This window comes from Nicotiana tabacum, chromosome 2 (genome assembly GCF_000715075.1).
Source record: "Nicotiana tabacum cultivar K326 chromosome 2, ASM71507v2, whole genome shotgun sequence".
Classification (NCBI taxonomy): domain Eukaryota; kingdom Viridiplantae; phylum Streptophyta; class Magnoliopsida; order Solanales; family Solanaceae; genus Nicotiana; species Nicotiana tabacum.
Genome location: NC_134081.1, coordinates 66,639,636 through 66,711,724, shown reverse-complemented (window position 1 = coordinate 66,711,724; position 72,089 = coordinate 66,639,636). Strand labels below are relative to the sequence as shown.

At 36.9% G+C, this 72,089-nt stretch overlaps 2 protein-coding genes across 6 annotated transcripts; both read right to left on the bottom strand.

Moving 5' to 3' along the window:
- Positions 1 to 21,138: 21,138 nt before the first annotated feature.
- Positions 21,139 to 22,218, bottom strand: LOC107764081 (uncharacterized). Its single transcript, XM_016582606.2, has one exon. It carries the CDS (start codon positions 22,074 to 22,076, stop codon positions 21,495 to 21,497), a length of 582 nt encoding a protein of 193 aa, XP_016438092.1. The 5' UTR covers positions 22,077 to 22,218; the 3' UTR covers positions 21,139 to 21,494.
- A 22,222-nt stretch (positions 22,219 to 44,440) lies between these two features.
- Positions 44,441 to 70,693, bottom strand: LOC107765580 (uncharacterized). Of its 5 annotated transcripts, XM_016584244.2 has the most exons (14): positions 70,539 to 70,693; positions 70,294 to 70,398; positions 69,315 to 69,388; positions 69,154 to 69,225; positions 68,990 to 69,018; positions 58,340 to 58,390; positions 48,706 to 48,756; positions 48,431 to 48,490; positions 48,251 to 48,333; positions 47,447 to 47,594; positions 46,813 to 46,863; positions 46,375 to 46,479; positions 45,483 to 45,623; positions 44,441 to 44,905 (listed from the first exon to the last, which is right to left on the bottom strand). In XM_016584244.2, the coding sequence occupies exons 1-13, from the start codon at positions 70,583 to 70,585 to the stop codon at positions 45,483 to 45,485; spliced, it is 1,017 nt and encodes a 338-aa protein (XP_016439730.2). In that variant the 5' UTR covers positions 70,586 to 70,693; the 3' UTR covers positions 44,441 to 44,905. The 5 variants fall into 5 exon arrangements, with proteins under 5 accessions (XP_016439730.2, XP_075089793.1, XP_016439731.2 ...); XM_075233692.1 differs by lacking the exon at positions 44,441 to 44,905 and having other exon boundaries at positions 45,285 to 45,623; XM_016584245.2 differs by lacking the exon at positions 44,441 to 44,905 and having other exon boundaries at positions 45,285 to 45,623; positions 70,294 to 70,374; positions 70,539 to 70,688.
- Positions 70,694 to 72,089: the final 1,396 nt, after the last annotated feature.

Below are 72,089 nucleotides of genomic sequence, written 5' to 3'. Positions count from 1 at the left end.
AATAGAATACCTCGAACTGTGAGCCTCCTCAAGAATCAACTCCCTCAAACCATCAATGTTAGGAACACAAACTCGACCCTGAAGTTGCAATGCACCATCATCTCCCATAATCATCTTCTTGGAACCACCTTGTTGCACTGTTTCTTTCAACACCAACAAATACGGGTCATCATACTGGCAAGCCTTAATACGCTCATACAAGGATGAACGTGCAACAACACAAGCAAGAACCCTACTAGGCTCAAAAAATCCAATCTTACAAATCTATTGGCCAAAGCCTGAACATCCATAGCCAAAGGCCTCTCCTTAGCTTGAATATTTGCCAAACTCCTCCATGTTTTCCGTCTTTCTGCATAAGGCATCTGCTACCACAATCGCCTTACCCGGGCAATACAAGATAGTGATATCATAATACTTCAATAAATCCAACCACCTTCGTTGCCTCAAATTAAAATTATTTTTCTTGAACAAGTGCTAAAGACTTTGATGATCAGTGTAAACCACACATGACACACCGTACAAGCAATTCCTCCAAATCTTATATGCACAATCACTACCAACTCTAAATCATGAACTGGATAATTTTTCTCATAAGGCTTCAATTTCCATGACGCACAAGTAAACCCACCCTCCCTCCCGCATCAAAACTGCACCAAGACCAATAGGAGAAGCATCACAATATAGCATGTATGGCCCGAAATCTAAAAAGAATGTCCTTTTGAGTCAACTTAGTCTATCAAACTACAATAGATGAAAATCCCTTTACAAAGTGACTGTAGTATCTTGCCAAACACAAGAAACTCTAAATCTTTGTAGCTAAAGTAGGTCTATTCAAATTCTAAACCACCTCAATCTTCTTGGGATCAACCTTAATAATATCACTAGAAACAACCTGGCCCAAGAATGCAATGGAATCCAACCAGAACTCACATTTCAAAAACTTGGCACAAAGCTTTAGATCCTTCAAAGTCTGAAGTACTACTCTCAATTGCTTCTCATGCTCCTCCTTACTACGAGAGTAAACCAAGATATCATCAATAGATACAATCATAAAAGAGTCCAAATAAGGCTTGAGCACCATGTTCATCAAATCCATGAACGTCGCTGGACCATGAAAACTCATAATGACCATAACGAGTCCTAAAAATCATCTTAGGGATATCCGGAGCCCTATATTCAATTGGTGATAACCCGATCTCAAGTCAATCCTAGAGAACACCTTAGTACCCTGAAGATGATCAAGCAAATCATCAATGCAAGGAAATGGATATTGTTCTTCATAGTAACCTTGTTCAATTGCCTATAATCAATGTACATACTCATGGAACCATTCTTCTTCATCACAAACAACACTGGCGTGACCCAAGGAAACACTAGGTCTAATGAATCCCTTATATCTTGAAACCACTCCTTCAATTCCTTCAACTCAGATAGATCCATGGTATGGTGGAATAGATATAGGTTGAGTGTCTAGTACCAAGTCAATACCAAAGTCAATATCCCTATCTAGTGGCATGCCCAGCAAATCCATAGCAAACACCTTCAGAACTCTCTCAATACTAATCTGAATCCATGGAAGGAACCTATGCACTAGAATCCCGAATGAAAGCCAAATATGCTAGACAACCCTTCTCAACCATATGTTGAGCCTTCAGGAATGAGATCACCTTACCTGTAGAATGACCAAGTGACCCTCTCCACTCTAGTCTAGGCAATTCTAGCATAGCCAAAGTCACAGACTTGGCATGACAATCCAAGATAGCATGATACAAAAACAACCAATCCATGCCAAGAATCACCTCAAAGTCCACCATGTCCAACAACAAAAGATCCACCACAGTATCATACTCATTAATAATAACCACACAAGACCAATAGATATGATCTATCATAGCAGAATCTCCAACAAGTGTAGACATATAAATAGGAATATCCAAAGAATCGCAAGGCATACTCAAATACGATGCGAAGTAAGATGACATATATGAATAAATCGAACCCGAATTGAACAATGTTGAAGCATCTCTATGACAAACTGAAACAATACCTTTGATGACTGCATCAAAGGCAACCGCCTCATGTCTACTTGGGAAAGCATAACAACGGGCCTGGCCTCTACCTCTAGGACAACCTCTACCTATCTGACCTTCATCTCTAGCTGGCTAGGTAGGTGGTGTAGCAACTAAGAATGGAACCATAGCCTGAGTGCACTGCCATGGTGTAGCACTCTGCAACCTAGGACAATGCATCCTTATATGCCCCAAATCCCTACACTCAAATTGTCATCTCCTCTCGTGAGGCTTCTGAACCTATGACTAGCCTTTACGATCTAGATACCCACTGAATTGACTTCGCCCTGAGGGTACACTATGAGGGCCATAATCTAAAGGTGCACTATATAGTAGTTGTCCAGAGCGAGCACTATGGGAGCCATGAATGACTAGGGTGCCACAGGAGATCTGAAGTACTGACTGAATTGCCTGGCATGATGTCCCCTACCATAATTCCCCTTGCCTCCATATGAGGCAAAAATTAATCCTCTAGTACTACGAGGCTTCTTGGCCTCGTGCTCCTCCCTACCCTATATACGGATGTGCTCCAATTTCCTAGCAATCTCCACTACTTGATGAGAAGTAGTCTCTGTCTTAGTCCCACATGCCCTCACAACCTTGATACCAAAGGGAAAACACTGAATGAACCTCTGCACCTTCTCCTTCTTGGTGGGAATCAAAAAGCTGCATAGTGTGATAACTCTGAGAATCTCATCTCGTACTAATACAGTACATACTACCCTAAACCAAATGCTCAAACTGGCTATAGAGCTAATCTCTCCTAGTTGGTAGGATGAACTTCTCCAAGAAGAGATGTGAAAACTGAACCCATGAGAGAGGAAGTGACCCTAGTGGCCTACTATGCTCGTAAGTTAGCCACCATGTCACGACCTAAAATACCACCTTAAAGATCGTGATGGCACCTAGTTCATAAGACTAGGTAAGCCTGTCACATAATGAGATCAACAGAAAATACCAACTTAAATATTAATGAAAGATGAAGAGTACCATAGCATAACTAAAAGCAGAATACAATAGTCAAAAATGATTCGAAATCAATCTGAAACATGTCTGGGGCCCCTGGGTCCCGACCAACTACACTAACTAATCCTGAAACATAACACGGACCTACTCGAGGCCTCAAATCACACCAAATAATATTAAAACTACGAATCGCTCATTAATTCAAGCCTAATGAACTAATGAACCTTCAACTTTCAAAACTCATGCCGAACCATAGAAAATCAACTCGAAATGACCTCAAATTTTGCATACAAGTTCCAAATGATATAACGAACCTATTCCAACTCCTGGAACAACGATCTGAACCCAATAACATCGAAGTCAAATTTCGGTCAAACCTATCAATCTTCAACTTTCCAACTTTTGCCAATTAAAGTCAAAACAACCTAGGAACCTCTAAATCCGGACATACGCCTAAGTCCAAAATCACCATACGAAGTTATTGGAACCATCAATACACCATTTCGGGGTTGTTTTTACATAAGTCAAATTCCGGTCAACTCTTACAATTTAAGCCTCCAACCAAAGACTAAGTATCCCAAATCAATCTGAAACTCTCCCGAAACCAAACCAACTACCCCGGTAAGTCACATAATCACAAGTACACATATGAGAAGCTTTAAAAGGGAAAATGGGGCTAAGATGCATAAAACGACCGGTTGGGTCGTACACACCACCTCTTGGTTGGCCCTCACAACTGAAAAGTAGTGAAATCCACTCTGTTGGACTCCACAAGTCCCAAAGTACGCAAAAACGCATAACATCTATCTACGAAATCATGAGCATCCTCCAAAGGACCAGCCTCAAATTGCAGGGGCCGCAACTTCTGGAGCATATCTATCCTCTTCTGCTCATCCACAAACATAGCGAGCCTAACCTCGGGTCATGCTACAATGATAGGTTGAACCTCACCGGCTAGTAACACTCCCGAGGTCTGATACCCATGCATTATTTGCTCTGGATATGAGTGGTGGGGGTCTGAGTGTCTCCCCAGCCTGAGAAGTAGTTAGTGCCATAGGAAGTACACCTTCCTAAGACATGCTCTCCAAGAAACTAATAATACGGACCAACGCATCCCAAAGGGTGGAAATAAACCCTGTTGGAACCTGAGTTAGCCCTACAGTCTCATTTTAAACTGCAATCTGCTCACCGTCCGGAGTTATTTGCGGTTTATCTGTTGTCGCTCTAACACGAGCGTGAGTAACTATGGGTGTTGTTGCATGTGCTCTAGGTTGGGCCCTAGCCCTGCCCCTACCCCGGCCTCTACCCCTAGTGGTGGCCACACCCCAGAGCTTTGGCTTTTGCGCAGTTGAGGCTAACGGACGTGTCCTCGCCATTTGTGATAGAATAGAAGGGTAAAGATTCAAAATTATGCGATAAATTAAATCCACACGATTGAGAATGAAAGAATGTGAAGTTTCCTAGATGTCCCACATCCTCTAGAAGATAAGAATAGACGCTTCTAAACTGATCTACGAGACTCTACTAGACATGCTCATGACTTGTGGGACCTATGCAACCTAGGCACTGATACTAAGTTGTCACGACCCAAAATCCCACCAAATGGTCATGATGGTACCTAACACACCAGGTAGATGAACCAATCACTCAACAACTGAATAAATAACAGAATGAAGCAATATAACAAGTCAAACAATTCTTAGCATAAATAAGTCTAAAACATCAGCATCAAGCAAAAATAGTAATATAATCTCCTAGAAACTAGTGTCAACAAGTACATGAGCTCTGAGAGTGTCTAAATACAATAGTCTAAATAAATATAACACGGTTTGAAATAAAAAACAGTCTCAAAATACAAAAAAGAATGTGACTTCGAGATCTGTGTATGAACATGTTGCACTACCTCGAGTATCATAGCACTACAATGATCTACTCCTCAGCTTTGCTAGTCCCAACACCTAGTTCTGCACAAAAATATACAAAAGTGTAGTATGAGTGCAACCGACTCAATGTACTCACTAAGTATCAAGACTAATCTCGGTAAAGTAGTGGTGAGATTGGTCAATTGATACTTACTATCATAATCTGAACAACCCATAAAGAAATACAATATAAGAATCTAGCATAAATAGTGTATAAGATGATCCTGAGCAACTAACAGGAACAATATCATGCTTTCAGATAAAAAATAATCAAAACTCACATTGGTTCATCAAATCAGCATATAAAGATGATATGGATCACAAAGCATTATTATCATTCCAAGTATTAGAGTATATAATGTTTATGCATGAATAAGACTAGTTCCAACATCCGACACTCCCTAAGCGTCCAACAAACTTGCGCGCACAGGCCCAAGGTACAATGGTGATCACCTAACTCCGAAGGGATGCATCCAAATACATACATTGCACAGACAACTCACGTGCTCATAACAATATCACTCGCACGAACAACTCATGTGCCTTAACCATGCCAATCGCACAGACAACTCATGTTCCTTAACCTCAATACATATAAAAGTCTCCATAATCAAAATATATGCATATGTGCCATAAATAAGACGAATAATATGTATGAACATGCGAAATATACATATAAGGATGTAGGCAAGCGAATAGTACGACTACGGCTAGAACAAATAGAACATGATGTCAAGAATAGCTGGTTCCGATCAACGAAGCAATAGTGGCCTAAGCATGATTTCTATCATGATAAATAGAGCTCATGTAATCATACAAAATAGATAATAAGTCATAAATAGCATATGAAGTTAAATCAAGGCATAAAATAGCCTAGAAATCTACCCGAGCATCAATAGCCCATGGCACTCGTATATACGCTCGTCACCACGCATATACAATGCTCCCAAAACATAGCAAGCAATCAAATAAGGCTAATTTCCTAAGGTGGATTCTCTCAAGCCAAGCCTAGTCAAGATACTTACCTTTGAAAGTCAAATCAACCTCCAAAATCACCTTTCCTTTAGAAATTACTTCTGCCCGACTCAAATAAATCAAATAAACTCATAGGAATCAACTCCAAATAATAAAGCTTCATCTTTAATCAATTTTCAAAAATTAAATAAAAGCCAACTCGGGCCCACATGGTCAAACCCCGAGTCTAAGGTTAGATCTCGTTTATTCATTATCCCCCGAGTCCAAATATGTGCTTAGTTTTCAAATCCAAGTCCAAATCGATGCTCAAAACCTTAATTTTCACTCTCTTAAGTTGTAGACAAAAATCCCAGATTACACTTCAATATTCCATATTTTAGGTGTAGAATATATGATCAAATCCAAGTGAAAATTACTTACTTCCAAGATAGTATTGAAATCTTTCTTAATAATCTCACCCCTCTCGCTCTACAAAATGTAAAATGGTAAAAAATGAGTTAAGTCTCGAAATTAGGGCTCAAAATTATCACTGCCAACAATACCCTTCACGAACACAGCCACTGTCTCGCGTTCACGAAGCACAAAAAGCCACCGCCCAAAATCTTTCTTCGCGAACGCGATAGGAATACACAAATGTGAAGGCCATCTACCTCAATTTTTCGTGAATGCAATCAGCACCCTCACGAATGATAAGGCCAAGGACTCATCCCCTTCCACGAATGGGACTCCACCTTCACGAATGCACAGTCCAAAACCACCAAGCCGAATTTCTTCATCGCGAACATGATCCTACCCCCGCATTCGTGATGCACACCAGACACCAGCAAATATTAGCCATCTCAAACATGCTTCAGGTGGTCTGAAACTCACTTGAGCCCCCTATGACTCCGTCTAATCATACCAACAAGTTCATAAATACTATCCGGGCCTATCCAAGACCTCCAAACACATACGAAAATATCACATCTAAGAATAAAAAATCAACTACTTATTGAACTTCTCTTAAGTTCAAAAACTTCTTAAACTTCCAACCAAACATCCCATACATGCCTAAACACCTCGGATCTTAACCAAACTTCGCACACAAGTTTCATACAATAACACAAACCTATCTAAAGTCCTGGAATAATAATCGACATATGATAACCTCAAAGTCAACCATTGGTCAAACTTATGAACTCTTAATTCTTCAAATTGTCAACTTTCAGTAAATAGAGTCAAAATCTCCTATGAATATCCAAAACTAAATTCGAACATACACTTAAGTCCAAAATCATCATACGGATCTATTGGGACCATCAAATCACCAATCCATGGTCGTTTACTCAAAAGTCAAATATTGATCAACTCTTACAACTTAAAGCTTCCAAAATAGAACTAAGTATTCCAATTCACTCCCAAACCTTTCCAAAATCAAACCAACCATCCCTGCAGGTCATTAAATATCAAATACACATATGAAAAGCATCAATTAGCGGAACTATGCTTTAATTCTCAAAATAACTGATCGGGTTATTATAGTATCAAGTTTATTTGCGGATTTAACTATTGTATTGTATTTTTGCTATCTTATTTAAAAAGAATGCTTATCTTATCTCTGATTTTGCACTTCATTAGTTTATATGTTATTCTTGGCGACTCTCTATGATTTCATGCTATTATGAACTATTCTGGTTGAAAAAGTGAGTATCACGCTTTTGTCAAAATCTCTACATTACTTCTTCGAGATTAGACTTGATATTTACTAAGTACACGTTGTATTTATAATCATACTATACTTCTGTATATTTTTTTTCATATCTTGGTACTAGACCTAGCGGCTTTCCAAAGGGCACTAAGAGGTTATTTGGAGACTTCGTGGTGAGCTGTCGTTCTTTCTTCACAGCTTATGAAGTCCCTTCTTATTGTCACGATCCAAAATCCTAACCTGTCATGATGGTACCTATCGTGGTACTAGGCAAGCTGACATTTCAAAGTATTTCCAACACTTTTAATATAAAACGAATTAAGGTAGCTTAAAAAAATACAAGTTCTCATAAACGGGTTAGAAACCCAAAACACAATGCGGAAGTTCCCAACTATCGGGGTGTCACAGAGTACATGAGCATCTATACATCACAAGCCTGGAAAGAAAATACTGTCTATAAAAGTCTGAAACTAAATACAATAAGCGGAAAGATAGGGAATGAGAGACAAGGTCTACCAAACACCGGGCAACTACCTTGAAATCTCCAAAAGATCAACTGTGCGATGGAATCAACACCCACCGTGTCCGGAAACACCTCGATCTGCACACGAAGTGCAGGGTGTAGCGTGAGTACAACCAAATCAGTAAGTAACAAGACTAAATAAATAACTAAAAGTAGTGACGAGCTTCACAGTTAAAGTTCAGCTACAGTGATTTCAACATAGGAAGGTAGGCATGCTTTCAAGTTCGACAATTAAGGCCAAAACAGTTAATTCATGTCAAGTTCAATTGAAACATAAGATAATATCCCTCAAAAATTTCAAGACAGTGATATATAACAGCTGAAGTGCAAAAATAATGAAGTCAAATGCATCCTCACAGAGCAGTAGTCACCTAGTCCTCCCATTCACTCCAACCTCACAATCACTCATTCCTCACAGTCACTCATTCCTCTCAGTCGCTCAGCACTCAGCACTCGCACTTAGTAGGTACCTGCGCTTACTGGGGATGTGTACATATTCCGGAGGGGCTCCTTCAGCCCAAGCGCAATAACAAGCCAATCATGGAATATATCAATGAAACATGTTGCGGCGTGCAACCCGATCCTATAAATATCCTCACAATCAGGCCCTCGGTCTCACTCAGTCATCAACCTCTCTAGTCTCCCGGAATCTCATAAATCATGATAAGCAGCCCAAACAGCAATGATATAATACATCATAATGAACAATAGAGACTGAGATGTAATATGCAAGTAAAACTGTGACTGAGTACAAAACAGCAATTTAGCAGATAATTCAACATGTACACGACCTCTGTGGGTCCCTACAGTGTCAACAGATGGTCTAAACATGACTTCTAACATGATTAGTAGTTCAATTCCTCTAATACGTGAAAAAATGTACAGAAAATAACAGATTATTCAACTACACAGTTCCATATAATTGGCGAATCCATAGTTCCTATGGTGCACGCCCGTCACCTAGCATGTGCGTCACCTCAAAAGCAAAATACATGACATATAATACGGGGTTTCGTACCCTCAGAACCAAATTTAGAACTGTTACTTACCTCAATCCGAGCAACTCTCTACTCCAACACACTCTTACCTCATGAAACAACCTCCGATGCCTCGAATCTAGCCATAAACAATTAGATATAATCAATACGGGCTAAAGGAATCAACTCCATAACAAAATGCTAAGTTATTAATCAAAAGTCAAAAATCGACTCAAAAGTCAGCCCCCGGGCTCATGTCTCGAAATTCGATAAAAGTCACAAAACCCAAAAGCCCATTCAACCATGAGTCCAACCATACCAAATTTATCAAAATTCGACACCAAATTATCACCCAAATCCCCAAATCAAACTCTCCAAATCTCTAGCCTCAAACTCCCAATTTACACCTTATATACACATCAACTAGGTGGAAAAATCAATGGGGAAGCAAGATTATTGATCAAAAATGGGCACAAGGGACTTATCTCAAGAATCCCCTCGAAAACCCTCTAAAGAATCGCAAAAACCCGAGCTCAAAATGTTTGAAATGAAGCCAAAATCGTGAACCCTTGTTTTAAATAATCTGCCCAGGCTTTCCGCTTCTGCGGACACTTAACCGCATATGCGGCGTCGCAGAAGCGACAATCCACCCGCTTCTGCGGTGAACCACTGGATTTGGGCCTCCACTTCTGCGGTCCTATCCCCCGTATCTGCGTAATCGCAAGTGCAAAAATCCCCATCGCACCTGCGCACCATCCGCTTTTATGCCCTTCACGCCGCACTTGCGGCCACGCGGGTGCGGAAAACTCCTCGCACATGCGACCACAGTCCTCCCCAATCTTGGTCGTGTCCTCAGCTCGCACCTGCGAGCTCTCACCTGCGATCAAAGCTCCGTAGGTGCAGTTACACCAGCAGGGGTCCAACTTCAGCAATTTCTCAACTTCAACTTTTGATCTGTTAACCCTCCGAAATCAACCCGAGGCCCCCCGGGACCTCAACCAAACATACCAACAAGTCTTAAAACCTCATACGAACTTAGTCGAGCCCTCAAATCACATCAAACAACTTCAAAAACACGAATCACACCCCAATTCAAGCCTATTGAAATTAAGGATTTCCAACTTCTACAAATGACGCAACCTATCAAATCACGTCCGATTGACTCCGAATTTTGCACACAAGTCACATTTGACATTAAGGACCTACTCCAACTTCTGGAATCATAATTCGACCCCGATATCAGAAAGTCCACTCCCGGTCAAACTTTTCAAAAATCCAACTTTCGCCATTTCAAGCCTAATTCCACTACGAACCGCCAAATCATAATCCGAACATGCTCCTAAGTCTAAAATCACCCAATAGAGCTAACGGAACTATCAAAACTCCATTCCGGAGTCATTTACTCATGGGTCAATATCCGGTTAACCATTTCGACTTAATTTTTCAACCTTGAGATTAAGTGTCTCAATTCATTCCAAAACCTCACCGGGCCCGAACCGACTACCACGGCAAGTCACATAATAGCTATAAAGTACAAAATGAGTAGTAAGTAGGGGAACAAGGCTACAACTCTCAAAATGATCAGCCGGGTCATTACACTTATTTATTTTATTGTTGTTTGATTCAAACAGTATTGTTATATTTTTTGAGACACGGATGTATTTTATTCTAAAAACTCATGACTTCGTAATACCAAATTTTTGGAGTTATTTGTAGTATTTTTGCTTGGGTTATTATTGTGAGATTTATTATATCTATTTATGTGACGACCCGATAGGTTATTTTGAGTACTAGCCCTTATTTCCATATTCCAAGACCTATATTAGATTTATTTGATGTTTCTTGGTTTGTGTGCATGATCCGTATTGCTTTTCAAAAAGCTTTTATATGAAATTTTGATTAAAACAAGAAATGTTTGACTAAAAAAAGGTTAGAGTTGACCATGGTCAACATTTTAGGTAAACGGCCCCGGATTGATGTTTTGACGATTCCGATAGGTTCGTATTATAATTTTGGACTTGGGCATATTCCGAAAATTAAATTCGGAGGTCCCTAAGTTGATTTGATTTGTCTTGCCGAAAGTTAGCAATTTGAAAGTTTGGAAATTTCCTAGGTTTGACCATAGGTTGATTTTATAGTTATCAGGTTTGGATTTAATTTTGGGACTTGGAATAGGTCCATTTTTCTATTTGAAACTTCTCTTCAAAACTCGGTGTCATTCGAAGTTGTTTTGATAGGATTCGGACGCTTGGTTGCGATTCTAGAGGTTCTTGAGTTTTCTTTTGAATTTCATATGTTTTGATATCTGATTTGTGGTTCTAGATGTTATTTTGGTATTTTGATCGTGCGAGCGAGTTTATATGATGTTATTACAGTTGTGTGTATGTTTAGTTTAGAGCCCGATGGGCTCGAGTGAGTTTCGGACGCGTTTCGGATGAGTTTGGGATGGTTGAAGACTACTGGTGTGCTTCAGTTCTAGTACTGGGCTGCAGCTCTCGCATTTTCGATGACCTGTTCCCAAATGCGAACTCCACTTTTACAAAGTTGAAATTGCGATGGAGGACTGGGCAGGGTTATCTTCGCATTTGCGAAGAATTGTTTGCAACTACGCATATCCCAGACTTCGCTTTTGCGATGACTTGGTCGATTTTGCGTCTGAGCACTGGGCTTAGGCAGGTTCGCAAATGCGAACCTTTGATCGCATTTGTGGTTGGATGAGATATCGCAAATGCGATGGTTTTGTCGCAATTGCAACTTATGTAGGCTGGGGGCACAGTGTGCATTTGCGATATGTGTTCGACATTTGCGGTGGTCACAATTGCGAATAAGACTTCGCAATTGCGACATCCGCATTTAGGTAAAAGAAGGAAAAATCGGGACTTTGCTCATTTTACACTATTTCTCAACCCTAAACACTCTAGAGGCGATTTTCCAAGAGTTTTCTTCCCAAAATCATTGGTAAGCAACTTTATTCCATTTACTTTCAATTACCCAATACTTTTCATGTGTTTTCAACATCAAATCTAGGATTTTCATGGTAGAAATTAGGGATTTGGGTGGAAATTTGGGATTTTGTAAATTTGAGATTTAGACCTCAAATTGAGGTCGGATTTCGAAACAAATCATATAACCGGGCTCGAGGGTGAATGAGAAATCTGATTTTGGTCTGAATCTCGAGTTTTGACTAAGCGGGCCCGATTTTTACTTTTTAAAATTCATCAAAGATTGAACCTTTATCCTTCATGAGTAGTTTATGAAGCTTATTTTGAATTGTTTGATCAATAATTGGTTAGATTTGGTTGGTCTGGAGGCTTGTTCAAAAGGCAAGGTCGTGGTTGGTTGATTGACTTGGTTGCGGAGTGAGGTAAGTATCGTGGTTAACTTTGACTTGAGAGAATTAGGATTTGTTGGTCTATTTGCTACGTGAATTATGTATGGGGATGACGTATATGTAAGGTGGCGAGTACATATGTATTGTCATTGGGTTAAAGCAAGAGGGTGAAAATTATTTATTTTATAGTGTTGTTGCATTGATCATGCTTTCCATGCCTTAGTTAGCTTATTATTTCTCCAATTGTCCGCCTTCATATTTTATTGGTTATTTTGAAGTTATGGGATATTGAAGGTTGTGTTTATTCATCATAATGCTATGATTGAAGTGAAATTTATTTTCCACCTTGCTTTGGTACCTTGGTTTCTCGGTGAGGAAGAGTGAAAGCACGAAGGGTGTTGTCGTGCCTCATTTGCATATACTATCATTGATTTGAGAGATTGTGAGGATTAAAGTATGAAGGGTGATATCGTGTACTTGATTTCTTATTATCATTTATCATACCATATGAGAAAGAGAGTAAAAGTATGAAGGGTAATTCCGTACCATTTCATTTATCATATCATTATTATATGGTGAGGATGAGAGAGGGTGATGCCTTATCACTGTTGATTTCACTGCGCTATTTGATTTCTGGATTGGTGATTGGTCCTAACGGTGTCTAGTGGTACTTTTGCTCGAATCATATCTACAATGGAGACTTGAGGTAGAGTTGTTGGTGTTCGCACTCCCTGAAGTCCCCATCTATTTCTATCTTTACTATTTATTTCATCTCGAACAGTTATATTTCGTTCAAACCATACTTGTAGACTTCTAGTTGCTCATGTACCGGTGACTCTAGATTTCTGGGATTAGACTAGACCGTATTGTATTATGAGTTATCTTATGTATTACGGCTTTATTAATCGTTAATAATTATTTTCACTGTGTTTAAAATTGGTAAAATAATTAATTGGTTATCTAATGTTGGCTTGCCTAGTAAGTTGATGTTAGGCGACATCACGGTTCCGAGGTTAGGAATACGGGTCGTGACAATTTATGTTATGACAGCTTATATATCTTGATATGTTTGGTTTGGGTTGATTATGATTATTGGCTTACCTAGCCAATAGGAATAAGGTGTCATCACGATCATTGATGAAATTTTGGGTCGTGATAAGAGGTTCGTATTTAATTACAAATCATATACATAATTACCAATAGTGTACAAAGTAATAAATTAGACTCCAATCTTCCCTATTTTTCTCTCCCTCTTCTTCCTCCCTCATTCCACCCAGCTGATGTCAAGGTTGTTGGAGCCGTTATATTAGACCAAATACTAATCATGGGCTCATAGGGTTATCAAATAAAGTATGTGTCATTCAATTATGATATAATTTCTTAATGAGAGCGATGCTTATTTGAAAATTTATACAATAGTTGTCTTTAAGAATTAATTTTTTGGAAAATATTGTCAAAGAATTTTATTGAAATTGAAGTGAAAGAAAATTAGACTTTGTATAGGTGTATGAAATGTGAAGACAAGAGGTTAAACTCCATTAACAACCATTAAAAGTTTCGAAGCTTTAAATTTGAAAAATTGAATTTGCGAAATTATTACTTGTTTTGATTGGGTATTGTTACAAATGATTGGGAATATCCTTTGGAGTTTATATCTCAATTTTGAGGGAGTTTGATGAAAACTCGAAGTTGTTTTTGGTTGAAATTTCAGATTAAAACTCGAAGAAGAAGACATAAATAAACTGTATGCGTTTTGTATGTCGGGTGTACAAATGTCATACAAAATACATACAACTAACATAAATACGTATAAGTTTTATGTAAGTTGTATGTGATTTACCAGATTTTATACAACAAAAAGTTATATACAAGTTGTATACTCCCTCTATTTCAAATTAGATAAGGTACTTTCCTTTTTAGTCCGTTCCAAAATAGAAGATACATTTCTAAATTTGGAAATAATTCAACTTTAAACTCTTCATTTTACCCATTTTACCCTTAATGAGAAACTTTTATAACCATACAAATGTCATGACTGCACAAAGCTTTTACTCCTTAAGGTTTTAAGGCCACAAGTTTCAAAAGTCTTCTTTTTTTTCTTAAACTTCGTGCCGAGTCAAACTACCTCATGTAAATTGAAACGGAGAGCGTATATGTTATGTGCAAGTTGTATGTTTTGAATGAATTCTGTACAATAAAAAATTGTACACAAGTTATATACAAATTGTATGTTTTGGCCAGATTTATATATTATTTGATAAATAAAATCTCTAGCTATTTTTGTAAATAAGAAAACCTAGCTAAAATTGGTAAACATTATCCTAATTTTGTTTCTATAGAAAAAAATTATTTTTTCCATTACTTCTTTGTTTTATGTGAAATACAAAAGTCCATATGTATTAGGAAGAGTTCTTTCTTTCACTTTATAATGACTCAGCTCCAGCTATCCGCATTCTCCCAATGACCTCCTGTGAGTGTTAACTACCCCAGCAACCATCTGGTCACCATGTCCCCCCTCCCCCTCCCCAAAACAATCCCCTTACCATCAGTGTCTTCTCTTTTGTCTTCTTTACCTTGTGCCGGAACTACGCCTCCCCTAATCCATCTATTCAAATATATGCTTACAAGAATATGTTCCAGAATAAGTAACAGTTGATTTTAATATTTGTAACAATTGAGTTTTTAATTTTGTAACATCTACATATTAGTTTTTATAACTGCTCTGCTTTAAATTTTTTTTTTAAGTAACAGTCCAGCAGCTTGTCCTTTATAAACAGCCCCTTTTGTGAATTATAATACACAAGAAAAATATTCTTCTTTTTCTCTTGTTATTCTCAATAAGTTTCTAGGCAATTATATTTTTATAAACTCCAAACTTCCATTCGGAAGTACCGTGGAACCTTGAGGAACAACATATCTCTATGATTTGCCCCCAGTATGACTTTATCGCTTTTATTCTACACAGTATTTTACTTGATAAGTTGTTTCTGTTTTCTTTTGTTATTTGTCAATATTGTCAAATTATTTTCTAGCAGAAATTTGTGGGACAATAAACCTAGACCTAGGGGTGTTCGTTGATCGGTACGCTATGGTATTTAGATATTTCAGTTTGGTATTTTCGACATTTGGTTTCGTAAAATGCTATACCAATACTGTACCTAATTAAATTCGGTATGATTTGATTTTTCTCCTTTCGGTTTCGGTTTATTCGGTTCGGTAACTTCGGTTTATTCGATTTGAATACTAACTAGTGCATAGAGTCATAGACGGTAATATTCTTATTTAAAGTACTCAAAAATACAAAACTAAAAACGTTTGTTGACAAAAGTTTTGTCTAAAACCAGCAAATACTAACCTAGAGAGAGAAAAATATCTTGTCACTTGCTTAGAGTTAATTAATGAACTTAAAGATTAAAGGAAAGTAAAATTTTAGATTTTTTATATTTATGTAATAATTAATAAAATGTGTATTGTATAATATAATATATATTTCGGTACGGTATCGGTATTTCGGTATTTCATTTTAAAATACCAAATACCATACCTAATACTAATTGTTTTTAAAACTTAAACCAAATACCACACCGAATACCAAAATATCGAATACCAAATACCAAAATTTTCAATTTCGGTACGGTAATTCAGTATTTACCAAATTATGCACAGCCTACCTAGACCGTCTTTTCTTGCAATTTCTTTTCTTCGTAAACCTATTAAATTTCTAAGTTCCCATCTTTAATTTTCTCTTTCTCCTGTTCAAGCAACGGAAAAGCATTTCCATTGTATAACTAAAACGTTTTAATTAAAAAAAGAATCAACACATATTATATTAGATTGCATCTTTATTTTTAGTTTAATGTACCAAATTTGTTATTAAAAAAAAAGTTACTGTACTTCTCAATGTAGGTTAATTTTATCTTATACTCCTTCCCTTTCAATTTATATGAACATATTTCTTTTTTAGTCCGTGTAAAAAAGAATGACATCTTTTTTCATTTGAAAATAATTTATTTTTATGCAATGATTTATAGTCACATAAAATATATGTGTCTCATTTTACATCACAAGTTTAAAAAAAATTTCTCTTTTTTTAAAATCCGTATTCAATTAAATAAGTTCACATAAATTGAAACGAGTAATATATAAAAAAACGTTATACACTTTCGCAAAACTTAGATCTTTGTACTGTTTCACAGTTAGGCATGATATAATGATGATATTGAACAAGTAAGTGAAGTACTAGCGAGCTCGTAAACATTTCATTTTTCAATGTGTAATGATTACAACAGAACTGTTGAAAGAGCAATATGTTATAAAGACAATTCTGCACAATAATTAGAGTCACAAAAGCTTCTTTTTAAATAACTGAAAGGGTTCTTTCTTTTGTACTTTTGGAGCAAAGCAAAGCCATGGAAAGCCTTAAAAGAAGAGGGTCTTTACTGAAATTAAAGATTTGTGTACTGAAAAATCTGAGATAAAATATGGCTATTTTGCCTTGGTAAAGTAACCCTATCACAGGACGTGGTGAGTGAACTAATTAACTCATCTCTGTTTTTCCTTTGCTTTAAACGAAGTTGTGAATGTGTTATCTCTAGTAAAAAAAGTTTCTAAGTAGCTTTTGTCAGATAGCATTTTACCCTTTAATATTGTGCGAATCAAAATTTAATTGAGTTTCAATATATGTATCAGAAATCGGGTAAAAATATATTAGAAGTGAAATAATTTTAATTTTGAAGTGAGTATAATTTATTTGCAAAGAAAGTAGCATTACACGCTTTTATTTATGTATTTCTCTTTCTTTTTTTAAGCTTATTATGAAATGCTTCTTTTTCCTCTCGATTCAAGTAAGATCGATAAATATTTATTGGTCTTTCAAATAAGAGGGTCTCAACTCTCAAGTACAATATGAATTCTTCACTCCACATATTTTACCAGTGCATTAAACTCGTTCCTAAAATGAAAAACTCTACCTTACGATGTATAAAATTGCCGTATAGGGAGCAAATTAATTATTCAAAAAAGAATTTTTCAATAAAGAGTATTCTCAATTGCATAAACATAAAAAGAAATGTTACTATCTTACTTTTTTATTGCTCTGGAAAACAATTCTCTTAGACTTCTCGTGACCTACCTCACAATTTATTTCTATTCCAAATTTGCCCTTTGAGGAGGATGCTCGTCTCTATGTAGACATAATGTACTAGGAAGTCTTTATTAATCAGAATCGTGCTATAAGAACGGTGCAAACATCTTTCGCAACATTATTTTGTATGATATTTTAGTTGTATTATTTATAACCTTTTCTAGAGGAGCTATTTAAAATTATTTTTACACGGAGATTATTAATCAAAATATCAGAAAACATTCAAAATCTAATTGTTACAATCTATTTCTTGCTACATATCCTAGAGGAAAATGTAAGAGAGCCGCTGAAAATTTGACGGTTGAATGAAGGAGAAGGGTTCAACATCATGGTTGTATGCGTGAATTGATACACAGATTTCCCAATCTAAACTTAATTCTTCGATTTATTAAGGTTTTTAACATTTAACTTGTTAAACTTTAAAATTAAGGAAAATGGTCAAATTTGTCATTGTTGCTATCTGAGATTACGTAACTTCATCCTTCGTTAATTTTTTTTATCTAATTTTACCTCGTCGTTAAGAAAAAGTCTCATCTTTCTTTTAACTTATAATGGAGCTCCAATTTAAAGTTAATTTTGAACCGTAATTAAAATTTACCTTTATCTCAAAGGATCTGGCGAATGGAGTATAACCATTTTATAGTTCGGGCTTCGCTTATAATAAGAGCAAATACAAGGTAATTTACAATGATCGATAACTATATGAATGGGCTAAAAGTTTAAGAGATGGTCAAATTGAACAATTTCAAATTGTAGAACAATAAATTTAAACATTTTCCATTAAAATTATAAGATTAAATATATTGTCATCGGAAACACTGGGTTTAGAAATGAAATATTAACTGATTATAAATAGTTGTAAGTTTAAAGTGTTAAAAAATATTTTTATATATTAAAACTAATTTTATGAATAAACAATTACGCATTTAAGTAGAAGATTGATAATAAGCAATATACTTGTTGGCTATAAACTGCAATCACCAGTATTTTGTGTGTTGAGGGGTTTGGTTGGGGGGGGGGGTGCATTTTCACATGTCAGGACAGGGGAACAATCAATAGGGGGGTGACCCCATTTGAGTTTTAAGGCAAATGGCGAAAGAGCCAAGAAAGCAAATCCTTTAATGATAATTAGTTGTTGGTATGTGTACAAACTTCCAAAGCTCATACAAAACCCTATTTACCACTCTCATTTAATTGCATTTAAAACTATTGTCTCTCACTCTTTTCCCTTTACTTTATTTATTGCATTTTCCAAATTATTTTATGGTCCATTGTCCAAGTCCCAACGTCTATCTTTCCCCTCCATAAAAAGACTGCAGCTCCAAACCCCGTAAGAATCTTGACCCAAGTATAGAAGAATAGAAGCTCCAACTTCAAAGTGCGACTCATCTTTGTTCCCTTTATTATATAAACAATTGAAAGTAATTAGTATAATGTTTTTGATCGAAATAAGGGAGCACGAAGAAAACAAACAGGAAAATAATTTCAATGGAAGGAAAATGAGGGAGAATTAGAAACCAAGTACTTATACCTTTTAAAATCAGCTTCAAAAGAAAGCTGTAACATTTTTTTTCTCTTCATATTCACTTTAGAACGTTGGCTTTTGTCACTAAAAGTTTCTGAAACGGATTGTGACTGAGAAAATAGATTCTTTTTTTTTTCCTTTTCATATGGAATACTATCTTCTTCTTCTTTTTTTAAATTTCTTCCATTCATTATTATGCAAACAAGAGAAGAGAAACTTGCCTTTTCTGTAATGACTTTCCTTAAGAAGACATTATTGCACTCATTTCATGTTGAAGTCGGCTTCAAATATTCAACTTCTTCCTTCCTTATCACGGAGAATATGATGAGATGCAGGAAGTGACAGGATTTGCTTTGATTTTCCTATCATATTAATTTATTTATTATTTAAAGAAAGGGTAAAATATTTTATAATAGATTTTACTTTTCCTAAAAGAAAAATATAAATCTTTTTCATATTTGATACTTAGATTCTTTTTTGGAGGAAAATATTATGGACATTTATAAATTGATAATCTCTCTTTTACAGAAAAATACGATAACATATCATAGTCTTTAAGAGAGTCTTGTTTAAGGGAGAATTTATTTTCTTGAGTTATTTTTTTTTCTCTTTTGTAGATTGATGTAAGTCAATTGATCAAATCATATTAAATTGTGATGTCTTCTTTGATATATTTCTCTTTTATCGTCGTCAAAGTTTTCTTTGCTAGCTTTCACATGATGCTTTATTATTCTGATCCAAATAAGTTGTATTAAAGCTATTGGTTCAGTGAGGTTAAGACAGATACAAATCAAATTGCAACCAATTTGACGATAATGAAGAATTTCGTCCCAAAAAAATCTGTTCAAAATACTTCATGTGGAGATAAATTTTAACCATATTTTTCAACATTTTTGATGTATTTTTAAAAAAATAAAAATCATTTTTAACAATGCTTACTTTTAATACATGAACTTCACTTTTAACCTTACTCACTTTTTAACGCGATGTTCCACTTTATCCTGGTGACTTTCACACAAGGCTCCAAACGTGCAGGACTCTAATTTTTAACATATACTTATGCCCCGTTTGTCCATTATTTTTTTTCTTTTTTCAAATTTTTTTTTTAAAATATGTGTTTGTCCATGAAATTTTACAAGTTTTTGAAAATAATTTTTTCAAAAATCAAAATGTGGTTTTGATCACTTTTTAAAAAAAATCAGAAAAAAAAATTTTCCCCACTTACAAAACTGTAATATTTTTTCAGGTGAAATACATGTCCAAACATAATTTTAAATTCTAAATACATTTTTTAACTTAACTCCAAATACTATATTTTTTAAAAAATTACAATTTTTATGTCCAAATGCCTACTTACTTTTAACCATAACAAGCAACAGTAATAAAGATTATGTGAAGAGGACATATCAAACTTTATCAAAAAACTTCAAGCAAAAGAGAAAACTATTAGAGTTCACCGTGATTTTCTTATCGGATTTTAGCTATTACTTGTTGGAGAAATATCAAGAAATAAATCGGACATGTTTGGAGTATTGACTCATTATTCATTTGGTCTGCAGTTAAGGTGGTCCCAATTGTTTCAAAAACAAGGTGAATGTTTTTGACCAATTTTTTTTTTCCTATTTATAAAGTTGTGTTTGATTGTCTTGGGGAGAAAAGTTACTTTTGCCCAAAATATTTCGCCTTGTTTTCGAAACCTTAAGAATTTGGCCAATGTTCATCCTAGGACTTGAAATCAACTATTCCCACCTACTTACGGGGTACCTGTTTTATTTTAATTTGTTTGTACATTGGTCACAAAATGGCACTTTGAATTTAGTATTTCTTTTTTGTTCCTCGGCAAAATAGAAACTATACATAAAGAGGACGTTTTAAAGAAACTCCATACCATGCATGGAAAGTACCTTTTTTATTTTATAAAGTAGCACCTTTACCTAACAGGATAAAAATGATTTCTTTTAAATGAAAACTATTCCAGATAAAGTAGAAGAAAAAGAGAGGAAAATAAGGACAAAAGAAAAGCAGAAACAAGAACAGTACATTACTAATAATAGATTACAATTTTCACAGCATTTTTGACCACCCCTTGACTACATAATACAATTTCTTTTTCTTTTATCCGTAATCAAAAAGGCTGTGAAAATAGAACCCCCTTTTTAGTCCTAACCCTAAATTAAAGAAAAAGAAATAACATTAATATAGTCTATAAATATTTCTAAGAAAACCATCTAGTAATATTAATGGGTCCCATAGCCTCCCTACTACTACGGCAACACTACGTACACTTAACGTGAAATACTTAATAAACCAGACTTACTGATAAGACAAGTTACGTCAATAAAAAAAGAAACCACGAAACCACGTATCACGTGATCATCACCTAAAGGTCACGTGACCTCCGCCATGCAAGAACGGAGAACTCGCACCAACAGCACCAGGCCTTAAAGAAAAAACCCCATTCCAGATCTCAGTAAAAGCCCTCACAATAATTCCATGGTAATAAGGAGAATTCAGCTGCAAGAAGCAGTGGAGCAGCTCTTTTAAGTCATCCTTAGAATAAATCTCCTTTTCAAGAATCATCTGCAGCATTGACTGCCGGAAATCCAAGTATGGGTCGTCGGAATCTTTCTCGACGGCGACGCTATCGCCGCCGATCCGACCGAATCCCTGAACGGCCCTTAAGCTTTTGATATCTGAACAGTCAGTAGTACTGTCGGAGGAGTAGTTATAATTAGCTGGTGGAGTTTCCATGTTGGGTGAGAAAGTAGTTGTCGTAGTGTCCCAAGAACTAGAAGAAGAGTAGTTAGAGTAGTTTTTGTGTTTCTGGGATTGAGGGGCTTTCTTGTGACGAGGTTTTGGGTGAAAAATGCTGGAGAGTTTAGGCCTAGTGCAACTGCTGCTGCAACCAAGTTTCACTGTCACATTGCTAAGAATTATCCTTCTTTTGTGACTCGACATTGTAGAGATTCAGAGTGAGGGATTTTTGGTTGTAAAGGGTAAGGGTTTTATGTGAGATTTTGTTTTAAGAAAAACAAGCGAGGAGTGAGTATTGAAAGGTGCATTGTGAGGGAGTGAGGGGAAAGTCACATATAAATTGTCCATGTGAACTTTTAGCTACAAGTAAAAAGAAGGTTATCTCATTCATCTTTATGATAGTGTAACAGCTAGTTGACTTAACTTATTGATGACAGTCAATTTAGGGTCACCCATTTTTCTTTTCCTTTTATTCTTTTCTTTTCAAGGGTGAGTTATAAATATATTTGCCTTGAAGTTTGAGTTTAGGAAAGTTTTGCTCCTGGTAATGTGTTTCAGTGGGTTAAAGCAACATCCTTTCACTAGAAAGAGTTCAACTAAAGACACGGTAAGCATTATTCTTTTTCTTCTTTGGAAATATGAAATTAAAATTATCACTTTACAAAATTTAATAGAAAGGATGACTTACCTGGATACACAGATTTTTCAAAAAATAAGTGGAAGGAAAAAACTTATCCGCACCTAATATTTACAACAAGCTAATAAATAAATAATATTCTTTTTGGTGCAATTTATATAAACTTATTTGATTGGGCACAGAGTTTAAGAAAAAATTAAACACTTTTAAAACTTTTGATTTTAAACAAATCATAACATTTGTGTGGTTATAATTTTTTTGAAACTTGTGGTATTAAACATGCCAGAATATTTATGTGACTATAAAGCTTCTCATTAATGATAGAAGTGAAAATTTTTGTTAAATTGCTTTCAAATTTATAAAGGGATCATTCTTTTTGAAACGCACAAAAAAAAAGTTCACGTGAGTTCTTAATGGTACGTCAAATAAATCGAAAAGAAAGAGCGGTGTTGTGAGAAAGCAAATGAAATAGCAAGTGTTTATCCTCAAAATCGGATAACAATTGAATTTGTTAGTGGTTATAAAGACATGTGGATTAACTTGATACAAAGCGATAAATTAGATTGCAATTAAAATAAATAGCGATAAAATAACTGCAAACTACAGAAATTGGATGATTTCAATTTAAGAATGCCAACCACCCTTGAGTTGAATACACTTTTATTGACAGAAAAAATATCAAAGAGTAGGAGCTTGAAAAATGTATTGCTTATGAGCGTATGTTACAATGTTCTTCATGGATTGTCAAGTCTCCTTTATATATTGAGGGAGACCTATCCTTTAGGGTATTATTTAATTGTACTAAAAAAATATAAGTCCTTGATTTTGAAGACCGTTGGTTCCCTTTTTGACTAATTCCGTAATTTCTGCCATACTGATTGGTTAATGGCAAGAATCACGTACCCTTGTCGGATGAGTTGGCAGAGCTTTCTTCGAGACCGTTAGAAACATGACCGGTTACGCCTTCGGTAGACTCGAGGGCAAATCTGATAATCTCGATGGCTAGTTTTGATGATGCTTTGGGTTCGATCTTGAATATTATATTCCGTCCTCGGCTGACCATGTTGGATGTCAGATCGAACCTCGGACTTTGATTTTTACCCTATTACAGATGTACCGACCTTGGCCCTCCGTTTCTCAAGCTCGATCGAACACCGAGCTCGATTTTACCCATACACAGATAGCCCCCTCGTTTTTCGAAAAGTAGGTGACTAAAAATGATATGAGCCTCAGATTCTCATTTCGATATATCATGACGTAAGAGACAAAATACGACGTCAAATCCTCTTGTTTTTCGGAGAGTAAATGACGAGAAACGATACTGGCCCCCGATTCTCACTCTGATAAATCATGACGACGGATTCATGACGTAAGTGATAAGAACAGGTGAAAACGTCCCGTCGGTCCAGTCTTCAAGGCATTAAATGGGTGTTAGTTGATGGTCGGCCACTACAGGAAGCGAACCGCCGTTTGAGAAAACTATAAATACCCATTTCATTCATTCATTAGAACTTTTACATTCAAAGATTTGCTCTTGTGTTTTGAGAAAACTTTATCACTCTCATCTACTGGTTTTCTGAAAGCTTAAGTTCAAACTTCTTCCCTTCTGGTTTTCTGAGAGTTATTATAAGTTATCTGATAATTATACCTTCTCTTCTAGTTCTTTTGAAAGTTTACATAAGTTATTTCGCTAAGCACGCCTCCTCTTTTACCAACAATTTCGTCTACATTGTTTATAAAAAATGGCAAAGACTTCAAAATCTGTTCTTCTTTATGTTGTTACTGAGGAACCAACATGGAACCCCCTCTAAAGTCGTTTGTCCCTTCGGGGTGCCCAACCGGGGACGACTTCAAGATCGAGAAAACCCCTTGTTACCGGGTCGGTGAGAGCTGGTCTCAAGGTACATATGTACTATTACTGCCAGTATCCTCGATAAGGTCAAAAAGGACTGCAACTGGGAAGATAAACTCGTAGTGGTCCCTACCCCCGAGGAATCGATCACCACCTACGTGGAGGGTTTTTTAAGTGTTTACACTTACCCTTTCACGTTGGGTCCTTTAGACCCAGTTATCATAGCTTTTTGCAAAAGGTATGAGGTGCCGCTCGGGTAGATCCATCCTTCATTTTGGAGGATTGTTATTCTGCTTCGTTTCTTTGTGAGCAACCTCGAGGGGTGTTCATTTACCCTCGACCACCTCATGCGCCTGTATAGCCCTCGACTTTACCGATGGGGATTAATCAAGCTCGCACGTCGAGCCACTAAGGCTTTATTCTCGAGCATCGACGAGGATCGAGACCAGGGCTGGTTGGGCCGATTTGTTCGAGTGAGGACCTAGGATTGAATCCCGATTGCGGACATGCCATTTCCCGAGAAATGGAACATAAAACGTAAGTGTAACTTCACCTTCAAAATTTCTTTTATTGCTTTTCGTTTCCCTCCCTTCTCATCAATGTTATGTGATGATGCAGTTGTTTCCTAGATGCCGGATATTGTTCCTTGACTCAAGGAGTAGGTCGAGGGCATTGCGACACAGAGACCTTATTCTGAGCGCTTATGGCGTGAGCTCTCGAAGGGCCGATGGGAGGCACATAACCATGATGAGAATGTTTTCTCTAAGTTATATTTGATCTTACTTTCACATCATCAATCTCTGAATCGTTTTACTTTATTTTTGCAAGTTTAACAAACGATGTCGAAATGAGGCCTTCATCAGCCGATGATGACATATACGTCGATCCCCCTGCTCCGAAGCAAGATAAAGAGAAGAAAAGAGGAAAAGCTCTGAGTTCCTCGAGCCCTGAAAAGAAGAGACCGAGGAAGCGACTGGCGCGCAAACCTAAGAATGCCAGTGCCCGAGAACTCTCGTCGGACTCACTCCATTGGTTGAGGGATAAGTCCGAAGAAGAAGAAGATTCTGAATTGGTGACCCGCGAGAGAAGCGGTTCCGAACTGCCTCAAGCTATGAAGGTCGTAGAAGAATCAGTGGTTGAAGTCTCCGGACCAGGGAGGGTCGAGACCATTTTGTCCCGAGCTAGGGAGGTCAAAAAAGAAACAGTGACCGGTACTTCTCGGTCAGAAGGCAATGTGCCTAAGGAGGTGCTTGGGGATCGATCTCTCTGTATCGCCTTCGTTTACCGATTCTATGATAAAACGAGGCTCAGGCGTTGAAAGGTAACCTTCGCGAAGGGTCCCAAGGAGCAACCGATTCTTTCGGCCCAAGGAGCAACCGATTCTTTCCATAATTTCTTTGATGGCCTGGATTCTACTACTTCGGAGGATGTAACTGGGTTGGGCGACTTACCGGTACCAAAGAAGATACCATCCCCGGGAGCTGGCGGGTCTTCTTCAAGCCCAAAATTAGTGGATCAGTTCCCAGCTTTGATTGTTGATCCTACTCGGAGACAAGAAATTTATATGTCCATTCGAGAGGACGCCCGAGTTCTCTCTGTCCCAGTGGGGATTGCCAGTTACCTTCAGTATTTGGTGACCAAAGAGGATCAAGCTATAATGAACGAGGTGGAAGCACCCTGCATGTTTCAACAAGCTCAACAGGCGCTGAATCGGGTAATTTCGAATGTCCCTCCATTATGTACTTAGATTTAATCATGAACAATCGTAATATTTTCTTTTGTGCTTGCAGCCTCCAAGGAGCTTGAGGCAGCCTCAGAATTTTGACATATTAGCTGAAATCGAGAATACCAAGATATGCGAAGACAAGGCCTAGAAGCTAGCTTATCCCGAGGAGGATTCTGAGGTATCTGAAGAGTCTGGTGGGTCCGATGGTGGCAAAGACCCCGTAGGCGATGATGTAGCCTCCGGTGAAGATTAGGCCATTTAGGATCTTTTTGCTTTTTGTACTATCCTTTTGTTGAGGGCGTTCGGCCTTTGTAAAAAATACGTATCGGGGCTATTCATCTCTTGTAAAGAAATATATATATATATATATATATATATATATATATATATATATATATATAAGGCTTTTCCCTTTCATCAGTTTTAGATTTTTCCTTTGCTTTTTTATTTGTCTTCGCAAAGGTCGAAATGTCTTGGCATGAAATAATTAGGTTATGTTCGAAGGTTCGAACAAACCTTGCCTTTAATATTACTTTGTGTCAAGGCATTGTAGAGATTCGGTGCTACCAAAAATTTTCCCCCAAAAATATTTAGGTTTATAGCTCATCGAAGGTAGCCTTTAGAACTGATTATAAGAAGTTTTTGAAGGCCTTATTTTTGTTACGAGTCTCGGACGTATACGAGCCGTGTTAATATGGCCGTATCCATTTTAGTTCGGGAAATTCCAAATACGCTTCATGCCCTCGAGTGCTATTAACTCGAAACGACCTTAACCTTTTAATTTGGAAAATGCCAAATAATCTTCATGCCCTCGAGTGTTTTTAACTCGGAACGGCCTTAGCCTTTTAATTCGGACAATGCCAAATAAGCTTCATTCCCTCGAGTGTTATTAACTCAGAATGACCTTAGCCTTTTAATTCTGGCAATGCCAAATAAGCTTCATGCCCTCGAGTGTTATTAACTCAGAACGTCCTTAGCCTTTTAATTCGGGCAATGCCAACTAAGCTTCATGCCTTCGAATTTTATTAACTCGGAATGGCCTTAGCCTTTTAATTCGGGCAATGCCAAATAAGCTTCATGCCTTCGAGTTTTATTAACTCGGAATGGCCTTAGCCATTTAATTTGGGTAATTCCAAATAAGCTCCATGCACTCGAGTTTTATTAACTCGGAATAGCCTTAGCATTTTAATTCTGGCAATGCCAAATAAGCTTCATGCCCTCGAGTGTTATTAACTCGGAACGACCTTAACCTTTTAATTTGGGTAATGCCAAATAAGCTTGATGCCTTCGAGTTTTATTAACTCGGAATGGACTTAACCTTTTAATTCGGGCAATGCCAAATAAGCTTCATGCCCTCGAGTATTATTAACTCGGAATGGCGTTAGCCTTTTAATTCGGGCAATGCCAAATAAGCTTCATGCCCTCGAGTGTTATTAACTCGGAACAGCCTTAACCTTTTAATTTGGGCAATGCCAAATAAGCTTCATGCCTTCGAGTTTTATTAACTCGAAATGGCCTTAGCCTTTTAATTCGGGCAATTCCAAATAAGCTTCATGCCCTCGAATGTTTTTAACTCGGAATGGCCTTATCCTTTTAATTCGAGCAATGCGAAATAAGGTTCATGCCCTCGAGTTGTATTAACTCGGAATGGCCTTAGCCTTATAATTTAGGGAATGCCTACAGTCCCCGAGTGCAGTAAATGTTCGAACTCGGATTAAGGTGGACCTTGGGCTCGATATCTTTAGGGGGTCGAGTGTAGGAAATTCCTTGAGAAATACAAGAAACAGTTTTTGAGGACAAGATATTTATGTGCAAAGAAGAGTCTTTTATTTTTATTCTTGTGCATAATAGTTGTACATATATACATTTGATATGCTAGGGCTCAAGCGGTTTGAGCGGGCATGGTTCATTTGACTGTTTGGCCCTTACAATAAATCTTATTGATCGAGACCCTTCAATCACGATGTTTCTTCCCTTGTCACTGGTTCGTAGCCGGCCTTCGATTCTAAGTTAGTACGATTTACTTGTTGTCTCGTTAAAAATCTTGCCGGAAAATCCATTTGGAACAAAGCCAGTTTAAGAAAAAAAGAGTGCAGCGCGAGCTTTCAGACCTAGGATCTCACATCATCCCTTGTTGGTCACCTGCAAGTGTTAGTTTGAAATGTAAAATAAAAGATAGAACGGTGGTGTACCTTAATAGTAATATCGCTTTAAGTGAGTTATATTTCAGTTGTTCGGCAATTGTTCGCCGTTCATTGTTTCGAGCTTGTAGGAACCTTTTCCGGTGATCTCGATAATTTGGTACGGTCCTTCCCAGTTTGGCCCCAATTTTCCTTCGTTCAGGCTTCGGATATTCAGTGTAACGTTTCTTAGTTCTAAGTGCCCGATATTGAAATATCGAAGGTTGGCCCTTCGATTATAATATCTCTCGATCCGCTATTTTTGGGTGGCCAACCGGACAAGGGCGGCTTCGCGCCTTTCATTTAATAGTTCCAAGCGCGTACTCATAGCCTTGTCGTTCGATTCCTTTGTTGCATGTCAGAATCTGATGCTCGGTTTTCCGATCTCGACTGGTATTAAAGCTTCGGTTCCATAAACCAAATAAAACGGTGTGGATCCGGTACTGGACTTCGAGGTTGTACGGTACGCCCATAGGACCTCAAGTAGCATTTCCTTCCATTTTTCTTTGGCGTCGATCAACCTCTTTCTGAGGTTTTGGATTATGGTTTTATTGGTGAATTCTACTTTTTCGTTCCCACTATGGTGGTAAGGAGTGGATAAGATCCTTTTGATCCTATGGTCTTCAAGAAACTTGCTTACTTTGCTGCCAATAAACTGGTTTCCGTTGTCGTACCCAATCTCGGCTGGTATTTCGAATCGATATATAATGTGGTCCTAGATAAAATTGATGACTGTTTTTCTCTCACCTTTCATATGACAGTGCTTCCGCTCATTTAAAAAAATAGTCAGTCATAAATAAAATAAATTGAGCCTTACCGGGTTCCCGTGGAAGGGGGCCAACGATGTCCATCCCCCATTTCATGAACGGCCATGGTGACAAGACCGAATGTAGCGGCTCTCCTGCTCGATGAATCATCGGAGCATGCCTTTGGCATCCATCGCATTTTCGAATGAACTCCTTCGCGTCCTTTTCGATATCGATCCAGTAGTAACCGACTCTGATTATATTTTGAAGCAGTGATTCGGCGCCCGAATGATTTCCACAAGTACCTTCGTGGAGTTTCCTCAAAACATATTCGGTGTCTCCTGGTCCCAAACATATAGCGATCGGGCCATTGAACATTCTTCTGACTAAGGTTCCATCATCGGACAAATAAAATCGGGTTGCCTTCGTTCGTAGGGCCCTCAATTTCTTTGGTCCGAGGGCAGTTTTCCAGTCTGGAGATATTCCACATACTTATTCCTCCAGTCCCAAGTTAGGCTCGTTGAGTTGATCTCGGTGTGGCCTTGTTCCACCACCGATCCCATAAGCTGTACAATTTCTCCCGAGTTGATATCGTTGTCTTCGACCGACGATCCCAAGTTAGCGAGGGCATCAACTTCGTTGTTTTGATCCTGAGGTATATATTGCAAAGTCCATTCTTTGAACCGATGTAATGTCGCATGTAACTTGTCCAAGTATCTCTGCATTAGTTCTTCCCTGACCTCGAATGTCGCATTAACTTGGTTTACCACGAAGAGTGAGTCACACTTGGCTTCGATCACCTCTGCCCCCAAGCTTTTGGCTAATTCAAGGCCTGTAATCATAGCCTCATATTCGGCCTCGTTGTTAGTCAATTTCAGTCTTAATATATTGCCTAATTATTTTACCTATTGGTGGCTTTAGTACGATGCCAAGACCGGACCCTTTTGCGTTTGAAGTGCCATCCGTAAAGAGGGTCCTTATTCCCGAGGATGTCCTCGAGTTAATCAATAACTATCTTTTGATGTCGGGTATTAAGGTCGGCGTAAAGTCGGCCAGGAAGTCAGCCAAAATTTGGGACTTAGTGGCGGTCCAGGGCCGGTACTCAATATCGTAACCACTTACTTCCACAACCTATTTGGCCAATCGGCCCGAGAGTTCGGACTTATGCATCACGTTCCTTAACGGGTAAGTTGTTACGACACATATGGAGTGACATTGGAAGTATGGTTTTAGTTTCATGGATGCGCTTAGCAAGGCGAGCGCCGGTTTTTCTAGGTGAGGGTACCTAGTTTTGGCCTCACCTAAGGTCCTACTAACATATTAAATCGGAAATTGCGTACCTCGTTCCTCCCGAACTAGGACTCCACTTAACACTATCTCCGATACCGCCAAGTACAAGTACAATTATTCGTCTGTTTTAGGTGTGTGAAGTAGCGGTGGGCTTGATAAGTATCTTTTGAGCTCCTCCAGAGCTCGTTGACATTCAGGAGTCCATGAGAAGTTATTCTTCTTTTTCAACAGTGCGAGGAATCGGTGGCTCTTGTCGGACGACCTTGAAATAATTCGCCCCAGAGCTGCTATGCGCTCGGTTAACCTTTGCACGACCTTTGCGTTGTCTACGATTGTGATATCATCTATGGCTTTGATCTTGTCGGGGTTGATCTCGATTCCTCGGTTGGATACCATGAACCCAAGGAATTTACCCGATCCAACTCCGAACACACTTTTTTGGGGTTCAGCTTCATATTATACTTCTTCAATATGCTGAAGGTTTCCTGCAAATGTTTTAAAAGGTCATCTGCTCGCAGGGACTTAACCAACATATCGTCAATGTAAACTTCTATTGATTTTCCTATTTGTTCTTCGAACATCCGATTTACTAAGCGTTGGTATGTGGCACTAGCATTTTTTAATCCAAACGGCATTACATCATAATAGTATGTGCCGTATTTAGTAATGAAGGAGGTTTTTTCCTAATCACCTAGGTCCATCCGTATTTGGTTGTACCCGGAATAGGCATCGAGAAAACTGAGGATCTCGTGGCCGACCGTGGTATCGATCATACGGTCAATGTTGGGCAAAGGAAAAAAGTCTTTGGGGCATGCTTTATTCAAATCTTTGTAATCTACACACATTCTTAGTTTATTCCCTTTTCTAGGGACTACCACTATGTTTGCTAACCAATCCGAGTATTTAGCCTCCCGAATAGACCATATTTTAAGGAGTTTAGATACCTCGTCCTTGATGAAAGCATGTTTGACCTCAGACTGGGGCCTCCTACTTTGCTTGACCGTATTGATTTTCGGGTCCAGTCTTAGTTTGTGAGTGGTTATCTCCGATGGGATCCCTTTCATATCAAGATGGGACCAAGAGAAACAATATATATTAGTTACAGAGAATTGAATAAGTTTTTTCCTAAGCTCGGTAGTTAACCCCGTGCCCAGGTATACCTTCCGATCGGGTATATGCTCAACTAATATAACTTGTTCCAGCTCTTCGACCATTGATTTGGTTGCGTCGGAGTCATAGGGTAATATAAAAGATCAGGGGACCCCGTAATCATCGTCTTCATAAGTCCCCTGCTTATCCGATTGGGTCATGGCCGGTGTCGGTGACTGTAATTTGGCCTCTTAGTTTGCACCCGAATTTGGTTCATTCGATGTTGCGAGTATTGATATTGGAATCACTTATTCGATTGAACATCTCTTTTGTGGCCGGTTGTTCCCCGTAGAGTGTCTTAATCCCTTCCGGAGTTGGGAATTTTAACACTTGGTGAAGAATTAAGGGCATTGTCCTCATGTTGTGGATCCACGGCCTTCCGAGAAGGGTGTTGTACCTCATGTCTCCTTCGATCACATAAAACTTGGCCTCTCGTATGGTTCCAGTGATATTGACTGGTAACGTTGTCTCCCCCTTAGTGGTTTCACATGCCATGTTGAACCTGTTTAGAATTCGGACTGCAGGTACGACTTCATCTCGTAGACCGAGCTGTCCCACGACCCTTGATCGAATGATGTTGGCCAAGCTACCTGGATCAATCAACACACATTTAATTTGAGTTTTATTTACGAGTACAGATATTATAAGTGCATCAGTGTGAGGCTGTATGATCCCTTCCGCATCCTCGTTACTGAAAGATAAAATTCCTTCTGGTATGTAGTCTCGAGTTCGTTTCTCCCTAGTGATGGATACTTTGGTGCATTTCAACATCGGCCCTTGTGGGATATCGACTCCACCGATAATCATATTTATGACGTGTTGAGGTTCAGTATCTTCTTGTCCTATCTGTTTGTTAGAATCCCTGTTTCTAAAGTGGTTCTTGTCTCTGTCGCTCAAGAATTCTCGAAGGTGCACATTGTTGTATAAATGGGCTACTTCTTCTCTCAGGTGTCGATAATCTTCCGTTCTATGACCATGAGTGCCATGTTATTTGCACATCTGTTTAGAGTCCTTTGAGTTGGATCAAATTGTAGAGGTCGAGGCCATTTGGTATCATTGATGCGCCCGATAGTTGATACGATGGCGGCTGCATCGACATTGAAGTTGTATTCCGATAGTCTCGGAGCTTCTTTAGGCCCAATGGACCTGTCAAAGCTCTTTTTGGTTATGAGCCCCCGGTTGCTTCGACCTTGATAATTTCTCCTTTCGTTTCTTACGGGGTTCCGCCCGGACCCACTTCTCATCCGATCTCCATTATATGGTAGATATCGATCCCTGTTTGATCTTGGTTCACGATCGATGTCTCTCTTGACTCTGTCGAGGGTTCTGATGGGATAAACAGACTCCGAAGGGGCCCCGAGTTGGTCATCTTCGACTCTGAGTTTTGATTGATACCGGTTATGTACATCTGCCCAGGTAACGACACGGTATTCTATCAGATTCTACTTCAGTTGGTGTGAAGCCATCGTGCTCCGAATATTGAGTCCCTGAGTAAAAGCTTGAACAGCCCAATCATCAGCGACTAGCGGCAGATCCATTCGTTCCATTTGGAAACGGGACACAAATTCTCTGAGCATCTTGTTATCCTTCTATTTAACTTTCAAAGGTATGATTTATTGGTTTCGACCTTGATGGCACCAACATGTGCTTTCACGAAGGAGTCTGCAAGCATGGCAAATGAATCAATAGAATTAGGAGGTAAGTTGTGATACCATGTCATAGATCCTTTTGACAGGGTCTCCCCGAATTTCTTTAGTAGAACATACTCGATCTCGTCGCCTTCCAAGTCGTTCCCTTTGATGGCGCACGTGTAAGAAGTTACATGCTCGTTTGGATCGATCGTTCTGTTATACTTAGGTATTTTAGGCATACGGAATTTCTTGGAGATTGGCTTTGGAGCTGCGCTCAGAGGAAAAGAATTTTGCACAAACTTCCTGGAATCCAGTCCTTTCAATATCGGAGGTGCTCATGGGATTTGATCTACCCTGGAATTTTAGGTTTCCACCTTTTTGTTGTTCTCTTCGATTTTCTTTTCCTCTGATTCTATCTGCTTTGTCAGCTCCTCGAGCATCTTTATAATCTCGGGGTTAGTACCCGATTCTTGTTCATTTGACCTTACTATGACTGGTTTATTTTTGCGGGTGACTTCACAAGCGGATCGGGTTCAACCCTACTTGGCGTTTGGCTTTGGCTCTGCAATTGAGCAATCGCCACCTGTTGAGCTTGCAGTATTTCGAAGATCATCTGTAGGCTGATCCCGTCTTCTTCATTATTTTGTGTGTTTCGAGCTAATGATCGGGCGACCACGGATGCTATTTTTGGGGTCGGTAGGCAAGTTGGCATTGATCGCCACATGTGAATGTTAATCAATCGGATCTGTGATCGAAATTCCTATGGGACCAGCGGGTGGCCCTACGTTATCGGGTGCTATGTTGTTATTCTCACCCTGATGACCGGACTCGTTGTCGATATGTAGGGGTGCTAATTGAGAGTTTGATATTTTTAGCCTGAAATCAAAGATACTTCAAAGAGCAAGTGTAAAGTAGTATGTGTTATGAAGATTTGTATCAAATAACCACTATTATCCTTAGCCCCACGGTGGGCGCCAAACTGTTTATCCTCAAAATCGGATAACAGTTGAATTTGTTAGTAGTTATAAGGACATGTGGATTAACTTGATACAAAGCGATAAATTAGATTGCAATTAAAATAAATAGCGATAAAATAGCTGCAAACCACAGGAATTGGATGATTTCAATTTAAGAATGCCAACCACCTTTGAGTTGAATACACTTTTATTGACAAAAAAAATATCAAAGAGTAGGAGCTTGAAAAATGTATTGCTTATGAGCGTATGTTACAATGTCCTTCATGGATTGTCAAGTCCCTTTTTATATATTGAGGGAGACCTACCTTTTAGGGTATTATTTAATTGTACTAAAAACAACATAAGTCCTTGATTTTGAAGATCGTTGGTTCCCTTTTTGAATAATTCCGTGATTTCTTCCATAATGATTGGTTAATGGCAAGAATCACGGACCCTTGTCGGATGAGTTGGCAGAACTTTTTTCGAGACCGTTAGAAATAGGACCGGTTACGCCTTCGGTAGACTCGAGGGCAAATCTGATAAACTCGATGGCTAGTTTTGATGATGCTTTGGGTCCGATCTTTAATATTATATTCTGCCCTCGGCTACCATGTTGGAAGTCAGATCGAACCTCGGATTTCGATTTTTACCCTATTACAGATGTACCGACCTTGGCCCTCTGTTTCTCAAGCTCGATCGAAGACCGAGCTCGGTTTTACCCGTACACAGTAAGACACCCAAGTTCTTGTTTGTTCATATCAAAGAAACCATTTCCGTTGCGGTCAGAGATATCATTGCATTAATCAAATAATTGTTTGAATGTATTCTAATAAATACAATCTTTATTGATCTTTTCGAAGGCTTGTAAAACCTAGTAATTTCTCCCATTTTTCAGTTGTCCCTCGTCTTTCTTCCTCTATATATATAAGAGACCTCTTAGCTAGCTTTACGTACAGTCTATAAAAATTCTCAATTATCTCTAAATGTGATTAGTTCTCTAAACTTCAAACTTTTACTTCCTTTATCTCCTCTCCACTGGTAAGTTTCAACGCAAATATAGTATCACTAATCTATTGACAAGAAAGAACCTACACCCCCCTCTCCCTATTGGTGATGGAGTGATCATGTTTTAGTAGTAGAATAGGAGTGAGAGAGGCTATTGGGAGCACACAATTAGAGATTAATTGTTTATATTACTATCAATATGCAAGTTGGATTAATTAAGATAATAAAAATAGTGCACAAATGATCGAGAAATTAAATTGTTAAATATCTGACAATGACAGTAGGTACGATGATCTAGGGATTCATAAAAAAACAAATGATCAGCCCCTGATTCTCTGCCAGCAGTTTAGATTTGATAACATGGTGTACTGGTTTACATATATAGAGTTTTAAGTTTGAATTAAGTTCTTATTACGGACTTCTATTAACTTTCTATATGCGCTGTACTAAAATATACTGTACTATTTAAGAAAGTTTCTCTTATTAGTCCATAAACAAACTTGGAAAGGTAAGAACAACGTAACGTTAAGGGTAAAGAAATAATCTAACTGACTACAACAGATTATTTGGAAAAAAATAAAGTAATTCGTTTGATAGGAAACTAGTATTCCTTCTGTTCTAAAATAAGTGCCATTTGCTTTTCAATTGAATATTAAGATAATTACAATAAGAGATTTATTATATGAATGAAGGTGGGCCAAAAAATGGATATACAGTTGACTTTTTGAATTTGAATATTGCTTAAAATAAAAGTTGAATAGAGAAATGTCACTTTTATAATATACTCCGTAATGAAGCAAGTACAGTAAGTTTCTTTGAGAAAGTGAAGACAATTTTGGTATTAGATAAAGTTAAAAGTCAGATAACTAATTTGGGACAGAAGAAGTACTAAAAACAACAACAACGTCAACCACAATCCACTAAAATTTTACTAATGAGGCGTGGGAAAGATAGTATGTACGCAGATCTTATTCCTATCCGAAGGAGTAGATAGATTATTTTCGAAAGATCCTCGACTCAAAAATAACAAAAAGACAGAAGAAGTACTATAATATTAGTATTTTTGTGGCTCCGGGGAAGGGAAGTACTATTTGGCTTGCCTTATCTTTTCTTGGGGTAGTTTAAAATCTTCCCTATATTAGATTTTGACAAATACGTAAATCATTTCTCCTAATTGTTGGTGTAATCGAATTGACAGAATTAACCAAGTGAAGGTTCGGGTTTCAAAACGTTAGTATATTTACAATGTAATTTTATATTACCTTAATCATTGTAAGCACTAACTAATATCATTTCAATAAAATAAAATGAGAACAATTTTTTAACATACATAAAGACAATTCGTGTTTCTGAATGCTCATAATCATTAGAAATTACAAGTTATTCAGCAGTTTAAACTTTGGAGCTACCAATTTTTTGGTATGAATTTTCAATTTTCAGGATACATTTCCACATTTCACAATCTACAAATATATGGACACCCTTCTGGACTTGTCAAATTTTTTATTTAGACACCTCGATCGCCTAAGGTTCTTATCTATGGAGCAATTAAGAGGTTTTAAAAACACGCATTTTGCCAAATTAACATTACGTGTTTAATAAACACATTTTTAGTAGGTAAGGTGTCTAAATGAAAATACTTAGACAAATTTAAAGGTTCACTGATATATTGAATTTGGGCAATATAATTAAATTTTAAGAGGCATCTTGTCAATGCATAATTTGCGATTTGACTTGGAAAACAAACATGTATTAATTACTCGTTAAGTAGGAGACTTGTCGTTTCAGCCTTCATTTCTCAAATTTAATTTATCCTTCTTATCTCAGATTGAAAGCAGGTTAATCGAGAGACTAAAAAATATAATATTTCTTTTTTTTTATCCCCCCTGCTCACTTATTTGGACCATCCGCCGTTAATGTTAAGTTTCGAGGTACCAATCCATGTACGGTATTGTCTAATTAATTTGTGGAAATGTTTATTTAGCTAACTTCTTGTGTGAATAATACATATTCATTCGCACAAAGAAAGAGAAAACATGGGCTAAAGAAATAGATATTATTCAATGAAACTCGGACCAATTGATGAAATTAAGCGGACACTAATTCTACTTAGCTACATGAAAATTCATGCAAGAAATATCTTATTGTGTATTTTGTCATATCGAGAAGGGAGTCTCTTTTTTGTTAATCACTTCACTCCTGCTCTATTAGTTTCCATACCAAATATCAATCTAATTAAAGTCGTCAAGCAATTTCACCACATCCCTCTTTCCTTTCATTTTGAGATCATTAAGGTATCGAAATTCTTATATAATGCATGTTGATGTTATCTTTGATAAACATTTCTTTTTCGAGACTTTTTTAGTCGCTCCTAAAGTACCTCCTCTTTGATGTAACGTTTGATAACCTAGACGAAATAAAGTATCACGACCCAAGATGCCAACTATGGGATCATGGTGGTGCCTAACATATGCTTGCTAGACAAGTCAATATTAGCTACACAATTAATCAGTTTAATAATTTAAAAGCAAAATATTAAGAAATTAAAACTGAAATACTCTGAGATATAAAATAAATTCATAAACATTGATGTATAGACTAATCCCATAAAATGTGTCATAAGTACATGAGCTACTCGATTACTACAAACAGAGTATGAAATGAAATACAATTGTCTAATACAAAATAAACAGTAATATAGATAGGAAGGGGACTTCTGGGTCTGCGAACGTTGTGCAACTCTGCCTCGAGTCTCTTGAAAGGACGGGTCTGAGCAATCACCGGTGTACGTTGTTGGGACCAATACCAGTATCTGCACAAGAAATGCAGAAGTGTAATGTGAGTACAACCAACGCCATGTACTCTGTAAGTGCAAGCCTAACATCTACGAAGTAGTGACGAGGCTATGACAAGACACGTGTACGAGCATAACCAGAAAAGTGATAACAAAATAGAGAAACACCTAACTAACATGACAACCGAAATAAGAAATAAATGATAGAGGGCCCCAGAATATCACCACTTGTCGGTCTCATAACACAACACGATAACGAAAACCAACAACCAAGAATAATTACAACAATATAACCTCTCTATTGCGGTGTGAAACCCGATCCACATATATAACACTCCCTCCGTTCCAATTTATGTGAACCTGTTTGATTGGGCACGGAGTTTAAAAAAAATAAAGACTTTTGGAATTTGTGGTCTTAAATAATTCAAAAAGGGCCCCAGAGTATTTGTATGGTTATAAAAGTTTCTCATTAAGGGTTAGAATTGCAAGTTTAAGCAAAATTATTTCCAAATTTTAAAAGGGGTCATTCTTTTTGGAACAGACCAAAAAGAAAATAAGTTCACATAAACTGGAACGGATGCAGTATTAATAATGTTGCGGCGTGAAACATGATCCATATATTTATATAATATTGTTGCAGCGCGAAACCCGATCCACATATATAATATAATACTGTTGCAACGTGCAACCCGATCCACACATATATATAATACCTGCTACCAATTATGGCGTACCTCACAAGGTAACTTAAAAATGAACTAGAACGCATAAATTCTCTAAATAAATTCAATATAACATAATAGAGTGAAATAGGAAATAAGTAAAGGCTTGAGACACGTAAAAGCGTCTACCCAATAGCATGTAAAAATATATGGCAAGTAAAGATGGACAATAAGTAAAGGCATGGATATATGGAACTGTGTAGCAAATATGGACATGTAATAAGTGAAGGCATGTATTTAACAAGTAAGGATATGTAGCAAATAAAGCACGTAATAAGTCAAATCATGGAATAAATGAAGACAAGATTTTATTAAAGACATGTACCGCATGCTTGAACCCGTGACAACGCATAGACACTCGTCACCTTGCATATAAGTCGTCCCAATACATAAATCATGTAACAAATAGACCAAACAAGTTCTAATTCCCTCAAATCAAGTTAACCACGACACGTACTTCTTTTTGGAATAAAGTCAACAATTCAATACGACTTTCCCTTTGGAACAAGCCTCCAAAACAATCGAATATAGTCAAATACTGTTCAAATAATTCAAAATATGCTTTAGAAACTATCCTCGTATGATAAAGGTTCAATCTTGATCATAATTTAAAAGATCAACAAAAAGTCACCCCGGGCCCACGTGGTCGAAATTCGATATTAGGACCAAATCTTGATTACCTATTCACTCCCGAGCCTGAATATGTGATTTGTTTTAGAAATCCGACCTCAATTTGAGGTCTAAATCTCAATTTTATAAAATCCCTAAATTCTATCCTGTATATGGTGAAATCGGAGGGTACAAATTTCTACGAAGAAATTCATAGATTTGATGAAGAAATTCATGAAAAAGTAATGGAAATTGATTAAAACCAAATTAAAGTTGCTTACCAATGAATTTGGGAAGAAATGGCTTTTCAAAAATCACCTATGTGGAGTCTAGGGTTCACAAATGGTGTAAATTAAGTTAAGTCCTGAATTTCCAACCTTTGCCTAGTTGCAGATACCGTGCAATTGTTACCACCGCAAAAGCAAACCACTGATTGCAAATGCAATCAGTGTCTCAACCACTCAATTATCGCAAATGCGACAAATATCATTCGTATTCCAGTTTTTTTGTGCATCACCGTTTGTGGGAGCAATAGAGATCAATATGATGTCTGCTAACCTAAGAAAGTTGTTGTTCTTCTTTATTAGTTGCCAGCCGGTCGCTAATCCGCCTCACTCTTGATTGGTTTGAAGGCTTCTTTAGCGGCGTAAGCAGAAGACTATTGAAAGTTGGCGAAGGCCTTCGTATTTGCGAAGGTCCTCTCCCTCGCAAATGCGAACCAAGTGCGAAGCTGCTCTACACTGCTAGTGTTGCGACACCACAATTGCAAATGCGAAGATCCCACCTCACAAATCCGACTGAGATTTTGCAAATGCAAAATTTCCAATCTCAACCCCTCTTCACAAATGCGAGCCATCACTCGCAAAAGCGATGCTTGCATTTGCCAGCAGTACCTCGCAAATGCGAGATTTGCAGGCACTCCACACTAGCAATCTAACAGTTGTTTCAAAACCATCCAAAACTCATCTGAAACTCACCTGAGCCCCTCGGGCTTCAATCCGAACATTCAGACAAGTGTAATAACATCATACAAACTCGCTCGCTATCTCAAATCATTAAAATAACACCAAATATCAAGAATCGATAATCAAAACTCAAGACTTTCAACTCTAAATATTTTCAAGTCCAAAACCCATTTTTGCAACTTTTTACATAAGGTGCCGAAACGGCCTCAGGTTACCCGGGTCCCCAACCAAATATGCATGCACGTCCAAAAATGTATACGAACCAAAACACCGATCCGAGGTCGTTTACCAAAAAACGTTGATTGTAGTCAACCATATCCACATTTAAAGTCAAAAATTATTTTTTCTTCAAAATTTCACATATAAACTTTTTGTAAAACGACACTGACCACGCACGCAAGTCATAAATCATCAAATAAAATTATGAGAAGTCTCATAACACATAAAAAAGAGATCTAGTACTTAAAACGATAGATCAGATCGTCACACAAAGGCTTTAAACATTTCAAAAAGGAATTAGCATGTATTCTTTTCGTCGTAATTTATATAACATATACTTCATTTGTATAAGGAACACTTTATCCTTGGACATAATTTTCAAACAATTATCGTTCATTCATTTTTAATTTATGTGATATAATTTGAATCGACACGAAGTTTAGAAAAAATAAAGATTTTTTAAATTTATGATCTTAAACATGTCATAATATTTGTATAACTGTAAAACTTTTATAACTTGTGGCCTTAAATCTGACATAACATTTATGTGACTATAAAAAATCTCATTAAGGGTAAATGGGGAGTGTAAAGTTAATTGTTTCCAAATATAAAAATATGTTATTCTTTTTATGACATACTAATAAGAGAATAATGTCATATAAACTGGAATAAAGGGAATACATTTTATGTAACCTTGACTTCTTTCTCAAACTAAAATAAAAAATTTAAAAAATAATAAATAAAGTGTGCGTCGAAATATAAGAAAAGTTCGTTCCACTTAAAGCATAAAAGAGTCATTTATAGTGGCGGAGCCAGAATTTTCATTAAGGGGAGTTAGAATATAAAGAAACAAACTCACCAAGAAGTCAATGGGTGTCATTATATAGTATATATACATATTTAAAAAAATATTACCGAGCTATACAGTATAATTTTCCTGCATCCGCCACTGGTCATTTACAATATTGAACTTAAGAAAGTGTCCTTTTTAAAATCTCTTATGGGTAAAAGATAAATCACTCATGCGTAAAAAAGAAGAAGATAAAGATCATAAAACTAAAAACAAATATATAAAAATCCAAAACTATTATACTCTTTTCTTATTCAAACAAAGGGACTGACAAATAAGAGTTAGATATTGATGACCTCTCTCATTGTGTCAAATTCTTTTACATTAGTTACTCTGAATTTTTCTCAAACTTATATAAATCCTTTTTAACTTCTAAAATTTCGCAAAAATCATAATTTGAAAGGAACTATGTCACGAATAGCGTAAAACAGAACGGAAGTCCCAATTTAAATTTTTAAAGGAGTAGAAACAAATGTTCAAAACTAAGGTTGCATTTGCTTCTCAAAAAGTATTTGTTTCTTTCTCAATAAAAATTGAACTCAATTCTTTAAATATTCAAAAATTCAAAACCTGAATTTGATAATCCTTTTTTTTTTTAAAAAAAAAAAACACATCAAACAACACCTTTTTTCTAAAATAACAAATGGAGTATTGAGTTTGCAGCCAAATCAGTTATTGAAAACTTCGAACAATCGCCACCTGCTCTACATAAACGTATTAATATAAGGAACAGTTTTTACAAAACAAATTGGTCCAAAATAAGTTTTTTAAAAATTTGGAAAGAAACTCCAATCACTCTAGGAAAACTTATTAAATGGATCGGTTTCACCACTTTCCAACCACTTTGACTGGAGACACGGAACTGGTTCATTAATGCAAAGACAAAAGAATCATGAAAATTAAGGATCATTTAAGCAGAGCTTCAGAGGTTTCTTCTATTGATGACAAAAGCTAAAAATCTTAGGGTAGGCCACAAGTCATAAATACAAATTCTACAGTAACCAAATTATAATAGCATGTCATGATAACCAAATTTACCCTTTTTCTCTAACAAATTACAAATAGCTGGACCTGGACAGACCCGAATGTGTAACCAAAGTTTGGTTCATTTGGTCTCAAAGAATCAAAACATGTAGAAAAAAAACTTGGGGACCATAATATGTATAGCGCGGTATTTCACCGCGCTATACCTTAACGGCACGTTTGTCCGTTAAGGTATAGCGCGATGAAATACCGCGTTATATTTGAACTTTAAATGGGCTGGAAGGTATAGCGCATATGTACCGCACTATAGTATATCGCGGTATATATAAACGCTATACCTAGATAAAAAAACGTGCAAGTCTCCTTCACCACATACGCGAACCAGAACACCCCCTCCTTTCTAGCGGTTCCCCCCACCATTTTTAACCAAAAAAAATCAGTTGGAATCCACCGATCCCATAAAAAGTCTAGATTCTCGGTCCCACATCGTATCTAAGGCGTTATCTCGTAGTGGGTTGCGTTCGGCTCCAAATCACCAAATCTTCAACTTTCCAAAAAATTAAAATCGAGGTATTCCAACTTATTTTTTTGTTAAAACTCATGTATAAAAAATGTCTAATAGTTCTTACTGTGTTCTATGTTATTTCGTGATTGTTTTGCGATTTAATTAATTTATTATTTTTTATCCACATTATATTATTAGTGTGATAAAAAAATTAGTAAAATAGAGAAATTATTATTAGTTTAAAAAAAATATTAATTAGTTAATTTTTACAATGTGAATGTGTCCATTTCACAATTGTGGGTGCCAATGTATTTACCCACAACCCACATATTTGTTTTCAGCTTTCTCGCACCCAGCATCCAATTACAGCCCGTAAACCATCTACGACAAATAACCTTGTATACATCCGGAGATGACTCACGAACCACGATCTCACGATACTTTTTTTGTTGTACATTCGCACCGCCCTGCTTAGGCGCGCTTTATCAGCAAAAAGCATGCCCTTTGACAACACCGTTGCTCTAGATTCATCCCACATTGCTGTCCGAATTTCATCAAGATCCCTTGTGAGGGCATCAACATCCGGCATACTTGATAAATGATCAAGATAGGGAATCTTCCTTGAATGAAACGACACGTGGGACTCGTACACTCTTAGTCTAACGGAAGGTGGAACATGCTCCCTCGTCAAATCAGGTTCAACATTCTCTTCCTCTTCCACATCACCCTCATCAGGGAAGGGTGTGTCATCTCCAGACTCATCGTCATTGTTGTCATAATCACTATTCTGTTCCTGACTCTGCGCATCTGCCAGATCCCGATTAAATATGTCATCTTCGGGTAATTGAGTAAGGACAGGACCTCAAGTTGCTCGTTTTCACTGCACAACCATTAAAATAATGAGTTTCTCAAATTGATTCAAACTTTACATATAGCTTTTATCACTTCACTTACAAATCATAATGTGTTGATATCCCATGATGAACATTATCTAGTTGATGATGACTCCCGGATGGACCACCATGATCCAACACACCAAAACTAGGCATATTCCAACTGGGCGTTGGTTCATAACTTGTAAAATTCATATCTGGCCGGTACCCGCTGTGGAATATATGAGTGTTAATACAAATTCAATACATAAAAATAAACATCGTAACACAAAGGAAAATTAAAATTTACCACTCGGCTTGTGGATTATGTAAACTAGGGGAGAAATTATTTCCTCGCTTCTCATTCGCCCATGGAGATAAGTTTAGATCAAGCCAAACTCTTTCACCCGGAACCTGTTCGGCTAAAACTGCTCCAAAATAACCACCCGATGATTGAGGGCTATCCCTATTTTGCGGAACCTCATTATTGCGAACGTCTTCAGCCTTGACGTACATTTCCAACATTTTTATCACAAGATATTCCCGATGTTCATCCGAAGTCCTAAAAAAATCTCTTATAGTTTCATCGTCTTCGATGTTAAACTTAGCATAACAAGCAACCCCTTGCGGAGTAACAGAATACAAATATCTTCTGGTTACTTTAATATTCACCGAACATTTGCTCACACTCATTTTTGTACATAACAACGATACCAATGTATCGTACTCCATTGTAAGTGGCAACTTAACATGACACTGTGGAGAACAACTATAGCGTACTGAGTTATTCTCCACCACAACCTCACCCCCCCAATATAATGAAACCCTAATTCTTCGCTCTTCAGACAATATGACAAAATGCAAAATAACTTAACGAACAAATATTTCAGAAGATTTGAAGGATTCTGAATGGATTATTACAAAATCCTGAAACTATTTAAATAAGGAAAAAATTGATGTATAGCGCGTTAAATATGCGCGCTATATCCAGTTAAATTATTGGTCTGTCAATTAAGTACAGAAGGGTCCAACTTTTACGTATAGGGCGGTATTTAACTGCGTTATACCCTGTAGAATTACTGATGTGTCAGTTAACTCCAGAAGAATTATCGGTGGGCCCAATACCGCTCTATACCTTAACGGACAAATATATCGTTAAAGTATAGTGCGGTGAATAATCACGCTATACATATTATATTATGGTGGCCAGTTTGTTTTCCACATATTATGGTTCTTTACATTTTGGTTCCCCGCTCGGACAGACCTGTTATACAAAAAGGTAAAAATCCTCATGCAAACATTTACTGCACACAAATTTGCTTTCACCATAAATTCCAAGACCTGCAAATGATGTAGCAGCAGTCAGTCCATTCACGTTGAGACAAGCTTCATCATGATAAAGGTCAGAAGCTGCATTGGTTTCTGCTACAATAGCCATCAATGGGAAAGGGAAACCACAATAATCCTAATGGGAAGAGTGGGTGAGGATTAAACATGAAATCTAACTCCACTTGCACTCTTTAAGTTGATTTTGTTTTTAAATCGCCAGTGTTTGCACACCTCAATCATTCTACGGGATATGATTCTCATTGATTAATATGCTGGTTGAAAGTTCCTATCAGAGGCGGATGTAACATAATATCAACGGGTTCAACTGGACTCATTAACTTTTGAGGCGGAACATAAATTTATGTGTAAAAGTTTACTAAAATTTAAATAAGTAGATATGAACCCATAACTTTAAAAATATAATAGGTTCAATACTAAAAATCTTAAAGGCTGAACTCATTAAGTTTAAATCCTAAATTCGCCTATGGTTCGTGTACCACTCCTTACACAATAATAGTCCTACCCCTCAACAAAAAGATAAATAAAAATTAATACGTGACACATCAATAAGATTATGTTAAAAGCGTACTCAATGTTTTGATAAATAATTGTTGATCAAGGCAGAAACATGCTGAGCTACCCATAATGAGCCAACCTCCGTGCAAGAAAAAGCATGAGTATAACCCCCTCGTTCAACTGCTAGGACAGCACCTGGAACATTATTGGATATCTGTAACCACAAAACTCGCATTTAGCAATAGAAAATTGGTTCTGTAAAATGTGATTAGCCATTTACTAGTGTGATTGCTTTACGAGAGAAAGGCCGTCAATAAAGAAAATCTGTTTGTTTATAGATTTTTTGCCCAAAAATACGTTGTCAATCTCCAATTTCATTAAACAAATGAGTTAATCCACTTCCTGTTTCTTTGAAAATTGATCAAACAATTATGGTTTCGAGTAAGGTAATCAAGTTGTGGCAGGAGATTACATCCTTCAGCAACACCAATAGAATTTACGACTAGATACATTTGTTCTTAATAGTAAATTTATAAATATTAGTTTCAAGCTTAAAATATTATGGAGGGACATTAGATGATAAAAAAATTAATAATGAATAGAATGATAACCTACGAAATCATACTTGATGTCTTAAACATCATGCTCATTTCTCTTACTTTCAAGATGCAGTAATTTCGACCGTACTGTAGAATTGAACTAGAAATCCTGGATTTTATCTCTTTCTAGAAACTCATTAAATTACTTCTTACAGTCTTCAACTAGACATAAGCTCAAAAAAACCAGTTCTCACAGTATGCACAACAGTCTGGAATGGAAACGACGATAAAGCATAAATAGTTTTCAAAATGCTAATCAGATTCGGATCGACCATTAATAAGACACCATAGAGAGTAAATCTTTGTAGTTTCACATTGCAAACATAAAAGGAGAAAATATGCGCAATGAAATAAGACATTATTTACCTCTTCATAAATATGTAAGGGACCCCAATGATCGTCGACGCCAAACAAAAATGCCATCTGACTTTTCTTTTCCCTCATAAATGACCAATCAGGTACTTCAGAAAGCTAATCCAGAAGGGGAAAAAATCATAATCAGGATAGACTGAGAAAACTTCTATGGAGGAATTCAGATGTGTACGGATTTGGGGCAGTTGGGGGAAATTTCTTTCTTTTTGGTCATGTTTTAGCTTGCCGTTTAAAGCTTTTCTATGGGAGTATTCCTGCTTGTCATGCAGCAGTTTTGCAACAAAAATCACAGGTTTTTCCACCTTTATGAAAAATTACGGTCTATAACAATCTCTTCCATAGGCACCATCATCTTTAACAAGAATATTTTGCATGAAAGATGTAACGGGTACCCTTGGAGCAGTCATGATAATGTGACAAGGAGAAACTTACCTTTTCAAATTCGGTCATTGCCATGTATAGAATGTTCTGAATGGTATGGTACTGAAAAGCATATTGCAGTTGCCAACAATTATTAGTATTAAAGCTAACAATAGATATAGATGGCTGATTTCACAATATCTAATATCACAAAGAATAGAAAGCAAAGTTCGTTTCTCGACCAAAACTGTAACAAAACAAATGAAGAAAAGGGAGTTAAATGATTTTGTACTTCAACATGTGCTCCTCAAGGTTACAGCAAGTAGAACTAGAAGAAAACCACAGCCATCAAGGTATAATTTTTTTAACCCACTCCATTGACCATGGGTGATTAGAACTGAGGTGTAATTATTCTCGTAAGAGTTAGGATTTGTCCATGTTTGACTACATAAGTCATCTTAAGTTTGATGGCTTTGAAAGGGTAAAAAAGACAATGATCTTTACCATCGACGTGCTTTGACTTTTCAAATTTGTTTAGATAAGAACTTTGACTTGGCATTTCGGGGAAGAATTAACTTACAGATCAACTTGGCAAGTCGAACTCATTGCTTATTCATCCAAAACAAAAATGAGTAACCGGTTGATCTAATACTTCAGATCTGATTACCAACAGTGTAAAAGAGAATCAGAAGAAATTGACCCTCACCCTGAGGACATGTTTACAGAGAGCCTCCACTGCAGGTGGGGACCAGGACTTCCCCACAGATTTTTTCACCAGAAATCTGGAGATCCAGGCTGGTAATAGTGCCAGAATTGCTGCAAGTGAGCTTAGGCCCGTACATAAAGTGCGAGATCTACAGGAAGTTATAACCGAAGAACATCAAATTTTGTCACTGTAATTGCATGAGGAAAACAATGCCTACACAAATGTCACACACAAACAGGAAAAGTAATGGTAATATACTCAAAAATAAAAGTGCCTCTAGATTTGTTTATTGGATACTTTGAATAGATGCCACATATTCAGTCCTAAATGAATAAACTAGAAACTGTCAAAACTCTAAATCCACAATTCAAGCTCAAAGAGATTCGTAAAACAAGATAAACAAAAAACAAAACAGTGACAATAACCAGTTGCAAACAACCAGCAGATTGGACATACAAACTAGAAGAACAGAAGTTACAGGTCGAAAAATAAAAGCAACTATAGCTAGTGACTAGTAGGAAATGTTTATCAAGTCATATGATCTGCAAAGAGAATTTGAAATTTTAAACAAAAAGCAATCTGATATTCTGATCACACATGCTCACTGCCCGAAGTAATGTGATATTAATGGGATTCTATAACTGTTTCATTGAGAATTGAAAACAAAGGTTCAGTAGTCTGCAGTACGAGAAAAAGCAAAAAACTGATTGGTCTTCAAAAGGCAAGGAAGGAAAATAAACAGCTAAAGTACAAAGCTCTCACTTCACATAGGAAACAGACAAGGAAAAAATCAAAGAGATTTACACTGCAATCTTCTTAATAATAGCTTGTGTTGAAGACTTGGTGTTTACAGCTAGAAATGGATACAAGCAAATGCAGTATGTCACCTAGAAAAAAATAGAAATATCAGAATGAGGATTTTGGGGGGAAAAGGCATAATAGTGAAAAACCTTGTACCCAATATAAAGAGGATGTAGTCTTCACCTTTTCCTGGAATCTCCGAAAAATGTCCAGAGATATGTATGAGCCAATAGAATGACCAACCTAAGAACGGAAATCAAAATCACAACACATAAAACTTCTAATACATGCAGAAAACGAGAACCTGACTATCTACATTGATAAAAAGTTCCATTTCTTCTTATTGATTTTTGTCAGTTTGGATTGAGATCTTAATTTAACAATGAAATGATGGTTCAGAATGAGAATCCAAATAACACGCACATAAGAGCATATATTAATGCAACTTCTGAACTTACCAGTACTAGAGGAACTTCAACATCCTGAAGCTCATGCTCTATGAAGTTCAGCTGGAAAAGAGGATTTTGAAACAAAATCAAATCATGAATGCAGACTGATATAGACCAGTATTTTGAAGTACATTTTGGGGCAAGTCCCGGGGCGTGAATTGAGGCGAGGCACACCAAAAACGTGCAGTGGCGGTATTAGTGGCCGTAGGTTCTGTTGGTGATGTACTTTCAAGGTTTTGCACCTCTCAAGTACAAGAAGAGAGAAACAAAAGCATCCCACTAAAGTTTTTCACAAAACTAGCGAAAGTGTTCTTCAAACGCACGTGAGAAGAATGTAAGATGAAAAGAACCTTTCCCACTCGTTCTTCAATCCCGCAAGATTGCAAGAAGCGTTGAATAAAGGAGGAAGAAGAAAATAAAAAATAAATCACATTTTTGAAGCAAAAGCTTAGAAAAACAAATCACCCATCTTTATTTTCAGCATATTGAGACCTTTAAATAGGCCTTACAATGAGTAAAATTGATGAGGTAAAGGAAAACTAATTCTAATTAAACTAGAATAAAAATAAGGTTAAGAAAACTTATCCTAACTTAAATAGGAAAAAGAATTCTAGTAAGGATGGGATACTAACTAACAATCCTACTTTGACTACAACTACAAATATAATCCTACTAAAACAAGAATTAAATTACCGGGAAACAAGAAATAAGAAATTATAATTTTTAAGGAAACAAAATCCTAATCATGGATGGATTCTTGAACTTCTTGAATTTCTTGGATATTTAGCATTCTTGATCTTGCTTCAGTTGGGCAACACCCTAGAAAGTAAGGCACAAGCCCAGGCGCAAAACGCGCCTCAAGAAGAAGGCTCACGCGTATTGAAACTTAAATAGACTAGAGATAATTTAAGCAACTCCAATTGATTTTTCTAGAGCCCTTTTCTTTAATACCCAAATTTCCCCCCTCCCCCTCCCCTTCCCCCAACAGAAAAGAACTCTAACTTCGTAACATCAAAGCTGATCGGCGACCCTGAACCTGAAGAAATCTAGCAAAAGGAAGGAAATGATGCCTTTCTTAAGGTATAATCATCTTCCTTTACACTTTTCTTTAGCTATTATATTAGCTTTTGGATTTTAATATTTTTGTGTTCCACTGCCTTTGGCATGTTATTTTTTCCGATGTTGGTTCACCTTCTTTTTGCCGCTTTTTTGTGGGATTTATAGCAAAATCTTGTATGTTGCTCATTTTCCAATTAAACATATCATGCTTCTCAAAAGCTTCTCTTTGATCACCATGAAGAAGTTAACTATGAATTTGATTAATTCTCAATTTTTTATTTTCTTATATTTTACATGCATTGTCTCGTCACATTTCTCTCTTTTTTTAAAAAAAAAAGTCTTAGTCTCATTTCTCTTGCAGACAAATAGAAGCATACATTGACATGAAGGGGGCTGCTATAAAAATATGAGTAACAACGATCTTGCATACGGTATACGATCATGACTTCGAATAAGAAATATTCTAGATGCAAGTTTGTAACCAATGTTATTATTCTGTATTGCTGTAATAAACAATTAAACTTTCTGAAAAAAACAAAACAGAAAGTTAGTAATACTTGTTTAACGAAATAGATTTTGAAAAACAAATAAAAAAAACAGTATAGGAATAAATCGAGCCCACTGAATACACAGTGTGTCCTTAAGGAAATTATTCCCCTCAAGTACCCGAGGTGCTGGAATATATCCTCCCAGGATAGAATGATTTAACTCACCAGTGTATTGGTACCAAAACTCTGATGAACTGCGAACCACCCAATGATCGTAAAACACACTGGAAAATATTGTGCAGAAGAAGAAGAAGAAGAAGAAGCTCAGAAAATTTCGTAAGGAAAGATTCTGGGATTCAAACTCTATTTATAGAGTTGCTGGCATTGTTTCTGAAAAGATTTGCAACCTTTAAGAAACAACCATGGCTGTTGGAAAAGGGGTGTTTGGAAATATTGCGGGAAAAAATATATTTAAAATAATCCGGGAAAGAAAACGGGCCTGACCGAACCGGGTCGCGGGTCATGGGTTATTCCGGATTGAATTTTTCGTTAATTATTTAATTAAATAATTAAATATTTGAAAGGAATTTTGTCCAAAAAGATTAATCAATCAATCGATCTTTGACCAAATCCAAATCCAAATCCAAATCCAAATCCGAAGCCGAAGCCGAGCCGAGCGACGACGACGGCGCGAGGCTTGCCTTTTTTTTTCTTAACTCTTTAAGAGCTAGAAGAAGAGCAATTATATATATACCCATCAAAAGCTTTTTCTTTCTCCGATATGGGACAATGTCCCTTTCCCAAGGGAAACTCAAATATTTTATTTTTCCTCCATTTCTCATTCACCTTCTTTAAGCTACACAAGCTTAAAATCCCAATAATCCCCCACATGAATGGGGAATGGCTATAAAATAAAGGAATGCACGGACGTGTGTGTGTTTTACATGCAAGAATTAATTGCATCTGGATAAGTAGGTTTCCCTTTGAACTTTCCGTAGTGAACTTATATCGAATATACTCGGTCAATCGGTAGATTTGATATCTTTGAACCGTCGAGCTTTGTTGTATACCTAGACAACATAAGTCACACAATCAATCCTTAACCATCTATGGTTCTCACGGTTGTGTTCGTTTCAGCCATGAACACCGCCTGGTTTCATGAGTGCTTAGAGAATGAGCCTTTACTTTCATTCCCCTTGAAGCGGCTTACACTTCACACTCACATAGGTGATTTCTAAACGTGTAATCCTATAGACACACTATCTGGTCATTTCCTGCCAGACTTAGCAAATCATTAAAAAACCTTTAAGCTTTGTTGACGCATCAAAAAGCCTTAATGCTTTACCTCGATTTCTGAACATTGTCTTCATCACGAGAATGGGTTGAGTTATTTGACAATGTTGAACCGTCATTCATAACTTTGTTTGATCTCTTTGAACCTAGCTCGTGGGATCTCCAGTCTGCTAGGTAGAGTTACCGTCATAATGACTTGTCCTAGACCTTAACCCCATTCCCTTTGATGATCTTTCAACTGCCTCTCTAGATAGGCCTTTTGTAAGTGGATCCGACACGTTATCTCTTGACTTTATGTAGTCAATTGTGATAACACCACTAGAGAGTAATTGTCTAACGGTATTGTGTCTCCGTCGTATTTGACGAGATTTTCCGTTATACATAACGCTCCCTGCCCTGCCTATTGCCGCTTGACAATCACAATGTATACAAATAGGTGCCAAAGGTTTGGGCCAAAATGGAATATCTTCCAAGAAATTCCGGAGCCATTCAGCTTCTTCACCGGCCTTATCTAAAGCTATGAATTCAGATTCCATTGTAGAACGGGCGATGCACATTTGTTTGGATGATTTCCAAGACACTGCTCCACCCCCAATTGTGAAAACATATCCACTCGTGGATTTAACTTCAAATGATCCAGTGATCCAATTTGCATCACTATATCCCTCGATCACAGAGGGATATTTGTTATAATGCAAAGCGTAATTTTGGGTATGTTTGAGATACCCCAAAACTCGTTTCATTACCATCCAATGTATGTGATTGGGATTACTTGTAAATCGACTCAGTTTACTAATAGCACATGCTATATCTGGTCGTGTATAATTCATGATATACATCAAACTTCCCAATACTCTTGCATAATCCAATTGTGAGTCACTTTCACCTTCATTCTTTTGAAGTGCATAACTCACGTCAATTGGAGTCTTGGTAATTTGGAAATCCAAATACTTGAACTTGTCAAGTACCTTTTCAATGTAGTGAGACTGTGATAATGCTAGACCTTGTGGAGTCTTGTGAATTCTGATTCCTAAGATCACATCAGCAACTCCTAAGTCTTTCATATCGAATTTGCTAGCCAACATGCGCTTAGTAGCATTTATATCTGCCATGTTTTTGCTCATTATCAACATGTCATCAACATATAAACAAACAATGACTTCATGACCTGGAGTGTTTTTAATGTAAACACATTTGTCGCACTCGTTGATTTTAAACCCACTTGCCAACATTGTTTGGTCAAATTTGGCATGCCATTGTTTGGGTGCTTGTTTAAGTCCATAAAGTGACTTAACAAGTTTGCACACTTTCTTTTCTTTACCAGTTACCACAAAACCCTCAGGTTGTTCCATGTAAATCTCTTCCTCTAATTCTCCATTTAAGAAAGTTGTTTTAACATCCATTTGATGGATTTCAAGACCATACACAGCCGTTATTGCCACTAACACCCTAATAGATGTTATCCTCGTTACTGGCGAGTAAGTGTCAAAGTAATCAAGGCCTTCCTTTTGTCTATAACCTTTGACAACAAGTCTTGCCTTATATTTGTCAATAGTGCCATCAGCTTTCACTTTCCATTTAAAGATCCATTTCGAACCTAAAGGCTTATTTCCTGGAGGAAGATCTACCAATTCCCATGTATGGTTATCCAAAATTGATTGAATCTCACTATTGACTGCCTCTTTCCAAAACGCTGAATCAGAAGATGACATAGCCGCTTTAAAAGTTTGAGGCTCATTTTCAAGCAAGAATGTCACAAAATCTGGTCCAAAGGAAGTAGATGTTCTTTGACGTTTGCTACGCCTTGGATCTTCTATACTTGGAGTATTTTCCTTTGGTTCTTCCCGAGGTCGTTTAGGTCTTTCACTTAACGACTCACATTCAGTTTTATACGGATAGATACTTTCAAAGAATTCAGCATTATCTGATTCCATTACCGTATTAATGTGAATTTCGGGATTATTAGATTTATGAACCAAAAACCGACATGCTTTACTGTTTGTAGTATCCAATGAAAACGCAATCAACAGTTTTTGGTCCGATTTTAACCCTTTTAGGTAAAGGAACTTGTACCTTTGCTAGACACCCCCACACTTTGAAATATTTCAAGTTGGGTTTTCTTCCTTTCCATTTTTCATATGGAATAGATTGCGTTTTGCTGTGGAGTACTCTGTTGAGTATTCGGTTAGCTGTAAGGATAGCTTCACCCCACAAACTCTGCGGTAATCCGGAACTTATTAATAAAGAATTCATCATTTCCTTTAATGTCCGATTTTGTCCAAAAATAATTGAAAGGAATTTTGTCCAAAAAGATTAATCAATCAATCGATCTTTGACCAAATCCAAATCCAAATCCGAAGCCGAAGCCGAGCCGAGCGACGACGGCGGCGGCGCGAGGCTTGCCTTTTTTTTTTCTTAACTCTTTAAGAGCTAGAAGAAGAGCAATTATATATATACCCATCAAAAGCCTTTTTCTTTCTCCGATATGGGACAATTTCCCTTTCCCAAGGGAAACTCAAATATTTCATTTTCCCTCCATTTCTCATTCACCTTCTTTAAGCTACACAAGCTTAAAATCCCAACAACCAATAATGTAGTGGCACAATCAAAAGATTGAGGCAACATTCAGCAAGTAACCATGAAGGGATAAAGCCTCTTTTCCTAAAGTTCCGGATGAAGTAGTTGAAGACTGCAAGAAAGCATTTACTAAAGGTTCAAAATGTAAGAGCCATGTCGAATGCGACTTTGAAAGAAATGTGAGTTGTTGCAAATATGGGCGTTTTACATCAAGAGGCTAGAGATCCAATAGATAATTTTGTTAGTGCTAAAGTAAAGCAAGCTACTTTGAACTCCAAACGAAAAAAGAGGAAAAGAAAGAAGTTTGTCAACGAATTGGTAGGTTCTTCTTCTCAAGTGGTATATTTAATGTTGCAAAAAAACCATATGATTCGCCAATGTTTGACGCAGTCCCTCAATGCATGAGTTGAGAACTTGGATACTGAAAGATTAGGTCATGGATATTGACAAAAAGATGAACATAAAAAATCTTAGAAGCAATATGGTAGTTCAGTTTTGTCTTTTAGTTAGATAGATGGATGGAAAAAAGTAGATAGTTTATAAATTTCCTTATTAACAGTCCTGAGGAATATTATTTTTAGATCTATCGATACTTCTGATTTTACTAAAAGTGGTGCAGTGCTTGTTATACATTTGAATAGAATCATACATGAAGTTGAAAAAGAAAATGTTGTTAGGATAATTACTAATAATGGTTCTAATTTTGTGAATGCCAAAAAGAGAACAATGAAACCTCGAACTGATGTTTATTGGACTCTTGTGCAACACGTATTGATCTTTGTTAGAAGACATATCGGAAGTTGAAAAATCATCAAACCACACTTACAAAAGAAAACAAAAAAGGACGAGATTTATTTACGGACATACTTGAGTGTTAGATTAGATGAGAGCATTTACAAATAATCAGGAACTTGTTCACTCTGCTACCAGTCGCTTTGCTACATCATATTTCACCCTTCAAAAGCAAGAAAAAGCCCTTAGAACTTTGTTTTCTCTGAAGCTTGGAATAAATCTGCATGGGCTTCACATGAGGGGGTGAAAATAAGAGTCATGGTTATGTTTTGTTAGATCAGAACTTTTTGCCGCATATCTTTACGCAATAAGCATTATGTGGCCAAAGTTCAAATCAAGCAAAACTATGACTCTCGCTTTCACCCCTAGTGTTCTTAGCCTAAGTAGATCTATCCCAAACTTTAGAAGTATAGATCCAAAAGCTTGTTTTTGGTTGCGAAGACTTTGAAGAGTGTAATGCGAGTGATAGCAGGACGAAAAGGCTTACGATTATTTATAAGTGATTTCACTAAATCCAACGTTCAAGTATGTCCATAAATAAATCTCGCTTCTTTTGCTTTATAAGTGTTGTTTAATGAACTGTTAACTGTCCTATGTCTTCTAACAAGAGATCAATACAATGTGTTGCTCGAAGAGTCCAATAAATATGAGGCCGAGTTTCCAATATTCTCCTTCCAGCATTCACAAAATTAGAAACATTACTGGTAATCATCTCAATGATATATTTTTTCTCCAACTTCACCTATGATTCTATTCAGCGTAACGCAAGTATGTCAGCACTCTTAATAGAATCAGATGCATCAATAGATCTAAAAAGAAAGCACATGCAGGACTATTAAGGAAGTTAATAAAACATCCACTATTCCATCCGTCCAACTAGTAGACATAATTGAACCATACTGCTTCCAAGATTTTTCATATGCATCTAACATCCAAGTTCTCAACTCATGTATTCAGGGAGGCACAAAACTCTGACATAATTTGCAATTCCCTCAAATATTGCCAAATAATATGGATCATTTGCGGCACTAAACGAGATAACACTTGAGAAAAAAACCCTGCCAATTCACTGACAAACTTCTCTTTCCTCTTTCTGCTATTTGGAGTTAAAAATAGTTTGTCTTGCTTGAGCAATAACAAATGGTTTATTAGAACTCTAGCCTTTGCATGTAAATTGCCCAGTTGGAGAAGAACCAAATTCACTACCCATATTACCATATTCGGATGCAACAAATCGTGTTTCTTCCAAAGTAGTATTTTGCTTGGTTTTACGTTCTGAACATGTAATAATGATTCAAATACTTCATCCGGCACTTTAGGACAAGGATTTATGTTTATAGACGCCTACTAAATGTTTCAATCTAGTAACTGTGTTGTTGCATTGTTGGTTACAAAACTTGCATCAAAAGTACTTCTCATTCGGGGTCATGATTGTATACTTCCATGCAAAATCTTTTCTACTCAAATTTCTAGAGCCTCATTTATCCATTCTCAACTATAATTTGTCAATACAAAATTTACGTTTGCCTGGGAGAGAAATGCGAGAGAAATGAGACATGAACAGGACATGTAAAACATAAAAGGAAAATAAAAATAAAGAACCAGTGACAAGTAAAGGATCCAATAATAACCAACAACAAATAAAGTACTTTAAGAAAATCCAACAAGAAACATCATATACATTCTTGAATTGGATTACATTCTTCCAACATATGGAAGAATGTCACCCTTCAAGAATGTATACTTAATTCAAGAATCCATGTGATAAAATAAAGCATAACTATCAAACTTAACCTGTTTTCTTATTAAAACAGTTAAATCTCTAAACCAGTCAATTAGATCAAACATCTACATTCCTTTAACATAGCAAGAATGCTATCAAAAGAAACAAAAATCCAAGACTCTGGCAAAAGAGAAATCTGTCCAATTCATAGTACCCTTTCTCAAGATTTCTCAGCATATTTATTACTTCTGAGGTTATTCCCCTAGCTAATGTCATCAAATTCTCAAGATTTCTCAACATATATCCCATGTTTAACTTTCTATCAACAATCAAATTCATTCGGAACTTCTTCTCTATGCTGATCAAAGAGAAGCCTTTTCTTTTGTTTAATAAAATTCCATATATTTTATTTATTTATAACTATTCTTTACCTTTTCAAGGTCAAATTTGAGTATTACTTATACTTGACGCAAGCTAAACTAGCTCAAGAATCAGTACAACCAATATTCATTAGCAAACGGATAACACTAGCGGATCATCGGACTAACTTGAAATTTTAACTTGAGCAACATGTTGAGTTTAATCGGAAAAGGATCAATATACCAGCTTTTACTAGAAACCCAACTGCAGTGAATAGAAAGTGAATCAACATCAAAGAAAAAAAAAATATGGCAAAGGACGGAGCGCATAAAAAAAATGATATCCAAAAACTAATGTGATAGAAATACGAAAGGGTAAAGCAAGAAGAGAGTATCAAAGTCGTTAAAACTGGTCAGAGGATGATTTCTTCAATTTCAAGGTCGCCGATCCGCCTTGATGTTACGAAGTTAGGGCTCTTTTTCTTTGGCGGGGATGAATTTTGGTATTAAAGAAGAGGGTTTTAGAAAAAATAATGGGAGTTGTCAAAATTGTCTCTAGTTTTTTAAAGTTTCAATAGGCGGGCGTGTGCCTCACTTTCTAGGGCATCGCCCAACAGAACCTACACCCCCTACTATTGTCCCGCCCCAATTCACGCCCAAGGACTCGCCCCAAAACGCATTTCAAAGCACTAGTTACTACAATTTTGCACTGAAATATATGTTGATGAAAAACTTAGATTTTATTAATTGGAAACTAGAAGCATTGCCACTCCATTAGATTAAGCTTACAAAGCAGAGGATATAAAGTTTTAACATCAAAAGATGGATAAATATCTGCACTGAAATGTGGATCTCTTTACAATATTAGGAATATTAAAATAATTTTAAGTGTATTATGCTAATTATAAAAATGTAAAATTGAATATCAATGGGACTTATGCCTCGTGGCTCGGGATTTACACCTCGCCCCATGTTGGGTAAAACATCTCACCTCATGCCCTCACCTTTTAAAGCACCGATATAGACATTGAACTACCATATTCAGAAGAAAAAAGGAATATTCTGGAAAATTGAGAAAGAATAGATTAAGCTAATCCAATAATTAGTAGGAATAAAAACAGCTCTTGACTACATCCTTCAGCCACAAGTTGAAGGGTAATTTCAACTTTCCATTAACATAGATATAGCACTATCGAGGAAAAATTAGTTATTGGTTCCCAAAACCCAGAATTTTTTTGAAAAAAGAATTAGTACTGATATGCTTTTCACCATCCCACCTGTCACATCCCCTGCCCCTTCCCCTAAAAGAAAAGATTTCTCTATGATAAACTGATATGAGGTAACAAAATTACCTTGTGATCGGTTTGTTCTTGCAGTGAAAACAGCCTTCCGCGCTCCCAATTCTAGCAATTGGAACAAATCATGCAACTATGTTAGCCATGCATTGATTGGGCATTAGTGCCAGCTGAAACTTTAAAAGAAGATATTAACATACACCTACAAATATTCATCTTTAAAGACTATCAAGTCTATGGAAAATCTTCAAAAGGTCAATCAAAGACAGCAAATCATCCTACGGTCTTCACATGAGATGCAAACTTTGAACTTGAAGTTTGAAGAGTTACAAGGAAAAAAGAAAACAAAAAAGGACAAAGTAGCCAAAGGCCCTTAGGGCTACTCAAAACTGTTTATAAAATGGATACTACATGTTCCAATAGAACGATGTGTGCAACCTAACTTGCAGAGCAATTACAACTTAGCTCACTTTTGTTGGGTGTGTGAATAACGTCCTACATGGAAAGTAGAAAAAAAACTACTTATAAGGAGTTAGATACTCTTAATGGTGTGAGGCCTTTTGGGGAAAATCGTACGGGCTTGGCTTAAAGCGGATAATATCGCAACATTTTAAGAGTACTTTTGTAACGACCCGACCGGTCGTTTTGAGGATTAGCGTCCCGTTCGGTGGCTTAACGTCTCGAGCAGCTTCGTATTATGTGTTATGACGTGCGTGCGTGGTCGAGTTCGGATTTCGGATGATTCGGGATTGGTTTGGAAGAAGGATTCTTATTTTAGAAGTTTAAGCGGTAAGAGTTTGACCGGAGTTTGACTTTTGTGTAGGCGACTCTGAAATGGCGTTTTGATGGTTCCAATAGCTCTGTATGGTGATTTTGGTCTTAGAAGCGCGTGCGGATGTTGATTTGGAGGTCTGTAGGTCGTTTCGGCATGAATTGGCGAAAGTTGAAAAAAATGGAAGATTTTGGAAAGTTTGACCGAGAGTTGACTTTATTGATGTCGGGGTCGGATACCGGTTCCGGAAATTGGAATAGGTCTGTACTGTCATTTATGACTGTCCAAAATTTGAAGTCAATCGGAGTTGGTTTGGTATGAATCTGCATTAGTTTTGGAATTCAGAAGTTCATAAGTTTCTTATGCTTGAATCAATGCGCGATTCGTGACTCTAGTGTTCTTAGAGGCAATTTAAGGCTTCGAGCAAGTTCGTATCATGTTTTGGGACTTGTTAGTCTACTTGATTGGGGTCCCATGGGGCTCGGGTGAGTTTCAGATGGGCTTGGATTGTGCCACGCTCTTATTTGATATTTCGACGTCGTTTCTTTTGGCATAAAGGGTACCACATTGTGCAAATGACCTTTGATTTGTGATTCGATTGAACCATCAGATCCATATCGTAATTACAGAACCATAGCAACAAGAATCGTCGCATTCCGAGGTCGTATGAGAGAGTTATGCCCATTTTCATGTCGGGAAAGATTGTTGTTTTTTCTCGTGTTTGAGGGAACATAGGCAGATCGCAGGTGTCAAATGCGATTTATAAGTCTCAGTGTCAAATGCGATTTATAAGTCTCAGGTGTCAAATGCGATTTATAAATCTCAGGTGTCAAATGCGACTTGCCTGGAGAGGTTTCTAAAAACAGGGGTTTCACCATTTTTATCATATTTTGAGTTGTAGACTTCGGATTTGAGCGATTTTTGAAGGGTTCTTCACGTGTTCGATTGGGGTAAGTGTTCTATATCCTAAATTGATTAAATTTCATGATTTCATACTTATTTATATCATTAAATTAGTGAATTGAATGGATGAAAATGGGAAATTTTGTAAAAATCTTTCAAAATGTAAAATGAGGATTTGAAGGGCGATTCGATGTCTGAAATTGATAATTTTGGTATGGTTGAACTCGTATCGGAATGGGTGTCCGGGTTTTGTGAATTTTATCGGGTTCCTAAGTGCGAGCCCAGGGTTGACTTTTTAGTTTTTGTTAAAGATTGAAACTTTATTAACCAGAATTGTTTCCTATGAGTTTTATTTATGATTTGAAGTTATTTTGGCTAGATTTGAGCCGTCCGGAGGTTGTTTCACTCGAGAAGGTCATTTTAGAGTAACGGTCTAGCTTCTTTGAGGTAAGTATCTTGCCTAACTTTGTGTGGGGGAAACTACCCCTTAGGATTTGAGTCATTTGTGCTAATTGTGTCATGTGAAGGACGTGTACGCGAGGTGACGAGTACGTACTCGGGCTTATTTGTGAAAATTTGACCGTTTAGGGCTCTTAGGTTCTTATGTTCATTAGATGTGAAGTTGTTTTAGCATTTTATGTCCTCCATTTACTAAATTCACCCTTACGTGTCTTATTTGGAATTGATTGATTCATGTTCTACCCTTGTTGCCAATTAAACTCTTATGTGCCTTAATTGAAGTTGTTGCCTCTTTATTGCCTTGTTGTCTTTCCCCTGGTTGATTAACCTTAATAGAAGTTATTATTATTTCTTCCGTAATTGCTTAACCTTAATTGAAGTTATTATTATTTCTTCTGTAATTCCTTGGCCTTAATTGAAGCTTTGTTATCCCTTTTATTGGTAACATATTCTTACGTGGGGTCATTGATTCATGCTATCTCTCTTATCGTCGAATTGCATTCTTGTGGAATCATTGTTACACATTATCTCTCCCTTGTTGAGCTATTCTTGTTGAGACCATTATTCTCCCTGTTGTGTCTTTCTTTGTGAGCTCGTTCTTCCGTTTCTTTGTGTTCTGAAGTTCTTGTGTTGATTTACTTGTCGTACTCTTGCGTTATCGTTGTTGTTGTTGTACTCGGTGTTGTTGAGCCGAGGGCTATGCGTGGCTGTGGTATTGAAACTGTTTTGAGGAAATGTTGTGGCATATGGGCACATGTTGTGAAAGTCATTTTATTGTGTTGTTACGTTTTGGCACACGTGGTATTGTTGAGAGGATTGTCGGGTTGTTCGCACGTGAGTTGTCTGTGTTGTTATTATTGATATTTGCACATGCGGCGTGACAAGGCGGTCTATATATGTGGGTTTGCGCATGTGGCAAGATAAGGTGAGAATATTATTGTGCGCATGCGGTGAAACAAGGCGGGCATTTACTTTATTATTGCGCACGTGGCGAGACAAGGTAGGCTATGTCGGGGAATGATTTGTGATAACTTGTGATGGCCTGGGGGCATTGTTATTGTTAATATTTGTGTAGTGGTGTGCCTACCTTGTGTGAGTTATACCTTGTACATTTTGTGGTGATCGTTTCTTATGTGTCATTCATTGTCTTTACTTTTACTTGTCGACTTGAATTGGGATAAAACACGTGCACAAGCATACACGTAATTAATCACCCATATCGGTTTAAGAAGATGAATACTGATGTTATTAACCATTTACACGTACTCCCGTTTACTTGCCTTCTGTGTGAGAGTTGTTCTATTGGCACGTGAGTTGTCCGTGTGGTCATGAATCATTATTATTGTTGGCACGTGAGTTGTCCGTACGGATATTTGATATTGTCACTCCATTGGCACATGAGTCGTCCGTGCATTTATGAATTGTAATATGGGCACGAAATTCGAAGTGATTAGGGTTCATGAGATGGGACCCGTGAAATGTAACTATGAGGTGAAGTACCTCGAGAAAGTCCTTGAACAAATCTTGCGAGAAAGTGGTTGCTCTTATTGAGTGTTACTTGTTTTTCCTTACTTGGTTTCATCGGACTTAAACTGTATTCAGCTTACTCCACGACATTATTACTTGTTGTGTCTCGTTGCTAATTGCTGCTTTTAGTTTCCTATTACCAGCATTGCTTCATTATTGTTATCATGCTTTGCTTTAGATTGATATTATTCCCTGTTAGTTTCACATTCATACTTGTACAGGTTATTAAGTCTAGTAGGTGTCTTGATTGTCCCTCGTCACTACTCTACCGAGGTTAGTCTTGATACTTACTAGGTACCACTGTGGTGTACTCATGCTAGCTTTCTGCACATTTTTGTGCAGATCCAGGTACTACGGAGTTGGTTGATCATTAGTTAGTTGTTCGGACTTTGCTGTGGAGACTCAAGGTATACCTGTCATTGCATTCGCAGGCCCCGGAGTCACTTCTGTACTTGTATTGTTTATTTCTATTCCGAAACAGTTGTACTTAGAAGACTTTCTAGTAAACTCAGTAAAAATTATGACTTGTACTACCGGTTTTGGGATTGAAAGCTTTGTATAGAAAATTTATGTTCACGTTTAATAGTTTTTGGTTGAGTTTGCCATTAATTCAGTAAGTGTTAGGCTTACCTAGTCCCTAAGACTAGGTGCCATCACGACATCCTACGGAGGGAAATTAGGGTCGTGACAACTTTTGGGCCGTTTTAACCCAATAACTGGTATAAGAACCATGGTTTGGCAGGACGAGTATAGAGATGGCGGAGGGTAATGGCGTAGGGCCAGGCTTAGTGCCTTTGCCCGTCTATGGGCCGGTTTACTACCTTTAGCCGTAGATTCAAAACGCATACACAGCCTCTCCTCTGGACTTCGGTTGGGTGGCACATAGTTAATATCCAAATTAGCGCATGAATGGTGATGGGTCATATGGAACTTAGTTGAAGGGGAAGATTGTTGGGTATGTGCGAACAAAGTCCCACATGGAAAGTACAAAAGAAAAAGAAGCTACTTATAAGCAATTGGATACTCTTAATGGTGTGGGACCTTTTGGAGAAAACCGTGTGGGCTTGGTCCAAAGCGGACACTATCACACCATGTTAAGAGTATCTTTAGGCTGTTTTAGCCCAACAACTTCATCTCTTTTGATAGACAATCTTTTGGTTCCGCATAGCATAATGCTAATAAAGTTCAGAAGTTGTAAGCTGGTGCAACTATTTACGTACCGAATTAGTCTCCTCAATGCTTGTATTTAAGAAGAGGTTCTAGTAACACCATGATCCCTTGTCATGGATAGATGCACAATTTTGCACGTATATCAAAGACATGAGAGGTATATATAGACGATAGACCTGTCTCATAGGTACACAGTGTTTTCCGAGTTAATATTCGTTGCATAAAAGTTCAAAGTAAACTGAGGCATCTAGTGGTGAATATTCTTGGCATTTGCATGCAGAACAAATCTGGTTTAGCTTCAAAACAACTTTGTCCACAAAGATGCAGAATTGACGACTTATACGTATTATTTAAGGCACTTTTTAGGTTTTATAACTACTCCTACTTATTTTTCTCCTGCAAAAGAAACTGTCTTTTATGACCAGGGATTTCAATCTGTTGTACCACGACGTTTTAGTCCAACAAGCAGGAATGAAGCTTAAGATTTAAGAATAGGGAGTAAAGGAAAACAGTTATACTGGGAATTGAGAAATGTAAACATCGATACAAAAGTTAACGAATGCAAAAATACATTTAACCAAGTTTCTTTTTATATTTACAATTTGAAAGGGTCAAAACTCAATTCTTAAAATCTTACGGGTCGACTATCTGCACATGCTCCTCCTAACTCCCCTTTACTAAACAGCAAATGCAGAAGGAGCTTCATAAACTCCAGCGACTTTTCAGAAACTACTTGGTGGTGAATGGGGTAAGACTCATTCGTGGATGTATATGATTAAAGGGTTTATGAGGCAACTTTTTGCTAACTGTAAAGAATTTTGAAGAATCCACGTGAAGCTCCCAGACCCATATTGCACCTGTTTGACTCAGCATAGTATCCATGTAACATGGTACTCAAAGAAAGGAGGTGGTGAATGCTGGTACTAGGAAATGAAGGAGATGACAAATCATAGTGATTTGCAGTTAAAAGGTAATTGTGGTCATCAAAAGGTCTTTATGTCAGACTTAAACTAATATTTACTTCATTCAGAATGTGGGCAATGAAGAAAATGAGGTTAATCTCAAACCAAAGATGCAATCTCAAGCCAGAGTAGGGAAGTTGATGAATAGAACTCCCACTTGGTCAATTTTGGAGGTTTTACCAGTAGCATTTCTCATCTAAACTGAAAGCCAATATTCGGTTGAGGGCAGCAGCACACCAATAGGTGGATTTGCATTCTTGTATGTTTGGGTAAAGGGCAGGAGCGCGCTTTCGCTCTCACCAGTACTTATTGTAACTGGTTAAAATCAAATATCCAACAGCCGCTTTCCTTAGAAAAAGCTAAAATTCTATTTAAAGAAAATAGAGTAATACCCAAAATACAACCAAAACTTCAAAATAAAGCAATAGTAATGAAAAGGAGGTACTGATTTACTTAAAAGGTCCATATTGGAACATCATAAGACAAGCCAAGAAATTTATAAAAGTAGTTTATTTAACAAATTAGATTAGGAAAAGAAGATTCACCAAGAATTTCAGATATAGTCATTCAAAACAAACATGCAAGAGGCAAAAAGAACAGAAACAATAACGAAAATGCAGCATTATTTGTACTTAGTCATAAGGCGTTCTCATCCTCTACAAATAAAATGATCCAACAGAAACCATATCTCTTTATTTTACCTTACCATCTAGCTTCACAACCCTGTAAAGCAACATACCTTAAGTTGCTCCATAATATGTAGCCAATGATAGCACGAGTGAACAGCCATATCATTTGCTACTACTTCCATCAAGTTCAGAAATCAAAAGACTACTCGATTCCACAATCTAGTTAACTGAGCAACTTCAATACTATAGATAGCTTCATTTGTTGAAATGACATAATTGGCCAAATAAATTAAATAAGCCTGACGGGGTTCAACAAGGCAGAGCTTCTGTAACCAGAAAAAATATTCAGAAGAGCAATTGTATTGCTGCAGTCCATTAGTATAATTCCACATGAAATTCCAACACTCCAGGTAACTTAGATTTCATTAGCTAACCTTATGTATCATAGTAATTTGTACCATGTCATCCTGCATATTCTCTATTTAATCAACGTATTGTCAAAGCGCAGGTAGGTTGTGACACCTGCAACATTGGAATGGGACAAAGACGTGGAAGGTAACTTTCATCCTTTGGCATTTTTGTTGTAATCTCAACACGTAACTGATTAGCCCATACACAAACTTGATTACTTGAGTTGACAAGCTCAGAAAAGAAAAGAACAGCCATGCCCTCTTGCTCTACTGTAGAGGCCATTCATGCCTATCTAAACCATGTCACACAAAATGGCCCCTAGGTTGAGCTTTATATAAGATAAATTTCAACTCTTGCCGGTGGACTTATTCTAATCAAAGCACCACTATTTCATCAAACTCTCAGCTAAAATATGAGGTGCTATTTCTACAATATTGAAATCTCATACTCCTCCTGTCTATAACATTGCAGTCAACGGTCTATTTAGGGATCTATTTCAGGACTGGATAGTAGAATTTAAAATAATACCAAAAATAAATAAGAATAGTTGCGCTATAAAAAGTTGCATACCTATAATATATATGTAACTAGAATTGTCCCTTCTCTAATGGCTTAAACCTTTATAGCTAAGTTGCTTGGACTCTTCACTTTCGGTGCCGCACCTGTATCGACAGGACGTGGGTATGGGTGTGGGATCTGTATCGGATCTCGTCAATCGATTTTGGGTACTTTGACCAAAATCGACGGAGAAATTCTGGATAGATACAATGATTTCTGAAATCAAAACAAAAGCTAGGCTGAAATTGAAAAAAATGAAATACCTTGTACATAGAAATTTCTATGACAGTCCTTTGCTTATCTCCTTCTCGGTCTTCCCTTGTTCAATATTTTCTCTTTCTAAAAATACATTGTAAATTTTTCACATAATGTCTCATATGTTAGACATATTTTTAAAACTATTTTTTCAGATATTTGAATTATTTTTGCCAAATCCCCAAACCCGTATCCGTACCTAGATCCGTAATCCCGAATCTTAAAATTTAGATCATGAAGATGCGACCACTAGATCCGAACTCGTACCGGACGCTTGCACCCGAGTCCGAGCAACTTAGCTTTATAGAAGATGGTTACTCAAGTTCAACACAATATCAGAGCAGACAAAGGTCGTGGCTTTAAGCCTTGTCATCACACATTTAAGGATATTTCCACAGCTTGGCCGAAGAAAAAAAGCAAGGTTCACATGCAAAGAGTCATGTTATACATATATACATTAAGATTTTAGAGACATCTAGTAACTCTAGTTCAACATATAGATACTTGAATGATAGCTAAAGAGTTCAAATTTAGTCCTAATGGGGCTCAAGAGATAAATCAGTCACAGAAATTACTATATCTTGTGCTTTGTGGGATAAATCAGCCGCTTAAGGAAAGATAATTAACTAGACATTGGCTACATGAAGTCATTAACTAGACATACTCTTTCCCCACAAGCCAAAGCTTAGAAAGATATTCAACTAATCCATTTAATAATACTAGTCCTAAGGTACGCACTTTGCACGTGTACCCATATTAATCAGTATATAATTTTTAAAACAATATAAATATATTATTAAATAATATGTTTAAGTTATAAAATAAAATTTTAAAAAGTATAAGTTCTTGAAAATGATGAATATTGATTTCTTTGAGCTAGGCGAAAAGATAAAAAAAAAAAAAATCAAGAAAATATCAAATTATATTCAATTCTTAAATGTAACGTAACTAGAAGGAAAAAAAATAACATTTCATAATAGAATTAAATTGTTTTCAATTCCAAAAATTCGTAACATAAATAAAACAGGAAAGGAAGTGCTTAAATCTTTATTTGATAGAAAAACATTGGAACACTTTGAACCACTAAATGCTACTTTTTAATTTTTTTTTTTTTTGCCATTGCAGTTTCACATACTTGAATGAGATGTATGAATAATTGTGTCTCAATTACATAAGTATCTCCATTATTTTGTTTAGGTAATAAAAAGATTTAATAAATAAAATTTTAAGTGATTTCAAAGTTTTAAATATTAAATTTACATGCAAATTATTATAGTTATGTTACCTAGTTCAAATTTAAAAGGGATTTACACAAGGTAACATTTTAGTCAATTTATTAGGACTTTCTAATAGTTAAATAAGGAAAAATTTTACAACCAAAATTTTTAGTCGATTTTAAAATTCTAAATATTAGAATAATAATTTAACTACAAACTCCTCATCTACCGTCACTTTTTAAAGAAACAATAGTCGTACCTCTTTTCGTCAAATGAAAAAATTGTAGTAGTTCAATTTTTTCCTCGGATGGCTTTGAATCCAAATCTATGGTTGTTGGTGAGATATTAAAACCTTGAAATTTGATTTTCTAAAAGATATTAACGTAAGTTAGTTCTTGTATTTGGTCCTAAATATTAGGACTTTAATTTGTACAAGGAAGAAATTTAGTTGATTTTAATGTCCTAAATATTAGGTATTCCTACATAATAATTCAAATGTGACAAGTTTTAACAAATAAAATTTTAGTTAATTTCAAAGTCCAAAATATTAGGGAAAATAAGTAAATGACGATTTTGACTAGTTTGAAATCTTTTTTTAAAGGGCAAAAAAGACGAACGACATTTCACTAAAGGGTTTCGTGCTTTTGATAGTAAAAAGTTTTTTTTCGTTTTGATAATTGTGGTGTGAGAGGTTGACATTGGAGGGCCTACGGAGAGGTAGAGGTAGGCCAAATAAGAGGTGGGGAGAGGTGATTAGGCAAGACATGGCGCAACTTCAGCTGACCGAGAACATGACCCTTTATAGGAAGGTATAAAGGTCGAGGATTAGGGTAGTAGAATAGGTAGCCTAGAGTGTTTATACCAGTAGTATGAGCACGCAGTCTCGCTTTCTGTTGGTAATAGGTTTTTATGACTAACCGTTGTTTATTTTCATTGTTGATCATCTTACTATCTTATTGTTTTTATTCTGTTTTTATATTGCTTTTTGGTACTGTCCCTTCTTGTCTATATTATTCATTAATGTGGTGCTCATGCTTTCCTGAGCCGAGGGTTTATTGGAAACAACTTCTCTATCCTCACAAGGTAGGGGTAAGCTCTGCGTACACACTACCCTCCCCAGACCCACGGTGTGGGATAATACTGGGTATGTTGTTGTTGTTGTTGTTGTTGATAATTGTGGTATCCGGGCCAGTCTGCGCGCACATCGACTAATTCCACGGGATACCTGCTACCTCCCACCAACAACAAGTACCAGGTAACTCTGCCCACCAAGGCTTGGACAGATTGGAGTAAATCACCTAGTGTTTTAGCCTCTGTTGGGATTTGAACCTGAGACCTCATGGTTCTCAACCCACTTCATTAACCACTAGGCCACACCCCAGTGCCAAAAAAAATATTATGGGTCATATAGGCAGTAAAACTTTTATACAAGTCAAATTAGAATTTGTGTTACATTCCAATTCTGTAATTCGACCAATTATGTCTTACAGAAGGTTGCTCAATTAATACAGATTGTTTCAAACTTAAAATTGTATGTTGTGTTTGTTGAACTTTGATTATTGCACTAAGGAAAACATTTCCTCGAAAATATTTCCATGAAGTAAGTCATTTTGTGGTATTTGGTTATAGGAAGAAAAAAATCTTGAGGTATTTAGTTAAATAGGTAGTAATGAGAGTAGGTGCGATAAGTTATTACATGTTCAGTAACTTTATCAAAGAATATGTATAGCTAAATGCCAATGAAATTTGTTTCTGACATTCACACTTCACGGAGAAGATTCACTTCAATAGGCAAGAAGACTGAATTCCTGGTATTCTAGTTGATATTGGCCTAAAGGCCTTACCTTTTCTGTTTGACCAATGTGCGAGATTGCTGAAAGAAACGAAAGAAAAAGGAAGCAATCAGTACAAAAATTCAGATTTAAAACAAAGAAAGATTGTTTCTAGCTGACCGTAAATCTTGCTATCCAAGTTGTTATAGTCCAGTAGAGGTGAAACTGTATCTTGCCTGTCACGGATGCAGCTCCATCCAACAGATCATAGAGTGATTCCAGAAAATCGACATAAAATGAGATAACACCTGCAGCAGTATCAACATAATTTAATTATCATAGCCGCTTCACTAACACCTACAAAACATAAATTCACTGGCTTACAAACTATAACAACCTGGATTTCCAGGAATAAACAAGACATGAAACTTCGGGTCCTTGGCATGAATTTCCAGCAGATCCGTCTTATAACTGGCCCATCATTACACGCACAGGATGAGAGGCTAATAGTTTCTTATGCAAATAAATGTACAAAACCTTCAACAATAAACACTAAAAACATGATTTGATCTTTAATTCAGCTGCTCATTTCTCACAAGTCAAAAGCGAATGGATAGTAAGTAAAACACCAGTCAGCACGGTGTCATTGGTAACCCCGTGAGAGTACCAAAAAAATGCTACCCATCCTACCTTACTAAATTCATTTTCCATATGCATGATACTTGACGCTATCCTACTCCTTGATTCTTGAAAGAATGACATTGATTCTTCTCTTTCTATAGAAATTCATGTATAAAAAAACTACATTAAAATTACCATAACCAGATTTGAAATTAAGACATTTTTAAAATGCTTCAAGAATTCCTAGCAAAAAAAAACAAAAAGTTTTAACTCTCCAACTACTCCCTCCGTCCTAATTTAGGTGGTGGTGTTTGACTTAGCACGGACTTTAAGAAAGAAAGACTTTTGAAACTTATAGTTAAAACAAGTTATAGACAATTTTGTGGCTATAAATCAACTCAAAATGTGAAGGTTAAAGTAAAGTTAAATTATTTATAAATAAGGAAATATGAGATTCTTTTAGGAACGTTGTAAAAATGAAAGTATGATGATAATTTCTACACCAAACGAACTAGATTAGTAAAATATAATTCACTATACAGAATGATGAATGTGCTTCATATTGCAACTCCAACAATTGGGTCCAAATTAACAGTGCCTTCTACTATCTCAATCACATTGGTGTTTATCCATATTCGTAACACTGTGCGGAAACAGAATGGAAACACATAATCGATATCCCTTATCTGCGATAAACTACAAATATATATATAAAACAAATTAAGAGTCAAAAGACAGTGAGAGTGCAAAGATACCCTGAAACGTTGCATAGCCGAAAACTTGCACGATGTCTTTTATCAATTAGACTCAGATTTTCGGGACCCATTTGTGAATTTCTGCACTTGGATGAAATTAGTCTCCTGAAATAAATAAATAAACAAAACACAGAAAGAAGAATGACGATTTGGGTTTTTTTTTCCTCACACAAAAAAAAAGGAGTACATGAAAAACGGCGATCAAAACATGAATTGGGTATTGAAAAGGGCGTAGGAACCTGAACCTGGAGTGGAAGAAGGAGAAAGATCGAGTAATGGGAGGAAGAAGCATGGATTCTATCGAACTCTGTTATATAGTCGGGGATTTCGTGGGAGTCTGGTATGGACTGGTCGTTAACTCGTTACTCCGTAATGTTAATGCTATCAATTAACTTTTTGTCTTTTTTTGTGTCTACTTTTTAATTCTTTCTGCGGGTTAAGACCACCTTCTTGGGGTATGCAATTTGATTAGCCATTTGGTTAGCATCAACGTTATTACTAGTGTCTTACAAATGTCGTGCATTTTAGTTCTGGGGCGGAGTTATAATAGTGAGTGCGGGTTTGGGCGAACCCAATAACTTTTTCCGTAATTCTGTATTTGTATTGAAATATTTACTAAATCTATATAAATATATACTGCCGAACCCAGTAACAAAAGGGGTCTTGGTTCAATGGTAAGGGTTGTGGGTTCGTTGGGAAAGATGGGAGTTCGATTCCCACTGAAAGTAGTATTTTATTTTAAAATTTAGAACTCACACACTTAAATCCCTAGCTCCGCTTCTGTTTTAGTTGATGGTATAGCTAAGTCATACATAAGGTATTTCAACTTTTTTCCCTTGAGAATTCAACATTATGTTATGTGCAAGGTTTTCAGAGAGCTAATTTTCTGTAATGGTTTGGTTCGAGCCTGTTTACCCTTAAAACGGATAACAATTAAATTTTTACGCGATTTTAAGGATATGTGGATTGATTCAACACAAATAGTCAAGAGTATTAGATAAACGAGTTAAAGACAAAATGAATAATCAAACAAGTTGCAACGTTACGGCCCAACTCGAACTTAGGTTGAACAGTGGTTTTGCCCTCGATCGGGACCGTGGTTCGAAGCCGATTATGAATGGAGAACAAACGGTAAAGTAAGAAATTTGCAATAACTAGAAAGCAGAAAAATGAATTTGTATTGCCTTGGTTTGGGTGTTACAATGTGTGGTATCAAAGAAAAACTTTCCATCTATATAGTAAGAGAGTTTTATCCCTAGTACAAGTCTAAAAAAGGTAAAAATCCTCATTTCTCATTAATTACTAATCTGTAACACACATCGTGCGAGATCTGTGTCGTGATATCCGGTTAGGTATGGATATAACGACCCTCTATTCGTCGTGTGTAACTATTTACCATATTTCCCTAGGTCTTTGAGCTCGTTTTGGGTCCGGGGAACGTTGCCTTATCACGCCCGACGATGAGCACATCGTTCACCTTTCACGGATCTCGGTATGAAAGGCTCCCAGCCTCGATTTCAACCTCGTGCGTCCGTGCCCTTCTCCCGTCTTCTTTACCAGGAAATTGGGGTATGCATCATCCTCGATTTTACCCGTATACAGATAGTCCTCTCATTTTCTGGAGAGCAGGTTTGCCGCAATGTTGGGAAACGAATAGATGAACCCCGATTTCTTCCCTCGTACGTTATGACTGATACGACGGGTAAATTGAAATGTCCCATCAGTCGTGTCGTTCTGACTTCGGACACGTGTCGGTCATCGGATGGTTGTCTTCGAATGCGAAACGACGCACATTA

Coding starts and splice junctions, on each gene's coding strand:
- LOC107765580 (XM_016584244.2), bottom strand. CDS start 70,585: ATGCTTCTTCCTCCCATTACTCGATCTTTCTCCTTCTTCCACTCCAG. Junction 47,595..48,250: donor ATTATTAAGAAGATTGCAGT/GTAAATCTCTTT, acceptor AACTTCCTGTAG/ATCTCGCACTTTATGTACGG. Junction 46,864..47,446: donor TCTGTAAACATGTCCTCAGG/GTGAGGGTCAAT, acceptor TATGCTTTTCAG/TACCATACCATTCAGAACAT.
- LOC107764081 (XM_016582606.2), bottom strand. CDS start 22,076: ATGTCGAGTCACAAAAGAAGGATAATTCTTAGCAATGTGACAGTGAAA.